We start from the raw sequence: 72089 nt of genomic DNA, 5'->3' as shown, positions 1-72089 counted from the left end.
CTTTTGTAACAATATACACTACCGTTCAAAAGTTTGGGAACAATAACTTTTTTTTTAAAAGAAATTAGTACTTTAATTCAACAAGGATGCGTTAAATTGATAAAAGGTGATGGTAACGATTTATATTGTTAGAAATGTTTTTATTTTGAATAAATGCTGTTTTTATGAATAAATGCTGTTAACGTTTTACTCATCAATGAATCCTGAAAAAAGTATTCCAAAAAAATATATTAAACAGCACAACTGTTTCCATCATTGATAATAACTGAGTATCAGATCATCATATTAGAATGATTTCTGAAGGATCATAAGACACCAAAGACTGGAGTACTTGCTGATGAAAATTCAGCTTTGCATCACAAAAATAAATCACATTTTAAAATATATTAAAAAAGAGAACCATTATTTTAAATTGTAATAATATTTCATAATATTACTGTTTTTTTTTTTTTTTTTTTTTTTACTGCAGGCTTGATGAGCATAAGAGACTTCTTTCAAAAACATTAAAAATAGTAATGTTTCCAAACTTTTGACTGGTACTGTATAATTCACACAAGTTGTGCAGTGTACAGCATGTCTCCACCATATCAACAACAACATTTACATTGCAGTCATTTCGCTTACTGAGACACTTCCACCTTCCTTTCAACCTCCCAAACGCATGCTCAACCACACATCGGGCTCGACTTGTTCGCATGTTGTAAAGTTCTTGGCCGTCTGTAAGCCTGCCAGTATCAGGATATGGTTTTAGCAACCATTTCTGCAATGGGTAAGCAGAATCACCAAGAATGAAGTAGCCAGCATCAGTTCCACATATGTTTTTTACTCTCAGAACATGCGCACGTTATTGGGAGCGGTGTCGTCTCCTCTTCCCTGAGGCGCTTCTGTCCGGGTCTTGATGCCGCAGATTCCTCTTCCCATACAGGTTGGGCTCCAGTCGCCCCAGTTCCATCATAAGTTCAGTATGGCGTAGTACTAGGACTGTTGCTGTTCACCCTGTACATGCCACCCTTGGGAGATATCATTATATCATTTATTGCATGGCATTAGTTTTCACTGTTATGCTGATGATACTCAGCTTTATATTTCTTCACGCCCGACGAAACTTACAAATTCAGAAAATTAACGAAATGCAAAGCTGATTTAAAAAATTGGATGACTAAAATTCTGTATTATAAATTTTAATGCCGGACAAGTAGTTGGTTGAGAGTTCGCTACACGCCTGCACACATATATATTCAAACACACACACACACCTATAGACTAAACATGTAATACGCATGTGCACACCATCAGCGTTCTCACAGGTTCGCGTTTTAAAAGTTTGCACAAGGAGAACTTAAGGGTTTTCTGTTAGAACGGTGTCATGTTTCATTTCTTCATGCAAATTATCATAAGACTTTAGAAGTCAATTTGTGTGAAAATACATGACACTTAAATTCTGCTTGAAATAAAGAAAGCCATACAGGTTTGGAACGACGAGAGAGTGAGTAAATGATGACAGAATGATCATTTTTAGCTGATCTTTTCCTGTTGATCTTTTCCCTTTGCAAGCCTTGATATTTACAACAGGAAATAAAATGACAAAATCAATGCAGCATTTGATAGTCATTTTACCGAGTAAAACACTTCCCAAGGACACTCAGTTAAACAAACAGATGTTTGTATTTTTGTGCGTTTATTTACAAGAGCCGGGACTCGAACACGGGTCTCCGTAGCACATGTCGGTGTACTTGCCCATGATGCTATCGTGTGATATATCTGACTAGAAACTATAGGCTGATTAATACCTTTGGCTTATTGCAAATACTACAAATGGCATACTTTGTCTTCAATAAAAATGTTTCATTATTAGATAAATAAAACTCAGCTATACACTGATATACAAATATTTAGTGGTTAAGTAAATACTACAGAAATAAACAATGTAATTTACTTGAAAAAGTTCAGGCAAGAATTTAAAAAACTTAAGTAAATTTTATATTAGTACTCAATTCAAGTGTGTCGAAATGAAAGCGTAAATATCAATGTTATAAAATTAAGTCAAATTACTCAACTTTTCTGATACTGGTGTTCCCATCATGCACTGGGCCTCAAATAATAATTTCCCTGTTTTCCAGCTGTATTTACACTGTTTTATCATTGCTTTTGATGTTGATTAGTAACTTGCCATTTTATGACATTTGGAGTTCATTTTCTACCAAAAATGACAAAAACGGGTCATTGTGTATTGCCTACCAAATATTGAGGTCTCTGCGTTCACAACACTCTTTCGACATGTAGATATGGTGTCTCACACTATATCTATTAATTACTTAGATGTTTCTAACTAAAGCATACACTTTAAATGTGTGGTTTAATTCAATGTTATATTGTTTGAATGAAATGAATTGCAACGGCTACTTCAACTAAATAGATATTACACAACTTTTAGTGATTACTGGCTAAGTTAAAATTACTTAATTTATTTGTTAATTTGAACTTAACTTGGTTAGGTAGACTTTACTTAATTCCATATGTGAAATTTACTTAAAAAATATTTGTGCAAAAACTTGCCAAAGAAAAATGTATACATTTTTTCTTATTCATATACTATAATGTATTTTGAAAGTATACTTTCAATGCATTGTTACAATGATCATTTCCAGCACACAGTTAAAATATACCTAAAATATATTTTTAATAAAGTGCAAATAGATACACTTTAAAAAAATAAACTGAATCTTCACTTCAAGTATATATATATATATATATATATATATATATATATATATATATATATATACAGGTGCTGGTCATAAAATTAGAATATCATCAAAAAGCTGATTTATTTCAATAATTCAACTTAACAGGTGAAACTAATATATTCTATTGACCCATTACATGCAAAGTGAGATATTTCAAGCCTTTATTTGTTGACGATTATGGCTTACAGCTTATGAAACCCACAAAATCAAAATCCCAGAAAATTAGAATATTACATGAAATCACACAGTAAATACACAGTAATACCATGGTCATTGAACCAGGTTTTGGTTATTTTGGCAGTGTGGGCAGGTGCAAATCCTGCTGGAGAATGAAGTCGGCATCTCCATAAAGCTTGTCTGCTGAAGGAAGCATGAAGTGCTCTGGAAATGTCCTGGTAGACAGCTGCGTTGAGTGGACAGCACAGTGGACCAACACCAGCCAATGACATGGCTCCCCAAACCAACACAGACTGTGGAAACTTCACACCGGACTTCAAGCATCTTGGATTGTGTGCCTCTCCATTCTTCCTCCAGACTCTGGGACTTTGGTTTTCAAATGAGAGGCAAAATTTGCTCTCATCAGAAAAGAGGACTTTGGTCCACTGTGCTTTATTAAATCCAGAGTCAACGCAGCCGTCTACCAGGACATTTCCAGAGCACTTCATGCTTCCTTCATTCTCCAGCAGGATTTGCACCTGCCCACACTGCCAGAAGAACCAAAACCTGGTTCAATGACCATGGTATTACTGTGTAATCACTGTGTGATTTCATGTAATATTCTAATTTTCTGGGATTTTGATTTTGTGGGTTTCATAAGCTGTAAGCCATAATCATCATCATTAATTAGTTAGATGTTTCTAAGTAAAGCATATACTTTAAATGTGTGGTTTAATTCAATGTATACTTATAAAGTATACTGATCAAGCAGACACAGAGAATGTGTACCATAACATTTTCAAGTTTAATAAGGAAAAAAGCTCATTATTATACACAAGATTCATAAAAATCATCCAGCTCCTTCTTTGGTTGGTCAGTAGAACATGCCTGCTTCTTTTTTGAGCCAATCAGAACATTAAATTAATATGTATTTAAATTCAGCCAATCATATTATATTCTGTGATAATGACCGGCTGACTTAATAGATTTACATTATAAAACTGTTGTATGACATTTATGTTAGTTTCTCATAATATGAGGATCAGTAATTACAATACATTTGATCTTCTTGCTGTTCTTGTTGTCGTCCTCTTACACCTGAAAGAAAAATCAGATTTAGTTGATCTTCAGTCACTATTAGTAAGATCTGAGTTTTTGATTGTGATCACATCACCTTAATCACAGCAGAACATGCGCACGTTATTGAGAGCGGTGTCGTCTCCTCTTCCCTGTGGCGGTTCTACCAGTGTCTTGATGCCGCAGATTCCTCTTCCCATACAGGTTGGGCTCCAGTCGCCCCAGTTGCCCCAGTTTGTGCCGTCACCCTCCAGCACAAAACCTCCAGTGCAGGTGAACCTGGAAAAAATTCAGATGTGACAATATTATGATAAAATATGTTATTGTGCAGTCGGATTGAATGTCAGTCACATGATCACCTGCAGCCAATCACAATCACGAACAGCAGCACGACTGCAAGTGTGATATTAACTAAACTATTGATGGGGGAAAACTGAGTCCTTAAATAGCTAAATAAAACCAGGATGGGTAAGAGATGGTGTAAGAGGTTTACACTGGTAAGAGATGTTATAATTTATATCACCACACACTCACTTGATGTTGTTTGCGGCCGTATCATCTCCGTCTCCTTGGGAAGATTCAACTCTCAGCTGGAAAGCTGTCAAGAATCCAGAATGACACCATTTGACATCTGTCCACCCACCCCAGCTGAAGAAAACACACAAAGAGGTTGTCTGATCAAATCAGTTATTATTTTCAAGAAAATCCTGAAATTACTTATCTAACTTAAACTCTTAATGCAATAATTGTTAATAATCTGAGTCCATTACCTTCCTACGTCAGACTCAATTGAGTTGTAGTCACGTGAGCCTGGCCGATCGACACAGTAAAGACGAATCCCATTGAGCGCTGTATCATCACCATCAATTGGTCTTTCCACCTTAAAACAACATCAACAACATCAAGGCAATCTTCCACTTGAAAGAGTTAACTCTAACCCAATAGTAACATTTATCTTCATGCTCTTTTGTATTACACAGACACTTAAATCTTAAGCAGGTGCAGTTCCCTGGAGAAACCTGGAATTAAATGACAAACAGCAACTCCACAGTTTTGAACCTTTGAAACACTCATCCACCCCATATTAGCAAAATAGAGTCAATGCACAACTTACCCTCAGACTAAACCCTGCGGCGTACCTTCCACTTGGACACATGCTCTTATATCCCCATGATCCCCAACTCATCCCGTTGGACACCGTCAGCTCAGATCTGTAAGGTCGGTCGACGCTCCGCTCATAACGACGTTCTGCGGGCCGACCGCTCACATGCCCAATAATGGCCAGCAGTGAAAACATCATGGAAAAGAAGTGATGCATTTCTACAGCACTGGCCTGATTGATAAATACTGATTGTTAGATTAATTTTCAGGTAGACTATCTGCAGCCTGTAGGAAACTCAGAAGCGAAGACCAGGAGACTTGGTTGTATCTTCAGCAGAATTCTTTACTGAGAACACGAGCTGTCGGTAGCTGAGGTCATCAAGTCTGACTAAAGGAACTTTACATGGCATCTTATAGGCATTCAGTGGGCAGTCCTTAAAGGTGCTGACAGTCCTTAAAAGTGTTGACCTTACACACAGCCTTAGAGATGACCACTTAATCGAATCATCTAGACAATAGAGGCTATTACCCCCGACTGAATAATGTGAATAATGATGTGAGAATGATCAAGCACACACAGAGACTGTGTATAGTACCATAACATTTTCAAGATAATTAAGGAAAAACCCTAGTGAAAAAAAAAGAATACTTTATTGTATTTGGAATATATTCCCTTTTTCAATAGTAAATTGCAAATATACTAACAAAAATTGTACTATCTTTAAATATATTAAAAGTATATTAGCATCTTGCTTTTACCTTTTTAAACAATTAAACCTTTAACACTTTAAATTGTATAATAATTAAAATAAATAATTGTACTGTATTATATTTTCTAAAGATGTATTTTAAAAATATATACTTGAAGTGAAAATTCAGTTTATTTTTTAAAAGTGTATTTATTTGCACTTTATTAAAAATATATTTTAGGTATATTTTAACTGTGTGCTGGAAATGATCATTGTAACAATGCACTGAAAGTATACTTTCAAAATACATTATAGTATACAATTGTATTTTGAACAAAGTATAGCTAAGTTTTATTTATCTAATAATGTACATTTGTTATTGAAGACAAAGTATGCACTTTGTAGTATTTGCAATAAGCCAAAGGTATTAATCAGCCTATAGTTTTTAGTCAAACATATCACACGATAGCATCATGGGCAAGTGCGCCAACATGTGCTAAGGGAGACCCGCGTTCGAGCCCCAGCTCTCGGACCTTTCCTGATCCGATTATTAAAATTTATAATACAGAATTTTTACCGCTTCGGCGTAGCCACGTGAACCGGAATTATCCTGACAACGTCTTATTTGTACTGAGGTAAAGTGAAAGGAAGGAGGCCTTCACAGGGGAGAGACTAGTTGACACTTTAGGACTGCGTTGTCGTCGTGTCCAGGCGGGGGCCTCGACGACCCGACCCAAACGGCAGTGTAGAGTACCAGGCCTTCTTGGGGTCCCTGGGAGGGGTGCTGGAAAGTGCTCCGAATGGGGACTCTGTTGTTGTACAGGGGGACTTCAACGCCCACGTGGGCAGCGACAGTGACACCTGGAGGGGCGTGATTGGGAGGAACGCCCCCCCTGATCTGAACCCGAGCGGTGTTCTGTTATTGGACTTCTGTGCTAGTTACAGCTTGTCCATAACGAACACCATGTTCAAACATAAGGGTGTTCATCAGTGCACGTGGCACCAGGACACCCTAGACCAGAGTGGTCGTTTCATCTGGCTTCCGGCCGTATGTCTTGGACACACGGGTGAAGAGAGGGGCGGAGCTGTCAACCGATCACCACCTGGTGGTGAGTTGGATCCGATGGCCGGGGAGGAGGCTGGACAGACTTCGCAGGCCCAAACGTACTGTGAGGGTCTGTTGGGAACATTTGGCAGAGTCCCCTGTCAGAGAGATCTTCAACTTCCACCTCCGGCGGAGCTTTGACCGAATCCCGAGGGAGTCTGGAGATATTGAGTCTGAGTGGACCATGTTTTCCACCTCTATTGTCGACGCGGCCACTCGGAGCTGTGGCCGTAAGGTCTCCGGTGCCTGTCGAGGTGGCAATCCCCGAACCCGGTAGTGGACACCGGAAGTAAGGGATGCCGTCAAGCTGAAGAAGGAGTCCTATCGAGCCTGGCTGGCTTATGGGACTCCTGAGGCAGCTGACGGGTACCGGCAGGCCAAGCGGGGCCCTTTGCTAAGGGCTGTCCGGTCCCTGTACGACCGGAGCAGGAGCTTGGTTCGCATTTCCGGCAGTAAGTCAGACTTGTTCCCGGTGCATGTTGGACTCCGGCAGGGCTGCCCTTTGTTGCCGGTTCTGTTCATAATTTTTATGGACAGAATTTCTAGGCGCAGCCAGGGGCCGGAGGGTGTCAGGTTTGGGGACCAAGCGATTTCGTCTCTGCTTTTTGCGGATGATGTTGTCGTGCTGGCCCCATCAGACCAGGACCTTCAGCCTTATCACTCGGACTCTGTCATCAACCTACGCCTTTGTTATTGTAAGAGGTTAGCGACCCCTAGCAGCGAAAAAAACTACATATTGTAGCTTTAATTCTGAAAAAAACAGAGATTCTAATCATTTGGACAAAAAACGTTCTTACGTAAAAACCTAGAATACTGTCTAACACTTGATGGCTGCTCTGTCAAGTCCTCGTCGTCAGTTAGGAACCTGGGTGTGCTCTTTGATACCAATCTTTCATTTGAAAGTCACGTGTCTAGTATCTGTAAAACCGCATTTTTTCATCTAAAAAATATATTATACTATTATATGCTTTTCCCCCCTTTCCTCTGATTTCCCAGGTCGTCCAGAGGATCAGAAAGGTTCATTGCACAGTTCTACTAGTTGCTTCATGCTGGCCAGGAAGTCCATGGTTCCCGGACCTAGTTCAGCTGATTCAGGGTCCTCCATGGAAACTTCCATCACGGGTGGATCTCCTATCCCAAATAGACGGGCAGATTTGGCATCCAAACCTGGTGGCACTGTGATTTTGGGTATGGCCTCTGCAGAGTCCGTCCCTCAACAGCTAGATTAAACGGTACATGAGACACTGAATAATGCCAGAGCTCCATCTACTCGGGCTAATTACTCCATAAAGTGGAGAATTTTTTTAGATGTTTTTCAGGTGTTTAGGCTTGAATGTTGATCCAATAACCTGCTCTGTGCCACTTGTCCTTAGATTCCTGCAGGCTCAACTGGATCAGGGCAAAGCAGCCAGTACAATCAGGGTTTATGCTTCATCTATTTCAGCATTTCATAGGGGAGTGGATGGCCAGCCATTAGGCCGACATCCCTTGGTAGGCCAGTTCCTGAAGGGAGCTCGTCGCTTGTGTCCAAAACGCACTTTGCAGGTACTCAATTGGGATTTGCCTATTGTACTAGACTCTCTCACTAAGCCCCCGTACGAGCCTATGGCAGATGCAGATTTAAAAGCTTTGTGTCTCAAGACAGCTTTTCTCTTGGCTATATGCTCCGCTAAAAGGGTAGGAGAATTGTGTGCGCTATCTATTAGTGAGGATTGTTTACGTTGTAGGCCGGATGGCACAGGAGTGATGCTCTGGCCCAACCCTGCCTTTTTACCAAAAGTACTTAATCCTCAGTTCAGAAATCAAGTTCTGGAGGTAGTTCAATTTCAACCCCCTTCTTCACAGGCAGATCAGCAGATTTTGCTCACCCTTTGTCCAGTAAGGGCATTTCGCACCTATGTAAACTTTACTCAGACCTTGAGGAAGTCTCATTCTCAGCTTTTTGTTTGCTATGGAAAGGCCAGACTAGGGTTGCCACTTTCTAAGCAACGTTTGTCACTTTGGTTGGTTGAGGTTATTTCCCAGGCTTATATGGAAAGAGGGTTTCCAGTTGGTAATACGGGCCCACTCAACCAGAGGTGTAGCTACTTCATGGGCCACACTAAAAGGAGTTCTGGTGGGGGAGATTTGTGCTGCAGCATCATGGTCTACACCATGTACATTTGCACATTTTTATGGAGTTGACGTAACTAGCACAACGCCTGTCAGCACGGCAGTTTTGATGTCTGTTGCCCAGCGAGGTTTGAATAGTTCAGAGTCTGTTCCTCGTGACCCTGTTGACATGAGTCATCCTATTAGACCGTATTGACGGTCAGAGTTAGGTCGAAACAGATCGTAAGTTATGAATATAACTATGAATATAACTATGGATCTGTGAGACCGAAGGATGATCGTCACTATTCTTGTCTAGGAATACTAGGGCGTTCAAGGTAAGAAAACGAGTCGGAAGTTTAACTCGCCTTTTATAGCGTGTGACGTTTCCGCTTCCGGGGTCATGGGCATGACTTTGTTTACATAAGGTCTCGAGAGAAGACGGAACGAAGGTTATCATCCTATTAGACCGTAGTGACGCTTTAAATCTAGAAATTATTATACATCAATTGAATGTAGATACAGTTATTTCATCCTGCTTTATTTTTGTATGTTAACATGTGAACTGCACATTTCAGACAACACAGAGTTGAAGAAACTTGAACAAGCCATGTTTATTCGACTTGACAAAATGAACCAAAATCTGTCAGCTATTGACAGTCTTTTAAGAAGTATTGGCCAGCCAACAATTGACATCTCTGAGTATCTGCTCAATCCTTGCCGTAAGAACTGGATGATTTGTGCTCTAAGATGACAGACAGTGAATACAGGGGAAAAAACTGTAAGTACATTTAACAGCAGATTATAATTGTGGGGTTTTTATCACCTGAAATGTGCTTTGACATATAGGGCCCTATCTTGCACCCAGCGCAATTGACTTTGTATACCGACGCATGTATCATTCCTATTTTGCACCCCCGCAAAGCGCGCTTTTCCCTCCACAGAAGCACGTCGCTAAACTAGGGAATGAACTTGCGCTCCCTGGGCGGTTCAGCGCAAAAAAGGAGGCGAGTTTCAGCGCAAACGTTCCTTCATGCTATTTTGCAGGTTTAGAAAACAATTGCGCCACTAACCAGGAAAAAACAGTTTAAAGTCAGTGGCGCGTTGTGCATGTTATTAATATGCTATTTTAAGGGCGCATGCTTGGCCATAATCAATGTAGCGTGTGCACAACGAGCATACACTTTGATTCTCTCATCTACACAGAAGCAGCAGTTTTCATTTTTACAAATCATACATTATTACGATAGATAGATAGATAGATAGATAGATAGATAGATAGATAGATAGATAGATAGACAATTTATTATAAAAGCATACATCTAGCTTACACATTTACCCAAATTATCATACGCCTTTTTAACCGAAGTTAATTTGGGTTGGTTTCTCCATCCCCAACGTCCCTGACGAGAACGTTGCTCTCCTTGGCTGTGAACCGCTCCTGGCGCGCGCCTGGCAAATCCGCCGTTATAATAGGAATCCGCTTTAGAACAAACACGCCTGCTCTTAAAGGGAATGTGAGATGACGCTCTGATTGGTTTATTTCACGTTACGCCCAAACCACACCTATGAATAATGAAGCTACTTCAAACCAACCCATTTTAGATTTGCGACTGGCGCAAGAGTCATTTATCCCGCCGGGAAAATAGCAACAGCGCCAAGACCCGCCCACAAAGTTACTTGCGCTTTGCGCTTTGACACTTGCGTTTCAGATCGTTAAAATAGGGCCCATAGTGTAATTTACCTCGAAATCATGCAAAACTTTTGCAAAGTGCACATAAATATGCACACGAACACAACATATCAGTTTGCATTGCAAACTTGACAGCCTTTTCATTTCATCATCAATCTAAAGTAAACCAAACAAAAAAAAAAAGAAACATGGCTCAATTTAAACCGTTGTACAATACATTTTTGCACATATGAAGGACTCACGTTTTACATGAATGTTGGGGCACGAGTTAATTTGAAGCCCCATGACATAAATAATAGTTTAAAAACTAAATGTTGCAGCACAAAATTAATAGTTTAGAAACTAAAAGTTGCAGCACAAAGTTAAAAACAATTGGATTCATCCTGAAGGAGAGAGGTTTCCGGTTTCAGTTTTGCTTTAAATAAATATATTTACATTTGCCTTTTATAATAAATGTTGTTTATAAAAGAATGCCACAGTTTGCTTATTTTGTCTTGTTCTGTTCTGAATACCAATAAGAGGAATTAAAATACACAATTACAAACATTTATTTTTATGTTCTGGTATTTTGCATTATTTCTGACTATTATATATTTTAAATAATAAAAATATGATATAATTAAATTATACAATATTATATAATTTAATAATAAAAGGCAACTTATACACCATGGAGACCTTCTGTTGTTTTCTCTTCACCGTGCAGTTTTCACCTGGTGCGTCAATACGTCTTGTTTTCCAGGAAAATGTGGTAGTTTTCAGTGATCAGATCGGCCAGGACACAATACCATTTACGCTTAGTATTAACATTAATGTATAACGTATGTGTGAGTTAGGAAGCAAATGAAAAGGATAAGTTGGGCAGCTACAAGTTTTTTGTGGTACAACACAAAACTGTTTAATGCACATGTAGTTCCAAGTCAGTTGAATCACTGTTTTATATTAATGTGCTCTTTTAATTTAAAGGTGCTAGGGGTGTAACAATATATCATGTCACAATATCTCGCAATACAAAAATGCAACAATATAATAAAATAGCTTTGCTACTGATTCGCTACATTATGTTTCTCAGCAACCAGGGGGTTACATCACTTTTTTGAAGTCATTAAACGCATAGCATCATTGTTAATAGAGAGAGACACTAAACAGACACTGGTACAAATAACTCTTTCTCTTTTGAGAATTTAAATAAATGCTATTCATTCATTCAATCATTCACTCTGTGTCTGATTAAAAGCGGACAGAACATGCTAAACCTAACGAGCCGTAACTTGACAAAAATAACCAGTTTTAGTCTTCCAGTCGAATATTGTGCTGCAAACTTCAATAGTCAATGCTTGCAAATGACCCTGATATAAGTGGGATAATTCACAGCTGGCTGTTCATTACACAATTTGAAGTTGTGTAATGAATTCCATGTTTTCCCAACATTTTTACTGAAGTCCACTAAACCATGATGTAAACTTCTTTTTAGAAGCTTGCCAAAAGACAAAGGTGCCCGTCAAGGTACTAGAAGAGTATATTTCAGACACCTTGAAGTAACATTTCCTGCATGATTTCTTTTCATATTCAGGTGTAATCCTTTACAGTGTGTAATTGAACCTTTCCATTGTATAGCATTTGTAAACTATATTTGAATCTTGTGTGATTAAATATTTATAGTACACAAAGCATAGCCTAAAAAACTTAAGGGTTAACATTTACGGAGTAGCCACACTGTTATTGTTATTAAATGTTTATGAAATAATAAATCACCATTAGTAACATCAGTCAATCTGTTCACTTTACAGATGGAGCTTGAAGTGACTGGACCACAGACTGGACCACAGCATGAAGAGACTGGACCACAGACTGGACCACAGCATGAAGAGACTGGACCACAGCATGAAGAGACTGGACCACAGACTGGACCACAGCATGAAGAGACTGGACCACAGCATGAAGAGACTGGACCACAGCATGAAGAGACTGGACCACAGCATGAAGAGACTGGACCACAGACTGGGCCACAGCATGAAGAGACTGGACCACAGCTTGAGGTGACTGGACCACAGACTGGACCACAGCATGGAGAGACTGGACCACAGACTGGACCACAGCATGAAGAGACTGGACCACAGCATGAAGAGACTGGACCACAGACTGGACCACAGCATGAAGAGACTGGACCACAGACTGGACCACAGCATGAAGAGACTGGACCACAGCATGAAGAGACTGGACCACAGACTGGACCACAGCATGAAGAGACTGGACCACAGCATGAAGAGACTGGACCACAGACTGGACCACAGCATGAAGAGACTGGACCACAGCATGAAGAGACTGGACCACAGACTGGACCACAGCATGAAGAGACTGGACCACAGCATGAAGAGACTGGACCACAGCATGAAGAGACTGGACCACAGCATGAAGAGACTGGACCACAGCATGAAGAGACTGGACCACAGCATGAAGAGACTGGACCACAGCATGAAGAGACTGGACCACAGCATGAAGAGACTGGACCACAGACTGGACCACAGCATGAAGAGACTGGACCACAGCATGAAGAGACTGGACCACAGCATGAAGAGACTGGACCACAGCATGAAGAGACTGGACCACAGACTGGACCACAGCATGAAGAGACTGGACCACAGCATGAAGAGACTGGACCACAGCATGAAGAGACTGGACCACAGACTGGACCATAGACTGGACCACAGCATGAAGAGACTGGACCACAGCATGAAGAGACTGGACCACAGCATGAAGAGACTGGACCACAGACTGGACCACAGCATGAAGAGACTGGACCACAGCATGAAGAGACTGGACCACAGACTGGACCACAGCATGAAGAGACTGGACCACAGACTGGACCACAGCATGAAGAGACTGGACCACAGACTGGACCACAGCATGAAGAGACTGGACCACAGACTGGACCACAGACTGGACCACAGTATGAAGAGACTGGACCACAGACTGGACCACAGCATGAAGAGACTGGACCACAGCATGAAGAGACTGGACCACAGACTGGACCACAGCATGAAGAGACTGGACCACAGACTGGACCACAGCATGAAGAGACTGGACCACAGACTGGGCCACAGACTGGACCACAGTATGAAGAGACTGGACCACAGACTGGACCACAGCATGAAGAGACTGGACCACAGCATGAAGAGACTGGACCACAGCATGAAGAGACTGGACCACAGCATGAAGAGACTGGACCACAGTATGAAGAGACTGGACCACAGTATGAAGAGACTGGACCACAGCATGAAGAGACTGGACCACAGTATGAAGAGACTGGACCACAGACTGGACCACAGCATGAAGAGACTGGACCACAGACTGGACCACAGCATGAAGAGACTGGACCACAGACTGGACCACAGACTGGACCACAGTATGAAGAGACTGGACCACAGACTGGACCACAGCATGAAGAGACTGGACCACAGACTGGACCACAGCATGAAGAGACTGGACCACAGCATGAAGAGACTGGACCACAGCATGAAGAGACTGGACCACAGCATGAAGAGACTGGACCACAGTGCTAGTTTGGCACCAAAACAATATTTAACAGTTTTCTGTTCATTAAAATGTTGTTTTGAAAATATATACATATATTTTTTAAGCTATAATGTAGCATTTATGTAGATTTAAGAAAATCACATTGTAATCATTTTCACCTTTTTGATGTGTTGTAAAAGTGTACAGTTAGATAATAAAAAGTGGGCACTTGTAATTCACATGGTTGTGATAAAGAATAAAGTTGAAAAGAATAATGTTTCTGCATCATTCTAATATTCTAACCTTAAAATAACATTATAACACTACAAAAAGTGGACATTTTAATGTTCTTGGAATGTTCCAAATAAATGTTCTTTGAAAGTTGTATTGTTAATAAAATTTTGGGGGAAAGAACGTTCCATGAACATTATGCTAACCTTAATTTAACGTTCCAGCAACGTTATTCTAGCCTTAAGATAACGTTATGTTAACTTTAAGATAACATTCCAGCAACGTTATGCAAACTGGAGCATGGGAATGCACATATGTAGATCCAAGAAATCTAAATATTCTTGGGACGATGCCCCCGAACCCCTCTAACTACCTAAAATTTGGGACCTCTGTGTTTATAAAACCCAGCCTGCATATAACATATGAAAGAAATAAAGCAAACTGTTTTGTAATAATTAAATATGGTTTTACTTTTTTTTTTTTTTTTTACTTTTTTAATCATCCTCTGGTGAGATATTGGTTTTATCTGCAGTTGATTTCCTCTAAGGCTGTGTTGCTGTAAGTCAGTTGTAGTTGTTGTGTTTCTGCTCATCTCTTCTCTTTTTCTGTTCTTGCTGTTCCTCTTATCTTCAGTGAATCTGCTTGTTAACCGCTGGTGTCATCACTAATGCTCAGTCATCACAGTAGAGTGAATAATACTTTATTTCACTTTTACTCAGATTGGGACTATATGAAAACTGAGCAGTGTTTAACACTGAGGATTTTACTGTGTACCAGTAAACATAAATGTGATATGTAACACAGAAGCAAGTTTTGTTGTGGTCTTGTGGGGATCATACTAGCATCCAAAAGACAACATCCACCAGCACGCCAGCATCTGACAGTTTCTAGTGGTTGGATTCGGTGATTACTTTTGCTTTGGAGTGAGATTTTGTTTGATTTATTTGCAAAGCAATTGCCATTGGATATGATTGCCAGTGTCCGTGTCCAGAGATCGGGTCATTGGGGCCCTCGCCTTCGGCTGTCGCCCGATCCACTACTGTATGCTCCGGCCCCTTACGGCCCCTCCTGCAGGTGCTGAGCCCACGATAGGGCGGCCCCACGTCACTTCTTCGGGCAGAGCCCAGCCGGGCCTGGCTCCAGAGCGACATCTCGGTCCTTTTTATTTGCTTCATAATGGGCTTATGAACCGCTCTTAGTTTGACCCGTCACCCAGGACCTGTTTGCCTTGGGAGACCCTACCAGGGGCATATATCCCCGGACAACATAGCTCCTAGGATCATTCGGGTACTCAAACCCCTCCACTACGATAAGGTTGCAGTTCAAGGAGAAGATTTGCCAAGAAACACACTGTTGGTTACACTCTTGAGTTCTCCTCATCTCTTGCAAGATGATGGGGTCACAAAATATTTTATAGATATTTTACCAAGAAAAAACGTTTTCAAGGACACTGACAATTAAACGTATATTTTAATTGGATTAATGTTTGTATTTTTGTGTGTTCACGTGACGTACAGGTCATTGGTGTGCGCTCGGTGCTCCTAGCTGCTCATTGGGTAGAACCAGGACATCACAAAATTGATTAACCCGTCTGAAGAAGCTCTGATCAGCTCAAAAACTAATCCTGAGAGCAGTTTTACTGACCCCGGGCTCAGTTTTAGTTTAGAAACTAAACTGAAATCATTTAAAGTGGCCATTGTTATTATTTTCTTATTTCTTAGGCTCCACTTTTGACTGTTCTTGTGTAAGACTGCCCTTGTGTAATGTCTTTTCGTTATCTGCACATCATGGACACATCTAGACAAAACAAGAACTAGCGTTGAACACACTTATACACTCGCACAAATACGTGAACTCAAGACACGCACATACATTTCAAAATCTGACCTCTCTTCCTTGTAATTGTATTTCTTAATGTGCCAAATATGGCAGGGGTTGATCTTTGAGTACTATCATTGGAAGGATTGGAAATCGTGGAAGATTTTGCTTAATCTTGTGTATAAATATTATTTTTCCTTAATAAACTTGAGAATGTTGTGGTACGCTTCAAAGGTTCTGAACTGTGGAGTTGCTGTTTGTCATTTAATTCCAGGTTTCTCCAGGGAACTGCACCTGCTTAAGATCTAAGTGTCTGTGTAATACTAAAGAGCATGAAGATAAATGTTACTATGGGTTGGGTTAGAGTTAACTCTTTCAAATGGAAGATTGCCTTGATGTTGTTGTAGTTGTTTTAAGGTGGAAAGACCAGTTGGTGCTGGTGATGATACAGCGCTCAATGGGATTCGTCTTTACTGTGTCGATCGGTGCAAAAGAGCATCAAGCATAAATGACTACTACTATACTCAATCCGACGTAGGAAAGTAATGGGCTCAGATTATTGCCAATTCTTGCTTTAAGTGTTTAAGCTAGATAAGTAAATTGAGGATTTTCTTGAAAATAATAACTGATTTGATCAGACAACCTCTGTGTGTGTTTTCTTCAGCTGGGGTGGGTGGACAGATGTCAAATGGTGTCATTCTGGATTCTTGACAGCTTTCCAGCTGAGAGTTGAATCTCAAGGAGACGGAGATGATACGGCCGCAAACAACATCAAGTGAGTGTGTGGTGATATAAATTATAACATCTCTTACCCATCCTGGTTTTATTTTTCCATTTAAGAACTCAGTTTAGTAACTAACAATAGTTTAGTTAATATCACACTCGCAGTCGTGCTGCTGTTCAAGATTGCAGTGATTAGGCCGTCGGCTGCAGGTGATCATGTGACAGACATTCAATCCAACAGCACAATTACATATTTTATTTATCAAAATACTGTCACATCTGAATTTTTTCCAGGTTCAAATGCAGTGAGGGTTATAATCTGGAGGGTGACAGCACAAACTGGGGCAACTGGGGCGACTGGAGCCCAACCTGTATGGGAAGAGGAATCTGCGGCATCAAGACACTGGTAGAACCGCCACAGGGAAGAGGAGACGACACCGCTCTCAATAACGTGCGCATGTTCTGCTGTGATTAAGGTGATGTGATCACAATCAAAAACTCAGATCTTACTAATAGTGACTGAAGATTTACTAAATTGGATTTTTCTTTCAGGTGTAACAGGATGACAACAAGAACAGCAAGAAGATCAAATGTATTGTTATTATTGATCATCATACTATGATAAACTAACATAAATGTAAATCTGTAAAGTCAGCCAGTCATTATCACAAAATAAAGCCTAACTGAATGATCATGACATTTACATCCCGCCTATTATTGGAGTTGTAATTATTTTATTCTTTCTCGTATGTTAGTGATTCTACTGAAGACTCCTGAACTTCTGCTGTCAGTCAAAATGGTTGTCAAATATCAGCATTAAAGACTTTGTAAACAGAACCTTGTAGTTTCACATTGTTTTGCACAACACTTTACATCAGATCGTTCACTACATTAGTGCATGTGGCAGATTTTTACATCTAAAGTGACTTATATTGCATTCAAAGTAATTGTCTTATCCGTTCATGCTTTCCCTGGTAATGACTAACATACTCTACTACAGGAACACTACATTAAATTAAAGTGTAATATTGTCAATCCTGTTACCCTAAACTTTTTTCCTGTTGCCCTAAACTTTTTGCCTTTCTAAAGATATAATTATATCCCAATATATATCCAAATATGTATATATATGTATATATATATATATATGTATATATATATATATATATATATATATATATATATATATATATATATATATATATATATATATATGTGTGTGTATGTATATATATGTGTGTGTGTGTGTGTGTGTGTGTGTGTGTGTGTGTGTGTGTGTGTGTGTGTGTGTGTGTGTGTGTGTGTGTGTGTGTGTGTGTGTGTGTGTGTGTGTGTGTGTGTGTGTGTTTATAGCTAAAATGGCACAATGCATATTCAGAAAATGATTTGATGCAAAAAAAATTCAAACCTTATTTTAATATTTGAGAAGATTGTAAACTCACTCCTGCATTTAAAGACATTCTGAACTCTATTGGAGTTAGACAACACGTTTCAGGACCAACTCATTGTCGTAATCATACTCTAGATCTAATATTATCACACAAAATCAATGTTGATGCCGTTGAAATTCTGCAGCAGAGCGAAAACATCTCAGATCATTATCTAGTCTCGTGTAAACTTCATTTAGCCAAGGCTGCAAAGCCGACTCCGTGTTACAAATATGTTAAACCTATCACTTCTGCCACTAAAGATTGCTTTATTATAACATTCCTGATCAGTTTCGTCTCCTCAGCATCCCGGATAGCTTAGAAGAACTTGATATTGCGACAGAAACTTTTGACTCACTTTTCCAGCACTTTAGACACAGTTGCTCCGTTGCGCTTAAAGAAGATTAAAGAAAATAGTCCAACACCATGGTACAACGAGCACACTCGGGCCCTTAAAAGAGCAGCCAGAAAAATGGAGCGCAACTGGAAAAAATTCTAAAACTTCCAGAGAGCATGATTGCTTACAGAGAGGCATTAAAAGCTGCTAGATCTGCTTATTTTTCAACCCTATTAGAAGAAAATAAACAAAACCCTAGGAATTTATTTGAAACAGTGGCTAAACATACCTTATTTTAATATTTGAGAAGATTGTAAACTCACTCCTGCATTTAAAGACATTCTGAACTCTATTGGAGTTAGACAACACGTGTCAGGATCTACTCATTGTCATAATCATACTCTAGATCTAATATTATCACACGAAATCAATGTTCAGGGCCGGCCCGAGGCATAAGCGAACTAAGCGGCTGCTTGGGGCCCCCTCGCCACCAGGGGGCCCCCAAGCGAGTTTTTTTTTTTTTTTTTTTTACATATTAGGCCTAATTAAATTAAACAAGTGACATAAATTAATGAATGGATTAATAATTCAAGACAAGAAAATTCTGATTTCATGATCAATATACCTGCCTACAACTGCTGCTGTGTCTGCCAGTGTTTGAGTCATATGCGCATAACCTCGCGTGCATAGAAAATTCGTGCGCAAAGTCACGGTAGCCTAATGTTAAGCCATTTCACACAAATTTGATTTGATCAATGATTTATCCTTTAAATTTAATGATATTCAGAACAGAACAAGAATAAAAAAATAACTATAAACAAGCCAAAACGAAATAATTTAAAGCGAAAGTGAAAGCTGATCTCTCTCATTAGAATCAAAATGTTTCAACATTCGCGATGGATTTGGATGGTAAACTATTATTTATTATAGGCTTCTTTGTACTTCACCCACGTTCCAATATCGAGGGAAAAAATCATCCTCTTCACAAGCGCAAAAATGTTCTTGAAATCCAATATCGAGGGAAAAAATCATTCTCTTCACATGCGCAAAAATGTGCTTGGAAACATCACAGTGGAGCGGTGCTTATACGCAGCACTGAATGGTACGAATTGTAGGCTACTACTGACTATTTAAAAAGAGCAGTGTAATTTTTATATGTTAGTTTGACTATTTTATTAGTATTTTTTATTACGGCTATAACGAACAGGCTGCGATGTCAAGATTGCAGTGCTGGAATAGCCTATGTTGTGTGTGTGTGTGTGTGTGTGTGTGTGTGTGTGTGTGTGTGTGAGGCGCGGACGCGATCGAACAGTGGAAACATAAACACATACTCCGTCATGTTCATATAAGACATCATTCAAACTGCAAAGGGTTGCAAAACGTTGGAGGATATTTTGCAAATAATTTTTTTTTTGACAGTTTGTTTTCAGAAGTTTCAAAGAGTTAGTAAAAGAGTAAAGAAAAAGTTAAAACATTTTTATTTAAGTATCTATTTTTTATTAAGTAGGCTATTTATTTTGTATTAATACATAACCTCATTGTATTAATTTATAATGTAACATTATAGAGTGACATTGTGTCAATAATCGTCAAGCACAGGTGACTCCGCGTGGTGGGAGGGGGCCCCCAAATCAAATTCTGCTTAGGGCCCCCAAAAGGCTCGGGCCGGCACTGTCAATGTTGATGCCGTTGAAATTCTGCAGAAGAGCGAAAACATCTCAGATCATTATCTAGTCTCATGTAAACTTCCTTTAGCCAAGGCTGCAAGACTTCGTGTTACAAATATGTTAGACCTATGTGGTACAACGAGCACACTCGGGCCCTTAAGAGAGCAGACAGAAAAATGGAACTGGAAAAAATTCTAAAACTTCCAGAGAGCTCGATTGCATACAGAGAGGCTTTAAAAGCTGCTAGATCTGCTTATTTTTCAACCCTATTAGAAGAAAATAAACAAAACCCTAGGAATTTATTTGAAACTAAATTAACGAAAAATAAAGCTTTAATGCCAGACGCTTCCAAGCAACACAGCAGTAATGACTTTATGACATTCTTTAATTACAAGATTGATAATATCAGGGAGAAAATTATAACTGTGCAACCGTCTACTACAGTATCACATCAGGCAGTGCATTGTAGTCTCCCGGAGGAAAAAATCGATTCATTCATTGCTATAGGAGAGGAAGAATTTACTAAACTCATTAAATCATCTAAATCTACAACATGTATGTTAGACCCTATACCGACTAAGCTACTGAAAGAGATGCTTCCAGAGGTCATAGATCCTCTTCTTAATATCATTATTTCATCTTTGTCATTAGGATACGTACCAAAAGCTTTTAAGCTGGCTATGATAAAAACGCAATTTGATCCTACAGAATTAGTCAATTACAGGCCGATCTCGAATCTTTTCTGTCAAAGATACTAGAAAAGGCTGTATCCTCACAACTATGTTCCTTTTTAGAAAGAAATGATATCTACACTCTGGGACACTTAGCAATGCACAGAGCAAGGTGAGCTCATAATCCGAATGAATGGAGAATGAGCAACTGTCGTCCTGTGTCGCTGATTTCTGTGTAATATTTCCAATATTTCCAATATACAGTGCTATGCATAAGTTTAGACACCCATGCTAAAGTTGACTAAAAAGAGGAATAAAAAATCATCTTTTGGAAATTGAACTTAATGTCTTAATTAAAAAAAATAGGAAAAATCCAACCTTTAAGGACACCAATTTTCTTTGTGAATGAATAATGTATCGTAAATAAATAAATGTTCTTCCTTAAAATACAGGGTGCGTAAGTCTGGACACCCCTATGTTATAGAGGAAGGCAGATTTTTATTTTTAAAGGCCAGTTACTTCATGGATCCAGGATACTATGCATCCTGATAAAGTTCCCTTGGCCTTTGGAATTAAAATAGCCCCACATCATCACATAGCCTTCACCATACCTAGAGATTGGCATGGAGTACTTTCCATAAGATCATCTCTCAATGCAAATCAAACCAGCTATTAGGCTAACTGAAATAAAACCATGCCAGTCCATATTGTTAAAAGCGCTATATAAATGAAGGTATCAGTACATTGAAACAGTCCATCCAACTCATCTATTGAGCCTTCCTTCCTCTACTGCTTGTACATACGTCACATTCTCACTATTAACCACATCTTTAACTTCATAACTTGAATGCCTGATAACAGCAGAACTACATAGAGCTTGCTCACTACCTAGCAGCAGCATCGCTTTCACTCTCCTCATTGTGCCTGATGCCTCCCTCAGAAGGTCTTCGCTTCTCTGTCACTTACTTTTGTCATGTCATTGTAATTTCCACTGTATCAGTACTGTTGTTGTCTCTGAATGATCTGCTCTCTGTTTAATCGACAGGTCAAACGCTGTTCATTCTCCACTTTTTCAAAAGAGAAACATTTGTGGCCTAAATTTCCACATTCAAAGCACTTAAGGTTGTCGGTACTTGCATGCAGCATATAGGAATTTTCTCGAGATCTCTTACGTACGCTCAGGTAAAGTGAAAAACATCAAAACTTGCCGTCTGAAAGAACGTGTTTCAATGCCGTGTTTTTACATCCTATCGGGATCATTCTAACTGGAATTGCAATTTTTCCATATCGTGTCAACTCTCTAGTTATGCCATCATTTGAGATGAAAGGTGGCAAATTTGAAATTGTTACTTTAGTAACTGGAGTCGCTAAAGTCATGGGCACAAACATTTCTTTGATCCAAATGTGACAGTTGAGATTCAAATTCACAAATATTCCATCAATACAAGTCTATTGGATTTTTTTGCCAGCTGTTTAGTCTGCTGTGCGAACATCAAAGGTCCAATCGCTTAGAAAAGACAAAGTGAACCTCTCCTCAATAAGCCGGTCAATTTGACACCTCATTCATGAGTCTATGACGTGCTGTCCAGAAGAAGAAAAAGAATATGCAAGAGATCAATAGTGATTCTTTGCCTTAAGCTGGGGCCACACTAAAAGATTTTTAAAAATCGTATAAGATTTTCAATATGTGAGAGACCACAAACATGACGATAAGAAATCATAGTCTATCTCAGAGCGTAAATTCCAGCATGGCACTTCATTTACAGTAAATGCGAGATAAGATGTGAGTAGCTAAACTAAATATTTTAAATTTGAAAGCTGTCATAGGATAGAAATGTTAAACGACGGTCAAAAATAATCAGGCAAACAAATAAACTTGTCTAATTTCTAATGTCTAATTTCTAATGATTCATGTAATGTAATAATTAGCAAGTCAATGTGAGGTAACAAGAAACATCAACGAAGCTGTTTTCATCATCTTAGGCATAAGATTAATAATGAATGTGTACATATTTTGAATGAATAATACAACAACAACAACAACAACAACAAAAAACATTTATCTAGTGTTTGAAGCCTTCAGCAAATTAAGAAAATGATTACTAAAACATATAGGCTAAATATAAGTTGACCCTATGTTTACTTTCTTCACTGACATAGATGAAAATGAAAAGACTATAAGTCAAAGCTCAGCTCAGGAGCACAAGATACGGAAACTGAGAAAAAAAAAAGAAAAAGTGATGGAGATGAGGAGAGAGCAGGTACTGACAAATAATCTACTGCCCACTGACATGGTTTAAAAGCTATCTTGTCCATTTTTTGGCCTCATAAAATGCACATATGTACAGTACAGAAACCACAATTAGATCATAATAATCTAGCAAATTATAGACCCATTTCAAATCTTCCATTTATGTCTAAAATATTAGAAAATGTTTTGAAACTGTGCTCGTTAAAATTACAAATGATTTACTTTTAGCTTCTGACCAAGGCTGTATCTCAATATTAGTTTTACTTGATCTTAGTGCTGCGTTTGATACTATGGATCACACAATACTCTTAGATCAACTACACAATTATACTGGTGTTCAAGGACAAGCATTAAGCTGGTTTAGATCGTATTTATCTGAACGCTACCATTTTGTTTATTTAAATGGAGAAAAATCGATCATAACTCCAGTAAACTATGGAGTGCCGCAGGGATCTGTGTTAGGCCCTCTATTATTCTCAATATATATGCTGCCACTTGGAAATATTATAAGGAAACATGGAATTAGTTTCCATTGTTATGCTGATGACACTCAAATCTATATTTCATCACGGCCAGATGAAAACGCTAAATTATCCAAATTGACAGAGTGTGTTAAAGATATAAAAGATAGGATGATGCATAATTTTCTTTTATTAAATCCAGACAAGACAGAGGTAATACTTATCGGTTCAAAAAAACGCCCACAAAACCTCTTACAATACAACTTTAACATAGTAGGATGCCCTGTTACTTCATCCTCTACAGTAAAAGACCTGGGTGTTATATTAGACTGCAACCTGTCTTTTGAAAATCATATTTCATATGTTACAAAAACAGCCTTTTTATCATCACTGCATTGGTTACCTATAAAGTTCCGTATTAATTACAAGGTATTGCTACTGACTTATAAAGCCCTAAACGGCTTAGCTCCAGTTTATTTAACGGATCTTCTATCGCCCTATAATCCATCGCGCTCTTTAAGGTCACTAAATTCGAGGCTTTTGGTCATACCTAGGATATCCAGATCCACCAAAGGAGGGAGAGCATTTTCACATTTAGCACCAAAACTCTGGAATATTCTTCCTGATACTGTTCGTTGCTCAGACTCGCTCTCCCAGTTTAAAACTAGATTAAAGACGCATCTCTTCAGCCAGGCATTCATATAATACTTTTAATCTTACAGTTAAATCCGACCTCTAGTTCATAAACGCCAGAGGAGAACTGGCCCCCGACTGAGCCCGGGTTCTCCCAAGGTTTTTTTTCTTCTCCATTAGGTCACCTGATGGAGTTTTTCGGTTCCTTGCCACTGTTGCCTTTGGCTTGCTCAGTTGGGGATATTTTGGGAATATTTAATTTAATTTTATCAATCAATAAATTTCACTAGAAACAAACCTTGTTGTATATTTTAATTTAATACTGTGAAGCTGCTTTGATACAATCTGTATGTGAAATTTTCTTGATGGAGGATGCCCCCCCAACCACCTTAAATTTGGGACCTCTGTGATTATAAAACCCTGCCTAGCTCTGCATCTACCATATGAAAGACATAAAGCCAACTGTTTTGTATAATTAAATATATGGTAACACTGTTTTTTATGGTATGGAAATATGGTAATAATCATCCTCTGGTGAGATATTAATTTTATTTGCAGTTGATTTCCTCTAAGGCTGTGTGGATGTAAGTCAGTTGTAGTTGTTGTGTTTCTGCTCATCTCTTTGTTTTTTCTGTTCTTGCTGTTCCTCTTTCTTCCGTGAATCTGAATGAATGAATGAATGAATGAATGAATGAATGAATGAATGAATGAATGAATGATTGAATGAGGCATTTACATAGTGCTTTCATATGTACTACTGTATACTCAAAGCGTGCAGCATCTACAGAACAACAGCGCCAGTGCGCTCAACACACACACACCGGATTATTAGGAGGATAATTGACCTGCAAACCAGCAACCCATGCTGGTGACCTGCAAACCAGCAACCAGTATCCCTTGCTGGGGACCTACAAACCAGCATCTCATGCTGGTGACCGGCAAACCAGCATCTCATGCTGGTGACCGGCAAACCAGCATCTCATGCTGGTGACCGGCAAACCAGCATCTCATGCTGGTGACCTGCAAACCAGCATCTCATGCTGGTGACCGGCAAACCAGCATCTCATGCTGGTGACCTGCAAACCAGCAACCAGCATCCTATGCTGGGGGCCAGAAAACCAGCAACCAGCATCCCATGCTGGTAACCTGCAAACCAGCAACCAGCATCCTATGCTGGTGACCTGCAAACCTGCAAATAAAACCTGTAAACCAGCAACCAGCATCCCATGCTGGGGACCCGCAAACCTGCATCCCAGGCTGGGATCCAGCAACAACTTGTAGGGGTTTGATTTGGTGATTACTTTTGCTTTGGAGTTTGGAGTGAAATTTTGATTGTTTTAATTGCAGAGTAATTGCCACTGGATATGATTGGGAAACCCTGTTGTCTGTAGTGGTTACAACTCTTTGTTTTGTTTCTTTGCCATTTCTGATTGTCTGTTGTGCTACTTTTGAATGTTGTCTAATAAACTTATAACTTATATTTGCAAAGAAATACTGTGGTGGTTGCTCTCTTGAGTTCTCTTCATCTCTTGCAAGATGATGGGGTTACAAAATATGTATAGGCATTTTACCTAGAAAACGGTTTTCAAGGACACTGGCGGTTAAACGTATGTTTTATCGGATCAATGTTTGTATTATTGTGTGTTCACGTACAGGTCATTGATGTGTGGTGCTCCTGGCTGCTCATTGGATAGAACCAGGACATCACAATATTGATTAACCGCATAAATGTACACTTAAAAAAAGTATATGATCAATAAATTATAACAACTTGTTTTTACATTAACTCACTTTTACAAATTATACATGATTCAACTCATTTCAAGTCAGTTTGATACAATTTACAGTTTTTCTCAGTCGCTTTGGTGCATTTCTCACTTCACTATTTACATTTGCACAACAGTTAGTTCAACCTCCACAACATTTAGTCATTTGTGCACATCATAGTAGCAGTTTCTCATTCCTTCCAACAAATTGCAAATGCTTTTGGACATGCATCAGTTGCTTTCATACAACTCTCTGCTGTTATATAACATTATCATTTGCTTGTCATGTCACTCAAAATTAACTATACTTGTGAATGCTGAATAGTCATTTCATATAAAACTAATAGTCCTCATTTCATTGCTTGAGTCATTACATACAAAAATGTTGAACTAGTTGTCAAAATCTGTCATTTAAAAAAAATAATAATAATAATCCTGAAAAAGTCTCCTAAATTGAACAATTTGCAATTGAGCAAGAGATGATATTCGCTGGGATGTAGATGAAATTATGTGACCAGACAGAGAGGAACGTCTGGGTGTGCATGAATGATTACAGTCCTATGTATGTTGTATGTTCAGTTCCAATACAGTATATAGGCCTACTGCAATATTGTGTACAGTTGTGCACAGCTCTACCCAAAGGGGGTTTATGTTTGTTGTAAATAATGGTGTATTTTTTCTTTTGCACAATGCTGTGAACAAATTAGAATTGCAAAGAGCATATGCAGTAAAAATGTGAAACATACATATATTCAGTGTCTTGTACTCAGTTACCTCATAAATACAGTAATGTGTAACTTTACTGTATTTTTCAAATGGCTGCTGCACAAATAGTATATAGTGCTGTCTTGAGCATTTTCAGGCAGTGTCACCAAGATCTGACTTTTATCATTGGAAAACATTTACAGAGTAAACTGTCATAATGAAAACATGACTAAGCCATTTGACTATCTTGTTCATAAACGATGGTGTCAGGACTTTTTATTTTGATGACACTGACACATTCATTGACATAAATACTTGCTTTTGAGGAATGAGCTATTCATTTTGAGCAAGTGACAAGCTTTTGCAGGTTATCAAATAGGTTTTGCAGTTTGTTCTAATTGTTTTGAGAACTGCATTAACTGTTGTGCAAATGTAAATAGTGTTATGAGAAATGGACCAAAGCGACTGAGAAAAACTGTAAGTTAAAATGACTGTTGATTGATTGTACTTAAAATTTAAGGCAGAATCTTTTTTAACTTGTAGTCTGAAGAAGTTCTGATCAGCTCAAAAAGAATCCTTAGAGCAGTTTTACTGACCCCGGCTCAGTTTTAGTTTAGAAACCAGACAGAATTCATTTAAAGTGGCCACTGTTATTATTTTATTATTTCTTAGGCTCCACTTTTGACTATTCTTGTGTAAGACTGCCCTTGTGTAACATCTTTTCATTGTTATCTGCACATCATGGACACATCTAGACAAAACAAGAACTAGGGTTGAACACACTTATACACTCGCACCCAAACATGAACACAAGACACGCACATACATTTCAACATCTGACCTCTCTTCCTTGTTATTGTATTTCTTAATATGCCAAATATGGTGGGGTTGATCTTTGAGTACTATGATTGGATGGAATGGACATCATGGATGATTTTGCTTAATCCTGTGTATAAATATGAGCCTTTTTCCTTAATAAACTTGAGAATGTTATGGTACTACACAGTCTCTGTGTCTGCTTGATCATTCTCACATCACAAGGGTTGAGGCGTCTGTTCCCACCTGATCACTGATAGCTGAGGCTGCAGATAGTCTACCTGAAAATTAATCTAACAATCAGTATTTTCTATCAATAAGGCCAGTGCTGTAGAAATGCATCACTTCTTTTCCATATTTTCACTGCTAGCCATTATTGGGCATGTGAGCAGTCAGTCCACAGGACAACCTTCTGAGTGGAGCATCACCCAAGATAACGGATCTGAGCTGACGGTGTCGAACGGAATGACGTGGGGATCGTGGGGGTTTAAGAGCATGTGTCCAAGCGGAACGTACGCCGCAGGGTTTAGATTGAAGGTAAGTTTGGCCTTGACATCGGTTATATGGGTTTGGCTTACTGCTTCAAAGGTTCAAACCCCAGAGAGAAAATTGCTGTTTGTCATTTAATTCCAGGGAACTGCACCTGCTTAAGATTTTTACAGTGTCTGTGTAATACTAAAGAGCATGAAGATAAATGTTACTATGAGCTGAGTTAGAGTTAACTCTCTTTTTTTAAATGGAAGATTGTCTCAATGTTGTTGTTGTTGTTGTTTTAAGGTGGAAAGACCAGTTGGTGTTGGTGATGATACAGCGCTCAATGGGATTTGTCTTCACTGTGTCGATCGGTCCAAAGGTCCATCAGACTCACATGAGCGCCAGTCCTTTATTGAGTCCAACGTAGGACAGTAATGGGCTCAGATTATTACGAATTCTTACATTAAGTGTTTCAGCTAGATATGTGAATTGAGGATTTTCTTGAAAATAATAATCGATTTGATCAGGCAACCTCTATTTGTGTCTTCTTTAGCTGGGGTGAGTGGACAGATATCAAATGGTGTCCTTCTGGATTCTTGAAAGCTTTCCAGCTGAGAGTCGAATCTTCCCAAGGATTTGCATTTGATGATACGGCCGCAAACAACATCAGGTGAGTGTGTGCTGCTATAAGTCATCCTGGTTTTGTTTTGCTATTAAAGGACTCCGGTTTCCCTCATCAATCAGTTCAATTAATATCACACTCGCAGTCGTGCTGCTGTTCATATTAGGCCATCAGCTGCCGGTGATCATGTGACTGACATTCAATCCAACAGCACACATTAATAACATATTTTATCATAATATTGTCACATTCGATTTTTCTCCAGGTTCACCTGCAGTGATGATTTTTTGCTGGAGGGTGACGGCACAGACTGGGGTGATTGGGGAAACTGGAGTCAAAAATGTGAAGGAACAGGAATCTGTGGCATACAGACCCGGGTAGAAGGGTCACAGGGATGCGGAGACGAAACCGCTCTCAATGACGTGCGCATGTTCTGCTGTGATTAAGGTGATGTGATCACAATCAAAAACTCAGACTGACACACTGCAGATCAACTTATTCTTTCAGGTTTAAGAGGGTGACCACAAGAACAGCAAGATCAAATGGATGGTAATTATTGATCATCATACTATGATAAACTAACATGAACCTGTCAGGATTCAGATAGGGGAGACCCAGACGCAGAATGAGCAGGGGAGTGATAGTTAATAAGAATAATAAGAACTATAAGAAACTAAATATAACTGGAGCTATAGCAAAGGAAAAATAAAATAATTTCTATAAATGAATAACTGGAACTAGTAAACAAAGAAATAAAACAAGACTGCAACCTTGAGGACAAGCTAAAGATAAAATAAATAAAAGATCAGTTAACAAAAGGAAAAACAAGAGATAAACCAAAAATAAAGCTTGGGAGAACTAGAGCAAAATAAAGACTAGGACTTGAATAAAAATCAGGAACAAAAAAAAAAAAAAAGAAAGAAAATAAATACAAACCTAGAACTGACAGAACCACTAACTCTAGCACTGATTGACAAGCTGAGAGATAACACACACACACACACACACACTTGTCTGGTTCACTATCTTTGTGGGGACTCTCCATAGACGTAATGGTTTTTATACCGTACAAACTGTACATTCTATCCCCTTACACTAACCCTACCCCTAAACCTACCCATCACAGGAAACATTCTGCATTTTTACTTTCTCAAAACAACTCATCCTGTGTGATTTATAAGCCTTTTGAAAAGTGGGGACCGCTGGCTGGTCCCCACAATATAGGTGATCTCAGGTTTTACTATTCTTATGGGGACATTTGGTCCCCACAATGTAATATAAACAAGGGCACACACACAGACACACACACACACACACACACGCCAACACAAACAAAGACAGAGCTATGTGGTCAGACACAAGACAAACAAAGAAACATTAAACAAGACAAGATCGACAAGGGACCCTGACAGAACCATGTCATACAACAGTTTTGTAAAGAATAATGCAAAGTCATCTGGTCATTATGACAAAATAAAGCTTAAAGGTAGGGTAGGTAGGATTTTTATAAAAACTTTTTTTCAAATTTGTTTAAACTGTCTTTATATACCAATACATAATTAAAATGTAAGTGCTCTGAAAAAGAGAGTATAAAAATCGAGTGACTGTAGACCTTTTAATCTGCAATAAACACAGCTCATTATTTCCATTCGGGACGAAACAATTGATTGGTTTGGGCAACTGTCACTCTCTCTCGCAACCATGGCTACCACCCCTGTTGCTAGATCTGCCCATATGCGAACCGACGATGCGGTACTTGTCACCGGAGTGTAACGTTAGTCCCCATCAGAGTCAACAATGTTTTCATCATGGAAACTCTTACATGCAAAACACTGTATATGTTATGAATCTTACACGAAATTCACCTTCATCACAGTGTAACTGATGGTAATGGAAAAATGTGTATCAATGCAACCTAGCTTTGCCTTATAAATATAGCTTGTTACCCATGGCCTAAATATAGCTCGTAACCGAATCAAACAAAATATATTTTAAACTTTACCAGTATCGATATGCTAGCTTGATAGTGAGTACTAAAAGCCATCTTATTTGTTTATATTTATAGTGATAAAGTTAGGTATTTTATTACATGTGATTCTGACATGTCACTGTATGCACTGTGCTCCTTCCTCTCCACTCGTCTCAGGTAATAAATGCGTCTTCCAGCTGAGCCTGAGCGTTTGGCGTCGCGCGTTAATGTGTTTTGGGGGCGTGGCTTTGGAAGGAGCTCAGAAGGGAGGGGGTGGAGTGAATGGAAATGAGCTGTGTTTACAACAGTCGTGAGAGGACTACAGACACTCGATTTTTATACTCTCTTTTTCAGAGTACTTACAGTTTAATTATGTATTGGTATATGAAGACAGTTTAAACACATTTGGAATGTTTTTTTGTTTGTTTTTTGAAAAATCCTACCTACCCTACCTTTAACCGGATGATCGGGACATTTTCATCCCGCCTATTATTGAAGTTTATTTTATTTTAAATTATTTTATTCTTTCTTGTAGGTTAGTGACTCTTCTGAAGACTCCTGAACTTCTGCTGAAACGGTTGTCAAATATCAGCAATAAAGACTTTCTAAACAGAACCTTGTAGTTTCACATTCTTTTGCACAACACTTTACATCAGATCGTTCATTACATTAGTGCATGTGGAAGATGTTTACATCTAAAGTGACTTATATTACATTCAAAGTAGTTGTCTTATCCGTTCATGCTTTCCCACAGAATGACTAACATTGTCTACAGGAACATAAGTGTAATATTGTTTATCCTGTTACCCTAAACTTTTTTAGGAGGGTAGTCGAAAGCCGGGCGATAAAGGTCGGTAACCGGAATCAGTCCAGGAAACATCAACAAATCCAGAGGCACTAAATGAATGACACAACAAACGAATGACACTAAATAGCAGACAAATCAAAAGGAAAAACTAAACAGGTGTGAGAGCGGTTAAGAAAAAAAATTATCTGTGCATTTCCAAAAAAGGAAGAGAAAAAAAAAACAATCGTTTTTTTCAATCGCTAACAAGCGCTTACCCATACTTAAGATACTTTTTCTAAACTCTTAACACAGACTCACACCTACAAAACACAATTGGCCAAATGGTTAATTGTCTTCTCAAAAACACATTTTGTTAAATATATACTAACTCTTCATTTCAAAACAGAACACATGTTTCTCTGCGCACACACTAACTTTACCAAAACACTGGAAATCTGACTCAAAATGAAATAATTCTGTCAAAGAATAACACTTGTTTTCACTTCACGAGGTACATGCAGTCAATCAAAGTACACCAGGTTTCAAAATCCTGGCTATTGTTGACATTACTAAAACTGCATAGACTTTTATGTTTCAGTTTTACAGGTATTTGCATGCAAAACGTGCAATCCACCATTTTACACTAAATTCTTGGTTGGGAACTGTCCACATGTACAGTACTGTTCACATTCATAATCATTCCAGTAAAAAGCAAATCAGTTTTTATACCTTTACTGTTTACTACAGGAGGTACAGTAGAAACACGGTTTGATAGAACAGAAAAAGTTTTACAGTATTGCTTACAGTGAACAAAATATCCATGAAACACACAAGAGCATTCTGAACAAAAAAACAACAGCAAAAAACCCCATAAAATTACTGTATCTAATCTCTGCGATCTTCAGGGTTAGGCCACATGTTTTCATCAAGATCACATCTGATATCATCCAAGGCGATGCACCTGGGATAAAACTGCTTGGTATGTCGGATCCACCCTTGGAGCCAGCATCCATGGCTTCAAGGAAGGACATCTGCTCATGTGGCTGATGGTCATACAGTAAACATTCCACCTCCACATTACATTTCGTCCAGATCGACGCCTTTTGGCCAGATTGAATCCTGCCTCATCTATGTATATGAATTCATGAGGGGCCTGTTGGCCTCCAATTCCATAACTCTCAAAACAAAGTTTATGTAAATCATGTCATTACTGTATACCATACTGTACTGTAACCTATTGCTGTGTAGGTTACCTACTTGCAAAGTGCAAAGCTTATAGAACTGGACATTGAATTGAATATACACTATACCTGGACATATTGTTGTAGCTCCTTGACTCTCTCACTGATATATTGTTTTTGAACTGATATCATTGCAGAAGCAGAGGTTTTTATAAACTTTCATATTGTGAAATATTACAGTAGTACAATTTGAAATAACTGATTTCTGTTTAAAAATATGTATGTCATGTAATACAGTTTTTTTCAGTCGCTAACAAGCGTTTGTCCAGCCAGTGTTCACATTTTCAAAACTCTAAACACAATTAGCACAGCATCTGCCTTTTGTGGCCATACCATTCACACATTTCTTGTCGTTTTCACACAATATGCAGTCAGTGAACACATTTCCATAATGCTTAAATTTTCTTAACAGACAATCTATACCTCCCAACAAAATTATGGATTGTTTTTGTAGTATTTACAAATGTTAACACACAACATCCCACAATAGCAAAAACAATATTCCAAACCTTAGATACAGTATGGACTGCATTTATTTACTGTATTTACCATTTACATGAAACTTTTACCATTTTTGTAAATTTCATGATTTTAGCAAAATGTGATTTTGATTGCTAGCAAAATGTGTTGCTTTTGAACAATGTCATGAAGAAACAAGCTTTTCGAGTCCATATGCATCTTCCTGGAGTAATGATGCTGAAAATTCAGCTTTTCATTACAGGAATAAATGACATTTTACACAATTTATTACATGGCATACAAATTTTTAATCAGAAATCAGTTATTTCAAATTATACTAATATTTTACAATATGAAAGTTTATAAAAACCTCTGCTTCTGCAATGATATCAGTTCAAAAACAATATATCAGTGAGAAAGTCAAGGAGCTACAACGACAATATGTCCAGGTATAGTGTAGTATATTCAATTCAATGTCCAGTTCTATAAGCTTTGCACTTTGCAAGTAGGTAACCTACACAGTACAGTATAGTATACAGTAATGACATGATTTACATAATCTTTGTTTTGAAAGTTATGGAATTGGAGGCCAACAGGCCCCTCATGAATTCATATACATAGATGAGGCAGGATTCAATCTGGCCAAAAGGCGTCGATCTGGACGAAATGTAATGTGGAGGTGGAATGTTTACTGTATGACCATCAGCCACATGAGCAGATGTCCTTCCTTGAAGCCATGGATGCTGGCTCCAAGGGTGGATCCGACATACCAAGCAGTTTTATCCCAGGTGCATCACCTTGGATGATATCAGATGTGATCTTGATGAAAACATGTGGCCTAACCCTGAAGATCGCATAGATAAGATACAGTAATTTTATGTTTTTTTTGTCCCCTTTTTTTTTGCTGTTGTTTTTTTGTTCACAATGCTCTTGTGAGTTTAATGGATATTTTGTTCACTGTAAGCAATACTGTAAAACTTTTTCTGTTCTATCAAACCGTGTTTCTACTGTACCTCCTGTAGTAAACAGTAAAGGAATAAAAACTGATTTGCTTTTTTACTGGAATGATTATGAATGTGACTGTACTGTACATGTGGACATACAGTTCCCAACCAAACAAATACCTGTAAAACTGAAACATAAAAGTCTATGCAGTTTTAGAAATGTCAACAATAGCCAGGATTTTGAAACCTGGTGTACTTTGATTGACTGCATGTACCTCGTGAAGTGAAAACAAGTGTTATTCTTTGACAGAATTATTTCATTTTGAGTCAGATTTCCAGTGTTTTGGTAAAGTTAGTGTGTGCGCAGAGAAACATGTGTTCTGTTTTGAAATGAAGAGTTAGTGTATATTTAACAAAATGTGTTTTTGAGAAGACAATTAACCATTTGGCCAATTGTGTTTTGTAGGTGTGAGTCTGTGTTAAGAGTTTAGAAAAAGTATCTGAAGTATGGGTAAGCGCTTGTTAGCGATTGAAAAAAACTGTAAATTGTGTAAAATTTATTCATGTGATGAAAAGCTGAATTTTCAGCATCATTACTCCAGGAAGAAAAGCTTGTTTCTTCATGACATTGTTCAAAAGCAACACATTTTGCTAGCAATCAAAATCACATTTTGCTAAAATCATGAAATTTACAAAAATGGTAAAAGTTTCATGTAAATGGTAAATAAATAAATGCAGTCCATACTGTATCTAAGGTTTGGAATATTGTTTTTGCTATTGTGGGATGTTGTGTGTTAACATTTGTAAATACTACAAAAACAATCCATCATTTTGTTGGGAGGTATAGCTTGTCTGTTAAGAAAATGTAAGCATTGTGGAAATGTGTTCACTGACTGCATATTGTGTGAAAACGACAAGAAATGTGTGAATGGTATGGCCACAAAAGGCTGATGCTGTGCTAATTGTGTTTAGAGTTTTGAAAATGTGACAACTGATTGGACAAACGCTTGTTAGCGACTGAAAAAAACTGTAACATGCAACAAGTAGCTATGTGCTGAAGTCGCTGTCTGTTCAAAGAGTGTAGAAATGTCAATTACTCATCATTAAAGTAATTTTGGATAGGCCTACTATGATATTAGAATTACATAAAAAAGTCCTGTAATTGCAACTGATAAGGTGAACATATTGTATTCTGTATGCACTGCGAATATATAATATTTGACTAAATATTGAATAGAAGGCCTATTGAATGTCTGTATATTCAGCACTTGACACAAATCTCGCATTTTTAAATCTTACCTTAAACCTCATTTTTTAGGGTAGCTTTTAATTGAATATTTGCATAAATCTTTTATTGTACATTATTTTATATGGTGTATTTTTGTTGCTTTAATTTTAATTTTATATTGTGGATTATTTTATATGGTGTATTTTTGTTGCTTTAATTTTAATTTTATATTGTGGATTATTTTATATGGTGTATATTTGTTGTTTTATTTGTTTCTGTAAAGCGCTTTGAGATGTACAGTTGAATTGCACTATAGAAAATAAAGGTTATTATTATTACTTGCATACTGTAAAAATGCTGCAGTTCAACTGCAAAAGCCAAAAAGGTCGAATAAAACTCTAAATGAAAAGCAATACTGTAAGTTGTGCAACTGCAAAATCAAGGACAATGAGAGATTATTCTGCTTCAACATCATGTCTTCTTGCTGGCTCTGGCCTGAGGACTTTGTCCACATCACAGACAATGTTGTCTCCAGCCAGACGAAGAGAAAAACCGTCTGTTGGACACATTCAGCCTTGACAACACGGTCCATTGCTCTTTCTTGTCCTCTTACACATCCTCTTCCTCCTCTCCCTCTCAGATTATTTCCATATATTGTTCATATCATCAGTGCACTTGCCTACACTCTGAACTGGCTCATATTATACAGTTGGTTTGATCACATCATTAGAAATCAGTGTGAACAACTTTGAATCGTTGTGTGTGAAGTTTTGCTTCTTGTGTTTAGTGTTTTGCGACACAAATGTGTGTTTTAATAAGTGAGAATGTGTTTAGACTTTAGAGTTTTGAAAAAGGAGTGCAGGAGATTTGCAAACCGTGTCTAATTGCCTGAACTTGTTTAAAGTTTTGCAGAAATAGTGATTTATTCGACAAATTGGTTTAGGCTATTGATAATTTGGTTAAGAGAATGGAGTTTAGTGTTTTAGCAATTCAGAAATACTGTAAAAGGCTTATTCAAGTAGGCTAGGCTACAGTAGGCTACAGCGGGATGCAGTTAATATTTTAGTGTTGTATTAGGTGTACAGTATCTCTATTGTAAAAGTTACCTACATGATAATAAACTAAAATATAAAGACTTTGTGACTCAGATAAGCCATTAAGGCAGGCATTGGTATAGACAACTATGCATACGGATGGGCACATTATTTAAACGGCTGTCTGATGGGCACCTTTTGTATTCTGTAATGCAAATACGATCCTAGTCAGTAGAATGATAATTAGGCTATAAGACATTTATTGTATAGACTACTATGCTTATTGATGGGCACATTATTTAAACGGCTGTCTGATGGGCACCTTTTGTATTCTGTAATACTGTAAACAGTGTAAGCAGTTTCACATTTAAAAGTACCATTAACAGAAGTGACCATATCTAAAAACATTTTAACAGACATATACTTACAACTGCAATAAATAAATAAAAACATACCTGTAGAGCTGAGTATTTTTGATTTTATTTAAAAATAGTGAGAAGATTGTTTAATTGTATGTTATTTAAAAAAATATTGCAGTATTCACTCTGTATGCCTAAATGGCCTATTGCTTATTGATCAAATAATGTCTGATGTAACCATGTACCGTTTAGGATAAAGAATTGTATTCAAGTCACAAAACAGGGTTACGCCAAATCTTCATTTCAAATATTTTATTTGTAACAAACACAATATAACAACAACTTACAATTATTGCTGCTGCATGAACAACTGTTGCAGAGCACTTCTTGCATCTGAACGCTCATCACCAACATTGCAAGATGAACGTTCAGCATCTTTATCACGATCACACCACTCTGGTATAAATCTGTCCATACAATTCACACAAGTTGTGCAGTGTACAGCATGTCTCCACCATATCAACAACATTTACATTGCAGTCATTTCGCTAACTGAGACACTTCCACCTTCCTTTCAACCTCCCAAACGCATGTTCAACCACACATCGGGCTCGACTTGTTCGCATGTTGTAAAGTTCTTGGCCCTCTGTAAGCCTGCCAGTATCAGGATATGGTTTTAGCAACCATTTCTGCAATGGGTAAGCAGAATCACCAAGAATGAAGTAGCCAGCATCAGTTCCACATATGTTTTTTACTCTCAGAACATGCGCACGTTATTGGGAGCGGTGTCGTCTCCTCTTCCCTGAGGCGCTTCTGTCCGGGTCTTGATGCCGCAGATTCCTCTTCCCATACAGGTTGGGCTCCAGTCGCCCCAGTTCCATCATAAGTTCAGTATGGCGTACCACAAGGCTCAGTACTAGGACTGTTGCTGTTCACCCTGTACATGCCACCCTTGGGAGATATCATTATATCATTATTGCATGGCATTAGTTTTCACGCCATCAGCGTTCTCACAGGTTCACGTTTTAAAAGTTTGCACAAGGAGAACTTAAGGGTTTTCTGTTAGAACGGTGTCATGTCAGCGGCCCCTAAGCTAATAACTAATGATCGTTGCGACGGAAGTGAATAAATCAACTAACTTTAGCTGGACCATAACTTTATTCTAGAACTGCTGTAAAGCCAAAACAATCTCTGTTACTGTAATCTCCTATTGCCACTGTAAAGCTGCTTCGAAACAATCTATACTGTTAAAAGCGCTGTATAAATAGTCAAGTCATCTTCATTTATATAGCGCTTTTAACAATGTAGATTGTCTCAAAGCAGCTTTACAGAGATAAGCGTATAATTTAAGGTAACAGAGATTGTTTCGGCTTTACAGCAGAGTTAAGTTATTTCCATCTAAAGTTAGTTTTAATTGATTTGCTTCCGTCGCAATGATCATTTGTTATTAAATTAGGGGCCACTAAGACGACACCATTCCCTCTACACAGACTTTAAACGCGAACCTGTGAGAAACGCTGATGGCGGTCACATGCGCATTTAGAATGGGTTCTATAGTTATGTGCGTTAGAATATACGCAGGTTTGGAATTCCCTACAAGCCAAGCCTAAACAAAATACTTGTCTTTCCTTATAAATTTTGATAAGGAATTTTATTTTATTTGTTGCTTTGGGGTAGGACCGCGAGACGAATTTCCCGACAACGCCTTATCTGTAGAGTGGTAGTGGGATCCTCCATAGGGAGAGACTAGCTGGCACTTCAGCACTGCGTTGTCATCGGTCCAGACGAAGGTCCTTCGTCAGATCTGGATACGGCCTGGATCCGGCAGGCTGCAGGAAAAACCTTGGGATAAACACAGACACTAAAATTAGCGTAGATGCCATTCTTCACATGATGTAAAGAGTACATCAGGATTTTTGGGAAGTGTTCCCGGTTCCGGCTGACCTAATCTATGCAGCATAACATTAAATTATAGAAGTCTATAATGTATTATGTGAAAGCTAGGTCAAAGAGATGTGTCTTTAATCTGGCTTTGAACTGACAGAGTGTGTCTGCTTCCCGGACAATGGTAGGAAGACTGTTCCAGAGTTTTGGTGCTAAATAGGAAAAGGATCTACCGCCAGCAGTCGATTTTGATATTCTAGGTATAATTAACTGGCCAGAATTTTGAGATCGCAATAGACGTGACGGACTATAATGCGTTAAGAGCTCGCTCAAGTACTGCGGAGCTAAACCATTCAGTGCTTTGTAAGTAATCAGCAATATTTTAAAATTGATGCGATGTTTAATAGGGAGCCAATGCAGTTTTGACAGAACTGGGCTAATATGGTCATACTTCCTGGTTCTGGTAAGAACTCGAGCTGCTGCGTTTTGGACCAGCTGTAGTTTGTTTATTAAGCGTGCAGGGCATCCACCCAGTAGAGCATTACAATAATCTAGCCTTGAGGTCATGAACGCATGAACTAACTGTTCCGCATTTGTCAAAGAGAGCATATGACGTAATTTAGATATATTTTTAAGATGGAAAAATGCAGTTTTACAGATACTAGATGCGCAAAATACTATTGTATACTATAATGTATTTTGAAAGTATACTTTCAATGCATTGTTACAATGATCATTTCCAGCACACAGTTAAAATATACCTAAAATATATTTTTAATAAAGTGCAAATAGATACACTTTTAAAACATAAATTGAATTTTCACTTCAAGTATATATATAAATATAAATATATTTTGAGAAAATATACTACAATAAAATTATTTTGAAGTGTGTTAAAAGTTTTTTGTTAAAATAGGTAAAAGCATGATGCTAATATACTCTTATTTAAATATAGTGAAATCTTTGTTAGTATATTTGCAATTTACTATTGAAAAAGGGAATATATTTCAAATACAATAAAGTATACTTTTTTCACTAGGGGTTTTCCTTAATTAACTTGAAAATGTTATGGTACTATACACATTCTCTGTGTCTGCTTGATCATTCTCTCATCACAAGGGTTGAGGTTTCTGTTTCCACCTGATCACTGATAGCTGAGGCTTAAAATATTACAAATTTAAGAATATGTTTAAGATCTGCTGATCCTACATCCTTACATTACATCACATGAAAAACTAAGGTGAACTACACTGTGTTGGGCATTCAAGGTGAACATGATGGCATCAACTTACTGATTAGATTCAATATAGGTTCCATTGAAGGGGTTTGGTCAGTCTTTGATCTTCCTACAGAGAGTCAAACTGTGTGTAAAAAGGGGAGGGGGATGGGGGGGTACAAGTCATCTCTAAAGCTGAAGGTAAGGTCAACACCTTTAAGGACTGCCCACTGAATGCCTATAAGATGCCATGTAAAGTTCCTTTAGTCAGACTTGATGACCTCAGCTACCGACAGCTCGTGTTCTCAGTAAAGAATTCTGCTGAAGATACAACCAAGTCTCCTGGTCTTCGCTTCTGAGTTTCCTACAGGCTGCAGATAGTCTACCTGAAAATTAATCTAACAATCAGTATTTATCAATCAGGCCAGTGCTGTAGAAATGCATCACTTCTTTTCCATGATGTTTTCACTGCTGGCCATTATTGGGCATGTGAGCGGTCGGCCCGCAGAGCGCCGTTATGAGCGGAGCGTCGACCGACCTTACAGATCTGAGCTGACGGTGTCCAACGGGATGAGTTGGGGATCATGGGGATATAAGAGCATGTGTCCAAGTGGAAGGTACGCCGCAGGGTTTAGTCTGAGGGTAAGTTGACTCTGTTTTGCTAATATGGGGGTGAATGAGTGTTTCAAAGGTTCAAAACTGTGGAGTTGCTGTTTGTCATTTAATTCCAGGATTCTCCAGGGAACTGCACCTGCTTAAGATTTTTACAGTGTTTTTAATACTAAAGAGCATGAAGATAAATGTTACTAAGTGTTGGGTTAGAGTTTACTCTTTCAAGTGGAAGATTGTCTCAATGATGTTGTTTTAAGGTGGAAGGATCAGTTGGTGGTGGTGATGATACAGCGCTCAATGGGATTCGTCTTTACTGTGTCGATCGGCCAGGCTCACGTGACTACAACTCAATTGAGTCCGACGTAGGAGGGTAATGGACTCAGATTATTAACAATTCTTTAATCAAGTGTTAGCTATTTAAGTAAATTGAGGATTTTCTTGAAAATAATAACTGATTTGATCAGACAACCTCTTTGTGTGTTTTCTTCAGCTGGGGTGGGTGGACAGATGTCAAATGGTGTCATTCTGGATTCTTGACAGCTTTCCAGCTGAGAGTTGAATCTTCCCAAGGAGACGGAGATGATACGGCTGCAAACAACATCAAGTGAGTGTGTGGTGCTATAAGTTATAACATCTCTTACCCAGTGTAAACCTCTTACACCATCTCTTACCCATCCTGGGTTTATTTAGCTATTTAAGGACTCAGTTTCCCCCATCAATAGTTTAGTTAATATCACACTTGCAGTCGCGCTGCTGTTCATGATTGTGATTGGCTGCAGGTGATCATGTGACTGACATTCAATCCGACTGCGCAATAACAAACTGTATGTTATCATAATATTGTCACATCTGAATTTTTTCCAGGTTCACCTGCTCTGGAGGTTTTGTACTGGAGGGTGACGGCACAAACTGGGGCAACTGGGGCGACTGGAGCCCAACCTGTATGGGAAGAGGAATCTGCGGCATCAAGACACTGGTAGAACCGCCACAGGGAAGAGGAGACGACACCGCTCTCAATAACGTGCGCATGTTCTGCTGTGATTAAGGTGATGTGATCACAATCAAAAACTCAGATCTTACTAATAGTGACTGAAGATTTAGAACTAAATCTGATTTTTCTTTCAGGTGTTCGAGGACGACAACAAGAACAGCAAGAAGATCAAATGTATTGTAATTACTGATCATCATTTTTTGAGAAACTAACATAAACCATAAACATAAAAAAAATGTCATACAACAGTTTAATAATGTAAATCTGTAAAGTCAGCCGGGAATTATCACAAAATATAATATGATTGGCTGAATTTAAATACATATAAATGTAATGTTCTGATTGGCTCAAAAAAAAAAGCAGGCATGTTCTACTGACCAACCAAAGAAGGGGCTGGATGATTTTGCTTAATCTTGTGTATAATAATGAGCTTTTTTCCTTATTAAACTTGATGTTATGGTACACATTCTCTGTGTCTGCTTGATCATTCTCACAGGAAACCCTTACGCTCAAAATAATTAATTGGTTTGAGTAGGACAAACTTAAATTAAACTAATTAGTTTAGTCAAATTAACTTTTATGAGTATTTAGCACTTTAGTTTTCTTTCAAGTTCACAGAACTGATATATTTGAAGTAAACTGAACTGTTTCAATGTTTTTTTCTTTTTTTTTAATTAAAATTATTTATTTTAATTTAGACTAACTTAATTTGAACTGAAACGTCTGGGATGTCTATTTCCCAGCATGCTTTGCCGATGGCACTCGAAAGAGAGAGTAATTGCTAAATTGCTTAAAAGCTAAACGCTCTGTTTTTGTGCAAGATTAATGTTAAGTAGGAGGTTTCCCTAGTGGGAAAAAAGTACACTTTATTGTATTTGAAATATACTCCCCTTTTTAATAGTACTTTGCAAATGTACTAACAAAAATTGTACTATCTTTAAATATATTAAAAGTATATAGCATCATGCTTTTACCTTTACAATACAACTTTTAACACACTGTATAATAATTGTACTTTAGTATATTTTCTAAAAATATATTTAAAAATAATCATACTTTTAACATATTTCTAAAAAGTGCACTATAAGTACATGGGTAATAAATATATGCTTAATTACACTTTTAAGAAATATTCTAAACACAAAAATACTTTTAGTGACGTTTTGGTGTATTTGAAGAATAAGTGTATTTTAGTTAAATGTATTTGGTGTATTTTAATTAAGAGCTACTTTTGTAGCTCTTAATTAAAATACATTTTATGAGTACTTTGTGTAAGAACATAGCAAACTGATTAAGCTTGTAGTGTGTTTAAAATATATGTACTTTATAAACACTTATGCTTACAAAAATGTTTACAATGTACCAACTTATAATGAATTAGAAACATTTGTCAACTAGTATTTAGCATTGCAATAAGTATAACTAAAATTAATGTTGTTCACTTTTACTTATTTGTAGGCTGCTTGTAAAAGGCTTCTTAAAAGGCTGTTGTCCATTACATGATACGTTTGTACTACTGAAATTCCCACAAGGATTTCAACATCATATTATTTGCATCATAGATACGTTTTCCAAAGATGTTTAAAAAAGTTTGTACTTGTTTAAATTCAAACAATTGCATAACACACGTGACTAGTCCTGATTGGTTCCAGAGCCGTTGAATGGTTGTTATTGGCTCTTATGATAATGAGTCTCGTCTCACAGAAATAGTGTCAGTCTTTCTTCTGGTTTTCATCCTCAGAGCAACGGCCAGATCGAACGTGCCAACCAAGACTTAGAGAGAGAGTTGTGATGTTTGGTTTCTCAGAATCCTTCCTCCTGGAGCCAGAAACTCTCATGGGTTGAGTACGCACATAACTCATTACCAGTGTCATCCATGGGCCTATCTCCTTTTGAGTGTAGCATAGGGTACCAGCTACCTATTTTTCCCAGTCTGGAATCCGAAGTCGCGGTCCCCTCCGCTCACGCGTTCATCCAGAGGTGCCGCCGCACTCGCCGCAAGACTCTCCTCCATGTGGGAGCGCGTACAAAGGCTCAGGTCAAAGCCTCCTGCCTACATCGTGGGTCAAAAAGTGTGGCTTTCCTCCAAGAACATTCCTCTCCGCTCCGTATGTAACAAGTTAACTCCCAAATTCATTGGCCCGTTCACTGTTGCAAAGATTCTTAGTCCGGTGGCAGTCCGCCTCAAACTCCCTCCCGCGTACAGGAGAATTCATCCCGTTTTTCATGTCTCCAAATTAAAGCCCGTGTTTCATTCACACATTAATCCACCAGCCCCGGTTCCCCCTCCGCCGCGACTCGTAGATGTGGAACCCACCTATTCGGTCAATCGTATTCTGGACTCGAGAAGGAGGGGACGCGAATTTCAGTACTTGGTGGACTGGGAGGGTTAAGGTCCGGAGGAGAGAAGTTGGGTTCCTGCTCGGGACATACTGGATCACTCCCTTATCGATGATTACAATCGCCAGGTAGGCTCTCCTGGGAGTGCTAGGAGGCACTCTTAGGGGAGGGGGTACTGTCACAGTTCATCGATCCGTGTGTTCATTTTGTGTATCTGTTGGTTGTTGTGGGTGTGGGGTCTGAGTGTGTAGTGCTTGTTTGTTGCTTAGTAACCAGCTGATCACTTAATCAGCCCGCAGCTCCAGCTAGTTACTTCTGTTGTTAGCTGCCTATATCTAGCGGGAGTGATTATTGCTTGGTGTCGGTTCGTCACTCTTGTTTGTGCTCTCTTACCCAGTTCCGGTGCCTGAGTTTCCTTACGGAGTTATTTCCTCAATCTCGTCTGTGTTTCTAGATTTCTGGAGATCGTTTGGAGTTCTCTTCATCTAGTTTGGAATTCGCGCTGGGTTTATTCATATCACTCATCCTCTCCTGTGAATTTGTATCCTGGTCGCCCGCCTGCTATACGTGGTGTTTTGAGTATTATCCCTGTTTCAACCTGTCTTCAGTAAACTGCTTGCTTGCATTTGGATCTACGACTCTCATTCTGACAGCCTCGGCAAACGCGAGATCCGAGCCAAATAAAGAATCTTTATCGACTTTCTTCCCTCCAGAAGAAAGCCAACAGGAGCAGAGCTAAAACTCTCAATAGTGCATATGTTACACGTTGGGAATTTATGAATGAACACTGTGAGCCCCATTTTGCTAGATTTGACCATGCATGCTCTACTCCCAAACGAAACAACACATAAATCGCATGTAAACTCGTAATGTCTAAGAGAGAGCGGGGAGGAACACACGATCCAAAATGCTGTTTGCTCGCCATTCTATTCCTGTCTAGATATATAATATGCTTGTGGACCAACAACGATAAATAGACAGAGACAGATTTCACAGAGAGCGCTTGCTGAAGACACAAAAGTTGACAATGTTTGGTCTGGGTGCGCTTTATAGCTTCGTGCCATTACGTCAACCACCTATACGCCATTGGACTGATTTTACAAGTGCTTCATGATGCAATTATGGCACGTGCCCCGTGCCAAAATTAAATATCCGAACGACCGACCGATCGAACGTCAATCCGAACGTCTTGTAAGCTACTTCTGAACGGATGACCTGACATGACGTCGGCGTCCTGAAATTAGCAGTTTTTTAACCATGCAAGTATCCAAGCTGATGTGTAAAGACTATACATAGACATTAAAGGCAATACATAGAGATACTGTACACCTAATACAACACTAAAATATTAACTGCATCCCGCTGTAGCCTACTGTAGCCTAGCCTACTTGAATAAGCCTTTTACAGTATTTCTGAATTGCTAAAACACTAAACTCCATTCTCTTAACCAAATTATCAGTAGCCTAAACCAATCTGTCGAATAAATCACTATTTCTGCAAAACTTTAAACAAGTTCAGGCAATTAGACACGGTTTGCAAATCTCCTGCACTCCTTTTTCAAAACTCTAAAGTCTAAACACATTCTCACTTATTAAAACACACATTTGTGTCGCAAAACACTAAACACAAGAAGCAAAACTTCACACACAACGATTCAAAGTTGTTCACACTGATTTCTAATGATGTGATCAAACCAACTGTATAATATGAGCCAGTTCAGAGTGTAGGCAAGTGCACTGATGATATGAACAATATATGGAAATAATCTGAGAGGGAGAGGAGGAAGAGGATGTGTAAGAGGACAAGAAAGAGCAATGGACCGTGTTGTCAAGGCTGAATGTGTCCAACAGACGTTTTTTCTCTTCGTCTGGCTGGAGACAACATTGTCTGTGATGTGGACAAAGTCCTCAGGCCAGAGCCAGCAAGAAGACATGATGTTGAAGCAGAATAATCTCTCATTGTCCTTGATTTTGCAGTTGCACAACTTACAGTATTGCTTTTCATTTAGAGTTTTATTCGACATTTTTGGCTTTTGCAGTTGAACTGCAGTATTTTTACAGTATGCAAGTAATAATAATAATAACCTTTATTTTCTATAGTGCCTTCAACTGTAAATCTCAAAGCGCTTTACAGAAACAAATAAAACAACAAATATACACCATATAAAATAATCCACAATATAAAATTAAAATTAAAGCAACAAAAATACACCATATAAAATAATCCACAATATAAAATTAAAATTAAAGCAACAAAAATACACCATATAAAATAATGCACAATAAAAGATTTATGCAAATATTCAATTAAAAGCTACCCTAAAAAAATTAGGTTTAAGGTAAGATTTAAAAATGCGAGATTTGTGTCAAGTGCTGAATATACAGACATTCAATAGGCCTACTATTCAATATTCAGTAAAATATTATATATTCGCAGTGCATACAGAATACAATATGTTCACCTTATCAGTTGCAATTACTGGACTTTTTTTATGTAATTCTAATATCATAGTAGGCCTATCCAAAATTACTTTAATGATGAGTAATTGACATTTCTGCACTCTTTGAACAGACAGCGACTTCAGCACATAGCTACTTGTTGCACGTTAATGTTTTTTTTTCTCTCCCTTTTTTGGAAATGCACAAATAATTTTTTTTCTTAACCGCTCTCACACCTGTTTAGTTTTTCCTTTTGATTTGTCTGCTATTTAGTGTCATTCGTTTGTTGTGTCATTCATTTAGTGCCTCTGGATTTGTTGATGTTTCCTGGACTGATTCCGGTTACCGACCTTTATCGCCCGGCTTTCGACTACCCTCCTAAAAAAGTTTAGGGTAACAGGATAAACAATATTACACTTATGTTCCTGTAGACAATGTTAGTCATTCTCTGGGAAAGCATGAACGGATAAGACAATTACTTTAAATGCAATATAAGTCACTTTAGATGTAAACATCTTCCACATGCACTAATGTAATGAACGATCTGATGTAAAGTGTTGTGCAAAAGAATGTGAAACTACAAGGTTCTGTTTAGAAAGTCTTTATTGCTGATATTTGACAACCGTTTCAGCAGAAGTTCAGGAGTCTTGAGAAGAATCACTAACCTACAAGAAAGAATAAAATAATTTAAAATAAAATAAACTTCAATAATAGGCGGGATGAAAATGTCCCGATCATCCGGTTAAAGGTAGGGTAGGTAGGATTTTTCTAAAAAAAAAAACATTCCAAATTTGTTTAAACTGTCTTCATATACCAATACATAATTAAACTGTAAGTACTCTGAAAAAGAGAGTATAAAAATCGAGTGTCTGTAGTCCTCTCACGACTGTTGTAAACACAGCTCATTTCCATTCACTCCACCCCCTCCCTTCTGAGCTCCTTCCAAATCCACGCCCCCAAAACACATTAACGCGCGACGCCAAACGCTCAGGCTCAGCTGGAAGACGCATTTATTTACCTGAGACGAGTGGAGAGGAAGGAGCACAGTGCATACAGTGACATGTCAGAATCACATGTAATAAAATACCTAACTTTATCACTATAAATATAAACAAATAAGATGGCTTTTAGTACTCACTATCAAGCTAGCATATCGATACTGGTAAAGTTTAAAATATACTTTGTTTGATTCGGTAACAAGCTATATTTATAGGTAACGAGCTATATTTATAAGGCAAAGCTAAAAACAGGTTGCATTGATACAAGTTTTTCCATTACCATCAGTTAAACTGTGATGAAGGTGAATTTCCTGTAAGATTCATAACATATACGGTGTTTTCCATGTAAGAGTTTCCATGATGAAAACATTGTTGACTCTAAAGAGGACTAACGTTACACTCCGGTGACAAGTACCGCATCGTCGGTTCGAGGACAGGTCCGGGGTCGAGGGCGAAGCAGAGGAGGTCGTTCAAGAGTTTGGGCAACCAGGGTCTGAGGAAGTAGTTTTTGCCTTGTTTGCCTTCGCTGACTGCATATGCAGGTGCTTTGAATTTTGAATGCTCTTTCTCTGCTATAATTTTACTCTTCGTAGGTTCCGCGCCTCTTGCACTCCTCAAATCAAACGGGTGCACGCGCATATGGGCAGATCTAGCAACAGGGGTGGTAGCCATGGTTGCGAGAGAGAGTGACAGTTGCCCAAACCAATCAATTGTTTCGTCCCGAATGGAAATAATGAGCTGTGTTTATTGCAGATTAAAAGGTCTACAGTCACTCGATTTGTATACTCTCTTTTTCAGAGCACTTACATTTTAATTATGTATTGGTATATAAAGACAGTTTAAACAAATTTGAATTTTTTTTTTTATAAAAATCCTACCTACCCTACCTTTAAAGGGATACTTCACCTCTGGGAAGATGAATGTGTATTTAAAATAGGTCATTTAAGTAGAAGAAATGTGAAGAAATTTTTGAATTTGGAGCTTTCTAGACTGAGAAAAGCCAGAAAATGTATTTTTGGCTTATGTGGATAAAAGACAACAACTCCCAGAATGCACTTGCTTCGCTGCCTTAGGAGGCCACGCCTACCGGTAAGAGTGCGCAGTTGTAAACAACAAAGCTAGCCTACGTGATGAGTTTGCGAGGGATTTAGAGATCGTCCAAAATGTCCGGGATTCGGCTTTTGCGTTCTACAGTCGCCATTCATCATGTTTACTGTGACGAGCAGGACGAGGCTGACGGCCGCGGGAGAACAGCGCGAGGCCGGTAGCGTCATTACTGAGACGCGCCGGTCTCTCACGGTCACGGAGGTGCGGGAATTTTTCTTAGCAATGGTAAAACGCACATCAACCGATCACTTGTTTAGCGTTCATGTAAACACTACATTCAAATTCACCAATCGGAATGAATTCAGTTAGATTGAAAGGTGTGCATGTAAACAATGAATGGCGACCGCAGAACGCAAAAGCTGAATCCCGGACATTTTGAACGATCTCGCCCGCCGGACAAGTCCGGGAAAAGGAGGATGGTAATCCCTACTTACTCAGCTTTCTCCTACTATTCAGCTTTCTCCACAGAACAAGAGCCTGCTAGCTTAGCTTCCAAAGAAAGACGGCTGACACTGTGTACATTCTGAGTGAGATCCCACCCTCTATGGGTTGAAAACATGCGGAACAACGCCATCTACTGGCTGTAGTCTTTAGCCTCTGGCCAGAAAATCCTCCGATGACGCAAAATGACGATTTTTGCGTCATCGGAGGATTTTTTCCAGACAAAAAATACATAAATCTCTTGTCTCAGGGGGATATGAGGGGGGAAAGCATGGTAATTCGAAAATACTACTGGTTTTCTACTAATACAAAGCTTAATGCTAAATCCTGAAGTAACCCTTTAAGCTTTATTTTGTCATAATGACCAGATGACTTTGCATTATTCTTTACAAAACTGTTGTATGACATGGTTCTGTCAGGGTCCCTTGTCGATCTTGTCTTGTTTAATGTTTCTTTGTTTGTCTTGTGTCTGACCACATAGCTCTGTCTTTGTTTGTGTTGGCGTGTGTGTGTGTGTGTGGGTGGGTGTGTGTGTGTTTGTGTTATCTCTCAGCTTGTCAGTCAGTGCTAGAGTTAGTGGTTCTGTCAGCTAGTCTTTATTTTGCTCTAGTTCTCCCAAGCTTTATTTTTGGTTTATCTCTTGTTTTTCCTTTTGTTAACTGATCTTTTATTAATTTTATCTTTAGCTTGTCCTCAAGGTTGCAGTCTTGTTTTATTTCTTTGTTTACTAGTTCCAGTTATTCATTTATAGAAATTATTTTATTTTTCCTTTGCTATAGCTCCAGTTATATTTAGTTTCTTATTGTTTTCTGGTGTTCTAGTTTTCGCCAGTTTTTATTTTTGCTCTTGTTTTTGTTGTTTTGTGTGTGTGTTCTTGTCACATGCCTGTCCTGTCTTGTGCTGCACATGGGGGTTTTGTTATTTTGGGCCATGTGCTCGTGTCTATTGTCTAGCCCCTCCCATCTTGTTATCTGATCATTGGTTAATTTGTTCCACCTGTTCCCTCTTGATTTGTTCCCTTTATAAGTCCCCTCTTGTTTGCAGTCTGTGTTCGGTTCATTGTCTTATGTTTCCTGTTCCCTTTGATTCCCTAGTAAGTTCATGTTCTGTTTTCGGTTGTTATATTTGTTAGTTGTGTTTTCCCCCTCGTGGGTTTTGTTTTGTGTTTAGCCTTTCTTTTATTAATAAATTCATATTCTCTGCACATGAGTCCTCGCACCTTTTGTGATTCCCCACCCGTGACAGAATGAACCGAACCATGAGGACTCAGCGGAGAAAGGGGGCGCAACCAGTCTCCTGTCCGCACTGGGAGCGGATTCTCCAATTTCAGGAACTAATCTCCCTTCGTCAGCAGGGGACGGGGGTGAGAGAATTCAGTCACGTGTTTTGTAGCGCAGCTGAGGGGCTGAATCTTGACGTGGAGGCTCGTAAAGACTTATTTAATCATGCGCTCGACGAACCGATGGACTGGCTGATCCGATCGGCGTTTGACGGGGTCAGTTTTGAGGCGATGGTGGAGGGTCTTATTCGCCATCAGGAGAGAATGGCCAGGAAGGTGGTCCCAGTTCCGGTGATCCCGAGTCCGATGGTCCCGAGTCCAGTGGTCCCAGTTCCGGTGGTCCCGAAACGAAGGAGAAGGAAGACTCCCTCCGTCCCAGTCCCGGTGGTCCCAGTCCCGGTGGTCCCGAGTCCGGTGGTCCCGAGTCCGGTGGTCCCGAGTCCGGTGGTCCCGAGTCCGGTGGTCCCAGTTCCGGTGGTCCCAGTTCCGGTGATCCCGAGTCCGGTTCACGTCACGCCTGCCGAGCCTGTGTCTTCGGACAAGATGGCCGCCGCCGAGCCTTTTCACGTCACGCCTGCCGAGCCTGTGTCTTCGGACAAGATGGCCGCCGCCGAGCCTGTTCACGTCACGCCTGCCGAGCCTGTGTCTTCGGACAAGATGGCCGCCGCCGAGCCTGTTCACGTCACGCCTGCCGAGCCTGTGTCTTTGGACAAGATGGCCGCCGCCGAGCCTGTTCACGTCACGCCTGCCGAGCCTGTGTCTTCGGACAAGATGGCCGCCGCCAAGCCTGTTCACGTCACGCCTGCCGAGCCTGTGTCTTTGGACAAGATGGCCGCCGCCGAGCCTGTTCACATCACGCCTGCCGAGCCTGTGTCCCCTGACAAGATGGCCGCCGTCGAGCCGGTGTCTGTTCCTGAGCCTGAGCCGGTGGTGCCAGTTCCAGTGCCTGAGCCGGTGGTGCCAGTTCCAGTGCCAGTTCCAGTGGTGCTAGTTCCAGTGCCTGAGCCGGTGGTGCCAGTTCCAGTACCAGTTCCGGTGGTACCAGTTCCAGTGCCTGAGCTGGTGGTGCCAGTTCCAGTGGTGCCAGTTCCAGTGCCTGAGCCGGTGGTGCCAGTTCCAGTGCCTGAGCCGGTGGTGCCAGTTCCAGTGCCTGAGCCGGTGGTGCCAGTTCCAGTGCCTGAGCCGGTGGTGCCAGTTCCAGTGCCTGAGCCGGTGGTGCCAGTTCCAGTGCCTGAGCCGGTGGTGTCAGTTCCTGAGCCGGTGGTGTCAGTTCCAGTTCCTGAGCCAGTGGTTCCAGTTCCTGAGCCGGTGTCAGTTCCAGTTCCTGAGCCGGTGTCTGTTCCAGTTCCTGAGCCGGTGGTGTCAGTTCCTGAGCCGGTGGTGTCAGTTCCTGAGCCGGTGGTGTCTGTTCCAGTTCCTGAGCCAGTGGTTCCAGTTCCTGAGCCGGTGTCTGTTCCAGTTCCTGAGCCGGTGGTGTCTGTTCCAGTTCCTGAGCCGGTGGTGTCTGTTCCAGTTCCTGAGCCAGTGGTTCCAGTTCCTGAGCCGGTGTCTGTTCCAGTTCCTGAGCCGGTGGTGTCAGTTCCTGAGCCGGTGGTGTCAGTTCCTGAGCCGGTGGTGTCAGTTCCTGAGCCGGTGGTGTCAGTTCCTGAGCCGGTGGTGTCAGTTCCTGAGCCGGTGGTGTCAGTTCCTGAGCCGGTGGTGTCAGTTCCTGAGCCGGTGGTGTCAGTTCCTGAGCCGGTGGTGTCAGTTCCTGAGCCGGTGGTGTCAGTTCCTGAGCCGGTGGTGTCAGTTCCTGAGCCGGTGGTGTCAGTTCCTGAGCCGGTGGTGTCAGTTCCTGAGCCGGTGGTGTCAGTTCCTGAGCCGGTGGTTCCAGTTCCTGAGCCGGTGGTGTCAGTTCCTGAGCCGGTGGTGTCTGTTCCAGTTCCTGAGCCGGTGGTGTCAGTTCCTGAGCAAGTGGTTCCAGTTCCTGAGCCGGTGTCTGTTCCAGTTCCTGAGCCGGTGGTGTCAGTTCCTGAGCCGGTGGTGTCTGTTCCAGTTCCTGAGCCGGTGGTGTCTGTTCCAGTTCCTGAGCCGGTGGTGTCTGTTCCAGTTCCTGAGCCAGTGGTTCCAGTTCCTGAGCCGGTGTCTGTTCCAGTTCCTGAGCCGGTGGTGTCAGTTCCTGAGCCGGTGGTGTCAGTTCCTGAGCCGGTGGTGTCAGTTCCTGAGCCGGTGGTGTCAGTTCCTGAGCCGGTGGTGTCAGTTCCTGAGCCGGTGGTGTCAGTTCCTGAGCCGGTGGTGTCAGTTCCTGAGCCGGTGGTGTCAGTTCCTGAGCCGGTGGTGTCAGTTCCTGAGCCGGTGGTGTCAGTTCCTGAGCCGGTGGTGTCAGTTCCTGAGCCGGTGGTGTCTGTTCCAGTTCCTGAGCCGGTGGTGTCTGTTCCAGTTCCTGAGCCGGTGGTGTCTGTTCCAGTTCCTGAGCCGGTGGTGTCTGTTCCAGTTCCTGAGCCGGTGGTGTCTGTTCCAGTTCCTGAGCCGGTGGTGTCTGTTCCAGTTCCTGAGCCGGTGGTGTCTGTTCCAGTTCCTGAGCGTTCCTGAGCCGGTGGTGTCTGTTCCAGTTCCTGAGCCGGTGGTGTCGTCTCCGCCCTGGCCGCCCGAGGGGTCGTCTCCGCCCTGGCCGCCCGAGGGGAAGTCTCCGCCCTGGCCGCCCGAGGGGAAGTCTCCGCCCTGGCCGCCCGAGGGGAAGTCTCCGCCCTGGCCGCCCGAGGGGAAGTCTCCGCCCTGGCCGCCCGAGGGGAAGTCTCCGCCCTGGCCGCCCGAGGGGAAGTCTCCGCCCTGGCCGCCCGAGGGGAAGTCTCCGCCCTGGCCGCCCGAGGGGAAGTCTCCGCCGTGGCCGCCCGAGGGAAAGTCTCCGCCCTGGCCGCCAGATGGACTGCTCGATCTGCCCTGGACGCCGGAGGGAAAGTCTCCACCCTGGCCGCCCGATGAACTGCCCGCTCCGTCCTGGCCGCCTGAGGGAGAGTCTCCGCCCTGGCCGCCCGATAAACTGTCATCTCCGTTCTGGCCGCCAGATAGACTGTCTGCTCCGCCCTGGCCGCCCGTTGGACTGTCAGCTCCGCCCTGGCCGCCCGTTGGACTGTCAGCTCCGCCCTGGCCGCCCGGTGGACTGTCTCCACCCTGGTCTGTCCCTCCCGTCCCTCCCTGGTCTGTCCCTCCCGTCCCTCCCTGGTCTGTCCCTCCCGTCCCGCCCTGGTCTGTCCCTCCCGTCCTGCCCTGGTCTGTCCCTCCCTTCCCGCCCTGGTCTGTCCCTCCCGTCCCGCCCTGGTCTGATGGAGCGTCTGGTAGCCGCTCCGTAGGGAGGGGGTAATGTCACATGCCTGTCCTGTCTTGTGCTGCACATGGGTGTTTTGTTATTTTGGGCCATGTGCTCGTGTCTATTGTCTAGCCCCTCCCATCTTGTTATCTGATCATTGGTTAATTTGTTCCACCTGTTCCCTCTTGATTTGTTCCCTTTATAAGTCCCCTCTTGTTTGCAGTCTGTGTTCGGTTCATTGTCTTATGTTTCCTGTTCCCTTTGATTCCCTAGTAAGTTCATGTTCTGTTTTCGGTTGTTATATTTGTTAGTTGTGTTTTCCCCCTCGTGGGTTTTGTTTTGTGTTTAGCCTTTCTTTTATTAATAAATTCATATTCTCTGCACTTGAGTCCTCGCACCTTTTGTGATTCCCCACCCGTGACAGTTCTCTCGTGTTAGTTCCTGTCTGCTCCCCGAGGTTCCCTGCCTGCTGGTTCCTTCTGTCTGGCAGTTAGACTGGTCTGAGGTCTGTGTGCAACAAGTGTCAGATCTCTGCTTCATGGTTCCTTGCCCTGTCTTTAACCATCTGCCCGGCCTGGTCACGTCCTCAGCAGTTCTTCAGCCTGGTGTCCTCTGGAGTTGGTTCCAGCAGTCCCCACAGCTGTCCTGTCGCTATTTCCAGTTGACCCTTCTGTTTGGACTGTTCCTGCCTCACTCTGTCTTGTACTGTCTTCTGTTAATAACTATCACTCCCCTGCTCATTCTGCGTCTGGGTCTCCCCTATCTGAATCCTGACAGGTTCATGTTAGTTTATCATAGTATGATGATCAATAATTACCATCCATTTGATCTTGCTGTTCTTGTTGTCATCCTCCTACACCTGAAAGAATAAACAGATTTAGTTGATCTGCAGTGTGTCAGTCTGAGTTTTTGATTGTGATCACATCACCTTAATCACAGCAGAACATGCGCACGTCATTGAGAGTGGTGTCGTCTCCGCTTCCCTGTGACCCTTCTACCCGGGTCTTGATGCCGCAGATTCCTGTACCATTACATTTTGGACTCCAGTTGCCCCATTCGCCCCAGGCTGTGCCGTCACCCTCCAGCAAAAAACCATCACTGCAGGTGAACCTGGAGAAAAATCGAATGTGACAATATTGTGTGCTGTTGGATTGAATGTCAGTCACATGATCACCTGCAGCTGACGGCCTAATATGAACAGCAGCACGACTGTGAGTGTGATATTAATTGAACTGCTTGATGAGGGAAACCGGAGTCCTTTAAATGATGTTTTATTAACAAAGTTCGGGAGGAGCACGTTCAAATAATCAAGCAATCAATTAATCAACTCATCAAACAATTACCATGTCTATCAGCATGAGAGGAAGCATATATATATTCACTCTGTCAACTCATCTAACTTCCTTGACAGTTTTCAGCATCCCTCCACCACCCCGACTCCTCACTCTTGGCTTGTTCTTTCACAGCCAGGAATACGGGGGGAGTACTCTGGGTTCGGGCCGAATACCGAGCCCGGAGCCCTCTCCTCGAACAGCACGCCAAATACGCATTTATTCTATCTGACTTATTTGTAAGTGTGAACTCGTGAATAGCAAAACAAAACCAGGATGACTTATAGCAGCACACACTCACCTGATGTTGTTTGCGGCCGTATCATCAAATGCAAATCCTTGGTAAGATTCGACTCTCAGCTGGAAAGATTTCAAGAATCCAGAAGGACACCATTTGATATCTGTCCACTTACCCCAGCTAAAGAAGACACAAAAAGGTTTCCTGATCAAATCAATTATTATTTTCAAGAACATCGTCAATTCACATATCTAGCTGAAACACTTAATGTAAGAATTCGTAATAATCTGAGCCCATTACTGTCCTACGTTGGACTCAATAGAGGACTGGTGCTCATGTGAGCCTGATGGTTCGTTGGACTGATCGACACAGTAAAGACGAATCCCATTGAGCGCTGTATCATCACCAGCACCAATTGGTCTTTCCACCTTAAAACAACAACAACAACAACATTGAGACAATCTTCCATTTAAAAAAAGAGAGTTAACTCTAACTCAGCTCATAGTAACATTTATCTTCATGCTCTTTAGTATTACACAGACACTGTAAAAATCTTAAGCAGGTGCAGTTCCCTGTAGAAACCTGGGGCCGGTTGCATAAACCTCTAAGACTAGTCTTACAAGTTAGACATCAATTTATTTTCTTTAAGACAGTTCATAGCTTTTTTTAAATCAGTTACATAAAAACGTAGATAAGCCTACTTTGATACCGAAAACTAAGACTAATTGCTCCTGACTAACTGAGTATAGGTCATACAAGAACTTAAGACACTGTCTTAACATTATGGCTATGTTTATGCAACCGGCCGCTGGAATTAAATGACAAACAGCAATTTTCTCTCTGGGGTTTGAACCTTTGAAGCAGTAAGCCAAACCCATATAACTGATGTCAAGGCCAAACTTACCTTCAATCTAAACCCTGCGGCGTACGATCCGCTTGGACACATGCTCTTAAACCCCCACGATCCCCACGTCATTCCGTTCGACACCGTCAGCTCAGAAGGTTGTCCTGTGGACTGACTGCTCACATGCCCAATAATGGCTAGCAGTGAAAATATGGAAAAGAAGTGATGCATTGCGACAGCACTGGCCTGATTGATAAAAAAAATACTGATTGTTAGATTAATTTTCAGGTAGACTATCTGCAGCCTCAGCTATCAGTGATCAGGTGGAAACAGACGCCTCAACCCTTGTGATGTGAGAATGATCAAGCAGACACAGAGACTGTGTAGTACCATAACATTCTCAAGTTTATTAAGGGAGAAGGCTCATATTTATACACAAGATTAAGCAAAATCATCCACGATGTCCATTCCATCCAATCATAGTACTCAAAGATCAACCCATACCATATTTGGCACATTAAGAAATACTATAACAAGGAAGAGAGGTCAGATGTTTAAATGTATGTGCAAGTCTTGAGTTCACGTATTGGTACGAGTGTATAAGTGTGTTCAACCCTAGTTCTTGTTTTGTCTAGATGTGTCCATGATGTGCAGATAACAACGAAAAGACGTTACACAAGGGCAGTCTTACACAAGAACAGTCAAAAGTGGAGCCTAAGAAATAAGAAAATAATAACAATGGCCACTTTAAATTAATTCTGTTTCTAAACCAAACTGAGCCCAGGCTCAGTAAAACTGCTCTAAGGATTCTTTTCTGAGCTGATCAGAACTTCTTCAGACTACAAGTTAAAAAAGATTCTGCCTTAAATTTTAAGTACAATCAATCAACAGTCATTTTAACTTAAATTATATCAAACTGACTTGAAATGAGTTGAATCATGTATAATTTGTAAAAAAAAAAAAAAAAAAAAAACTTATTTTCATGAGTTAATGTAAAAACAAGTTGTTATAATTTATTGATCATATACTTTTTTTAAGTGTACATTTATATGGTTAATCAATATTGTGATGTCCTGGTTCTATCCAATGAGCAGCCAGGAGCACCACACATCAATGACCTGTACGTGAACACACAATAATACAAACATTGATCCGATAAAACATACGTTTAACCGCCAGTGTCCTTGAAAACCGTTTTCTAGGTAAAATGCCTATAGATATTTTGTAACCCCATCATCTTGCAAGAGATGAAGAGAACTCAAGAGAGCAACCACCACAGTATTTCTTTGCAAATATAAGTTATAAGTTTATTAGACAACATTCAAAAGTAGCACAACAGACAATCAGAAATGGCAAAGAAACAAAACAAAGAGTTGTAACCACTACAGACAACAGGGTTTCCCAATCATATCCAGTGGCAATTTTTCTGCAATTAAAACAATCAAAATTTCACTCCAAACTCCAAAGCAAAAGTAATCACCAAATCAAACCCCTACAAGTTGTTGCTGGATCCCAGCATGGGATGCTGGTTTGCGGGTCCCCAGCATGGGATGCTGGAATGCTGGTTTGAAGGTCCCCAGCATGGGTTGCTGGTTTGCATGTCACCAGCATGGGTTGCTGGTTTGCATGTCACCAGCATGGGATGCTGGTTGCTGGTTTGCGGGTCCCCAGTATGGGATTCTGGTTGCTGGTTTGCAGGTCCCCAGCATGGGATACTGGTTGCTGGTTTGCGGGTCCCCAGCATGGGTTGCTGGTTTGCAGGTCAGCAGCATGGGATGCTGGTTGCTGGTTTGCAGGTCCCCAGCATGGGATGCTGGTCGCTGGTTTGCAGGTCAGCAGCATGGAATGCTGGTTGCTGGTTTGCAGGTCCCCAGCATAGGATACTGGTTGCTGGCACTCGCGTAGCTACGGGTGTGCCTGGGTGGGCCTGGGCCCACCCACCTGTCAGTCAGGCCCATCTAGTCACTCAGTGGCCTCACAAGGTAGCCATAGGAAATTATGTTGCGATTATAACAATTTTGACCTATAAAAATAAATCTTAATGTTTCTTGATTCTTGTTTGGTTGTCATGGTGATGATGAAATGCCCGCGTAGCGCATTTCGGAGTCAGACTCAGATGATTGCGAACAGCCCATCCCCCCTGCACAACGACGAGCACATTTCACAGAGGGACACTGAAGTTTAGCTAAGGAACGTTATGTTAAATAAACTAAAATGAAACAGAGCAACAAGTTTGTGTCAAAAAGACCACGGCCACCACAGGAGGAAGATAATGCAGATGTTCAGGAGAATTGACTGAATCGTTGGACTATAACGAAATCAATGCAGTGTTCAACTCTTAAGGGGGTCGCACACTGGACGCGCAGCGCCGCGTCTAGGACAACTCTCACTCTTGAAAATCCGATAATGTCAGCAATTTTCATTCAAGCAGCTGATTTCTGTACATGAATATAAAACTAAACGTATATTGCAGCCCAGGGTGAAGTCAGATTCATTAACTACGATTTGAGACAAATACATGTAAATTTAATATAAAACTATGTAAATAGCGCTCTGTGGCGCGGCAGGATTTTGAACAAGGTCCTGAGCCGTTGCTGGGCGCCGCGGACAGACGCCGCCGGTGTGTGTAGTGCAGAGTGCGAATTACCCCACCATAATTGGGGGGTACTGCTCCTTCACTTCTTCTATGACCATCATGGTCCACTACTACCATATCAATCTCTACCGTGATCGCCAAGTGTAACATGTGTTGTGCAACACACATATACATGTTTATAGGTGTAAACATGGTCTAAAATAAGATAATTAACTGTGTATTTTTTGTAGATCATCATATATAGCCTAATATGTTTCCCACATTTTTTTTTTTGTTGGAGGAGCTTGGTATCTCTAGCATATCTTGGCATCCCCCCCCGGGAGAAAATTTTGTACATTTTAAAGATAAATTAATTAATCTGGTGCACTTTGAGTCACCCGAATCCACTATTAAAAATAAATAATCCGCCCGCAAACCGTCTATATTCTTTGATTTAGATATCTGCATCTGATCATCACATTACAATTATTCAAATTCTTAGTGTTAAGCATGATAATATGGTAACATATCACACTGAAGTAGGCTGATTTAAAATGAACATTTATTTAAAATAAAAGTTCTTCTTTTGGCAAAATTACATTTCCTTATCCTTAATAGCCTAAACAGAGGCTTTACTCCCTTCAAACTTAAATTGTCAATGTTTCTTTACGTCACTGTTTGAAAACACTCAGAATAATTTTCTGTACCTTTATAAAGGGCATTTTCCCCTAATTTTATTAAATGAATGCTCCATCTTTCATTTCAAATTCTTATATTTGATAAATATATTCAATTAAAATAATTAGACACTAGGCTGTTACCAATAAAATTAAATAATTTACATTGAAAATTATAACTGTATTAGATTATTTTAAATATTTCTGTATATAGAAATAAGGAATGTTGAAAAGAATGATACTTTATGAAACTAGCGTTTTGTCATTCAACTGACACTTGCGTGAGAAGTTGAAGTCGTTCTCTATCTCCGTTGCTTCTAGCGCCACGGTGGTTAAAAATGGTACGGTCCACAATAGGGGTGTCTGAAATCGCTGTACATTAAAACTATCCTACAGTGAGTTGACTTGTATTGTAACTGTAATTACATTTTTTCACAATATCAGAAAATATATCTGACCCCCCCAAAACTGATATTTCTGTCCCTTTGGGGGGTACTTGGTCTTCATTGGGGGGTATAGTACCCCCCAGTACCCCCTGTAATTCGAACTATGGTGTAGTGTACACACTACACTCAGAGAATAATGTGTTCGAATTTAAAACTGTGTGCGACCCCCAGCCCCGTCGTCTCCTGTTATAAGCTAGTCATCAAAAGTAAGCCAATCTACGTTTATGTAGTTGCCTAGTCAATGTTGTTTATATAACGTGGTTTATGTGGCCGCTGAGCCAGACTATGACCAAGCATTGTTTTTGGTTTTTACACACTGTCCACTACTGTCCTGCTGCTGATTTGATGATGTTGTTTCGCATCTGTCAGATGCGCGTGTGTGTGTGGTGTGGCCTGGCCGCGCGCAGTGGAAATGCTGTTCTTATCGTTATGTTCTTTATAAACACTGCTTATGATGACTTACATGCTTGTGCTCTGATTAAACTGTGGTGTATTCAAGCAGGTGTAGTTGTGTTGGCCTATTTTGATAACAGATGCATTTTAGGCTGTGCCCACCTGATTTTCTCTGGGCCCACCCACATTGTGATTCCTGGCTACGCTACTGCTTTGAATGCAATATAAGTCACTTTAGATGTAAAAATCTTCCTCATGCACTAATGTAATGAATGATCTGATGTAAAGTGTTGTGCAAAACAATGTGAAACTACAAGGTTCTGTTTAGAAAGTCTTTAATGCTGATATTTGACAACCATTTCAGCAGAAGTTCAGGAGTCTTCAGAAGAATCACTAACATACGAGAAAGAATAAAATAATTACAACTCCAATAATAGGCGGGATGTAAATGTCATGATCATGATTTAGTTCTAAATCTTCAGTCACTATTAGTAAGATCTGAGTTTTTGATTGTGATCACATCACCTTAATCACAGCAGAACATGCGCACGTTATTGAGAGCGGTGTCGTCTCCTCTTCCCTGTGACGGTTCTACCAGTGTCTTGATGCCGCAGATTCCTCTTCCCATACAGGTTGGGCTCCAGTCGCCCCAGTTGCCCCAGTTTGTGCTGTCACCCTCCAGATTATAAACCTCACTGCATTTGAACCTGGAAAAAATTCAGATGTGACAGTATTTTGATAAATAAAATATGTAATTGTGCTGTTGGATTGAATGTCAGTCACATGATCACCTGCAGCCGACGGCCTAATCACTGCAATCTTGAACAGCAGCACGACTGCGAGTGTGATATTAACTAAACTATTGTTAGTTACTAAACTGAGTCCTTAAATGGAAAAATAAAACCAGGATGGGTAAAAGATGTCATAACTTATAGCACCACACACTCACCTGATGTTGTTTGCGGCCGTATCATCTCCGTCTCCTTGAGATTCAACTCTCAGCTGGAAAGCTGTCAAGAATCCAGAATGACACCATTTGACATCTGTCCACCCACCCCAGCTGAAGAAAACACACAAAGAGGTTGTCTGATTAAATAAATTATTATTTTCAAGAAAATCCTCAATTTACTTATCTAGCTTAAACACTTAAAGCAAGAATTGGCAATAATCTGAGCCAATTACTTTCCTACGTCGGATTGAGTATAGTAGTAGTCATTTATGCTTGATGCTCCTTTGCACCGATCGACACAGTAAAGACGAATCCCATTGAGCGCTGTATCATCACCAGCACCAACTGGTCTTTCCACCTTAAAAACAACTACAACAACATCAAGGCAATCTTCCATTTGAAAGAGTTAACTCTAACCCAACCCATAGTAACATTTATTTTCATGCTCTTAAGTGTTACACAGACACTTAGATCTTAACAGGTGCAGTTCCCTGGATAAACCTGGAATTAAATGACAAACAGCAACTCCACAGTTTTGAACCTTTGAAGCGTACCACAACATTCTCAAGTTTATTAAGGAAAAATAATATTTATACACAAGATTAAGCAAAATCTTCCACAATGTGTATTCCATCCAATCATAGTACTCAAAGATCAACCCCCACCATATTTGGCACATTAAGAAATACAATTACAAGGAAGAGAGGTCAGATGTTTAAATGTATGTGCGTGTCTTGAGTTCACGTATTGGTGCGAGTGTATAAGTGTGTTCAACCCTAGTTCTTGTTTTGTCTAGATGTGTCCATGATGTGCAGATAACAATGAAAAGACATTACACAAGGGCAGTCTTACACAAGAACAGTCAAAAGTGGAGCCTAAGAAATAAGAAAATAATAACAGTGGCCACTTTAAATGAATTCTGTCTGGTTTCTAAACTAAAACTGAGCCCGGGGTCAGTGAAACTGCTCTCAGGATTAGGTTTTGAGCTGATCAGAGCTTCTTCAGACGGGTTAATCAATTTTGTGATGTCCTGGTTCTACCCAATGAGCAGCTAGGAGCACCGAGCGCACACCAATGACCTGTACGTCACGTGAACACACAAAAATACAAACATTAATCCAATTAAAATATGCGTTTAATTGTCAGTGTCCTTGAAAACGTTTTTTCTTGGTAAAACATCTGTGTACCCAACAGTGTGTTTCTTTGCAAATATAACAAAGTGTATTAGACAACATTTAAAAGTAGTCATCCCCATCTTGAACTGCAAACTTATCGTGGTGGAGGGGTTTGAGTACCCGAATGATCCTAGGAGCTATGTTGTCCGGGGATATATGCCCCTGGTAGGGTCTCCCAAGGCAAACAGGAGGTGACGGGTCAGACTAAGAGCGGTTCATAAGTCCATTATAAGGCAAATAGACACAAGGACCGAGACGTCGCTCTGGAGCCAGGCCCGGCCGGGCTCAGCCCGAAGAAGTGACGTGGGGCCGCCCTATCGTGGGCTCAGCACCTGCAGGAGGGGCCGTAAGGGGCCGAAGCATACAGTAGTGGATCGGGCGACAGCCGAAGGCGGGGGCCCCAATGACCCGATCTCTGGACACAGAAACTGGCAATCATATCCAATGGCAAATGCTTTGCAAATAAATCAAGCAAGATTTCACTCCAAAGCAAAAGTAATCACCGAATCCAACCACTAGAAACTGCCAGATGCTGGTGTGCTGGTGGACTGGCATATGTTGTCTTTTGGATGCTAGTATGATCCCAACAAGACCACAACAAAACTTGCTTCTGTGTTACATATCACATTTATGTTTACTGGTACACAGTAAAATCCTCAGTGTTAAACACTGCTCAGTTTTCATATAGTCCCAATCTGAGTAAAAGTGAAATAAAGTATTATTCACTCTACTGTGATGACTGAGCATTAGTGATGACACCAGCGGTTAACAAGCAGATTCACTGAAGATAAGAGGAACAGCAAGAACAGAAAAAGAGAAGAGATGAGCAGAAACACAACAACTACAACTGACTTACAGCAACACAGCCTTAGAGGAAATCAACTGCAGATAAAACCAATATCTCACCAGAGGATGAAAAAAGTATTAAAAAACTCCCATATTTAATTATTACAAAACAGTTTGCTTTATTTCTTTCATATGTTATATGCAGGCTGGGTTTTATAAACACAGAGGTCCCAAATTTTAGGTAGTTAGAGGGGTTCGGGGGCATCGTCCCAAGAATATTTAGATTTCTTGGATCTACATATGTGCATTCCCATGCTCCAGTTTGCATAACGTTGCTGGAACGTTAAATTAAGGTTAGCATAACGTTATCTTAAGGCTAGCATAACGTTGCTGGAACGTTAAATTAAGGTTAGCATAATGTTCATGGAACGTTCTTTCCCCAAAAATTTTATTAACAATACAACTTTCAAAGAACATTTATTTGGAACATTCCAAGAACATTAAAATGTCCACTTTTTGTAGTGTTATAATGTTATTTTAAGGTTAGAATATTAGAATGATGCAGAAACATTATTCTTTTCAACTTTATTATTTATCACAACCATGTGAATTACAAGTGCCCACTTTATATTATCTAACTGTACACTTTTACAACACATCAAAAAGGTGAAAATGATTACAATGTGATTTTCTTAAATCTACATAAATGCTACATTATAGCTTAAAAAATATATGTATATATTTTCAAAACAACATTTTAATGAACAGGAAACAGTGTTAAATATTGTTTTGGTGCCAAACTAGCACTGTGGTCCAGTCTCTTCATGCTGTGGTCCAGTCTGTGGTCCAGTCTCTTCATGCTGTGGTCCAGTCTGTGGTCCAGTCTGTGGTCCAGTCTGTGGTCCAGTCTCTTCATGCTGTGGTCCAGTCTGTGGTCCAGTCTCTTCATGCTGTGGTCCAGTCTCTTCATGCTGTGGTCCAGTCTGTGGTCCAGTCTGTGGTCCAGTCTGTGGTCCAGTCTGTGGTCCAGTCTCTTCATGCTGTGGTCCAGTCTGTGGTCCAGTCTGTGGTCCAGTCTCTTCATGCTGTGGTCCAGTCTGTGTTCCAGTCTGTGGTCCAGTCTCTTCATGCTGTGGTCCAGTCTCTTCATGCTGTGGTCCAGTCTCTTCATGCTGTGGTCCAGTCTGTGGTCCAGTCTGTGGTCCAGTCTCTTCATGCTGTGGTCCAGTCTGTGGTCCAGTCTCTTCATGCTGTGGCCCAGTCTGTGGTCCAGTCTCTTCATGCTGTGGCCCAGTCTGTGGTCCAGTCTCTTCATGCTGTGGTCCAGTCTGTGGTCCAGTCTCTTCATGCTGTGGTCCAGTCTCTTCATGCTGTGGTCCAGTCTGTGGTCCAGTCTCTTCATGCTGTGGTCCAGTCTCTTCATGCTGTGGTCCAGTCTGTGGTCCAGTCTCTTCATGCTGTGGTCCAGTCTGTGGTCCAGTCACTTCAAGCTCCATCTGTAAAGTGAACAGATTGACTGATGTTACTAATGGTGATTTATTATTTCATAAACATTTAATAACAATAACAGTGTGGCTACTCCGTAAATGTTAACCCTTAAGTTTTTTAGGCTATGCTTTGTGTACTATAAATATTTAATCACACAAGATTCAAATATAGTTTACAAATGTTATACAATGGAAAGGTTCAATTACACACTGTAAAGGATTACACCTGAATATGAAAAGAAATCATGCAGGAAATGTTACTTCAAGGTGTCTGAAATATACTCTTCTAGTACCTTGACGGGCACCTTTGTCTTTTGGCAAGCTTCTAAAAAGAAGTTTACATCATGGTTTAGTGGAACTTCAGTAAAAATGTTGGGAAAACATGGAATTCATTACACAACTTCAAATTGTGTAATGAACAGCCAGCTGTGAATTATCCCACTTATATCAGGGTCATTTGCAAGCATTGACTATTGAAGTTTGCAGCACAATATTCGACTGGAAGACTAAAACTGGTTATTTTTGTCAAGTTACGGCTCGTTAGGTTTAGCATGTTCTGTCCGTTCTTGTACCAGTGTCTGTTTAGTGTCTCTCTCTATTAACAATGATGCTATGCGTTTAATGACTTCAAAAAAGTGATGTAACCCCCTGGTTGCTGAGAAACATAATGTAGCGAATCAGTAGCAAAGCTATTTTATTATATTGTTGCATTTTTGTATTGCGAGATATTGTGACATGATATATTGTTACACCCCTAGCACCTTTAAATTAAAAGAGCACATTAATATAAAACAGTGATTCAACTGACTTGGAACTACATGTGCATTAAACGGTTTTGTGTTGTACCACAAAAAACTTGTAGCTGCCCAACTTATCCTTTTCATTTGCTTCCTAACTCACACATACGTTATACATTAACGTTAATACTAAGCGTAAATGGTATTGTGTCCTGGCCGATCTGATCACTGAAAACTACCACATTTTCCTGGAAAACAAGACGTATTGACGCACCAGGTGAAAATTGCACGGTGAAGAGAAAACAACAGAAGGTCTCCATGGTGTATAAGTTGCCTTTTATTATTAAATTATATAATATTGTATAATTTAATTATATCATATTTTTATTATTTAAAATATATAATAGTCAGAAATAATGCAAAATACCAGAACATAAAAATAAATGTTTGTAAATGTGTATTTTAATTCCTCTTATTGGTATTCAGAACAGAACAAGACAAAATAAGCAAACTGTGGCATTCTTTTATAAACAACATTTATTATTAAAGGCAAATGTAAATATATTTATTTAAAGCAAAACTGAAACCGGAAACCTCTCTACTTCAGCATGAATCCAATTGTTTTTAACTTTGTGCTGCAACTTTTAGTTTCTATTAATTTTGTGCTGCAACATTTAGTTTTTAAACTATAATTTATGTAAATGGGGCTTCAAATTAACTCGTGCCCCAACATCCATGTAAAACAGAGTCCTTCATATGTGCAAAAATGTATTGTACAACGGTTTAAATTGAGCCATGTTTCTTTCTTTTTTTTGGTTGACTTTAGATTGATGATAAAATTAATAGGCTGTCAAGTTTGCAATGCAAACGGATATGTTGTGTTCGTGTGCATATTTATGTGCACTTTGTAAAAGTTTTGCATTATTTCGAGGTAAATTACATTATATATGTCAAAGCACATTTCAGGTGATAAAAACCCCACAATTATAATCTGCTGTTAACTTACAGTTTTTTTCCTGTATTCACTGTCTGTCATCTTAGAGCACAAATCATCCAGTTCTTGTGTGCTACGGCAAGGATTGAGCAGATACTCAGAGATGTCAATTGTTGGCTGGCCAATACTTCTTAAAAGACTTTGAGTGGCTGACAGCTTTTGGTCCATTTTGTCAAGTCGAATAAACATGGCTCGTTCAAGTTTCTTCAACTCTGTGTATCTGAAATGTGCAGTTCACATGTTAACATGCAAAAAGAAAGCAGGGTGAAATCTACATTCAATTGATGTATAATCATTTCTATATTTAAAGCTGCAGTCCATAATTTTTGGCGCTCTAGTGGATTCACAATTCTGCTTTGATCACAGGAATAAATTAAATTTGAAATATTAAAATTGAAAAGACTTTTTAAGTTTTTACATTGTAAGTTGTAATATTATTTCACAATATCACTGTATTTTTATCAAATAAATGCAACCTTTGTGAGCAGAAGAGACTTCTTCCAAAAACAATCTTACTGGCACCAAACTTTTCAATGAAAGAAAAAAACAAAACTTGTACTCACAAACTGGTTTCCCCGGCTGATGCAGGAACATCTACAGCCACATTAGCTGAAAATGAGAAATACAACAAGTTGAATCAATATATTATACATTTACAAGATCATAATACATCACAGTACACACAGATCAAATCTGTTTATTTTAATGTTTTATTTCAACATATTTCAAATAAGTCATATGTTTGCATTTGTACTCAACAGAAAAAATAAACATGAACACACCATTGCATTTTTACTAACTTGTGAGATATTAAGCTAAAAATTCTCACATAATAAATGTTTGTTGACATTTCAAAGGTGTCTTTTATTGAAAATTAATTTAAATTTTTTAGAAATAGGGGGTTTCAGAAACCTTTAATAGTTCAGAGTGATTATCATTAAAAAGAATAAACCAACTATTTTCAGATAATTAATAGAAATATTAATAGAATATATTAATAGAATATCATCATTAGGTGTTTCTGGATCTTGGGCATTTAGAAGACCTGAAAAACAAGATTCCAAAAAACATGTTTCCTAGCAATTAATCAGGGATGCGGTTTTTTTTTTAGGTTTTTTTTTATATATATAAATGGTGGTGCATAGTTGCACTCATTTTGTTGAGTGGTGCTACATTAGGGTTGAGTATCATTTATTTTATTAGATTTTTTTACACCGTTGCCAAATCGATACTTTTAAAACGGTAGGCCTACTGGTTGTCGGGAACGTTCTCAAACGCAGAGGATTCGTGCAACAGTTTATTAGGCACAACAGAAAATCCAATAAACATCCATCGTGTGTACTGACACACACACACAAACAGAAAGCAGGGCTGCGTTCAGCCCTGACAAAACGTTGCACAACGTTTTTTAAACAGAAACGGTGCTGTGTTGAACACACTGTTCTGATGACGCAAGAGTTGCAACTATGGCAGCTGAGAAGGCCATTCTTTGTGTTCTTTGTGAAGAATTTTCAGAGCCTGATGAAGTCGGTATAAATATGTGTTTAATACTACAAAATATGCCCGATGTTACAGTTACTGCACTTGCCGCCCAGAACAAAAGAGAATATCCCAATCCAGTTAAGAGATTTGTGGAAACTGAAACGGAAGCACACATCTTACCTATTTCAGACTAAAACACATCTATTTAGCCTCACATACTGACTTTATTTGTAGTTCATACTGTTTTAATACCCTGTATTTTCTTTCTCATTTTTAGGAAAAGCACTTAATTACCATTGTTTATTTCTATACCAAATGTCATACACTTGCAATGAAGCTAAAAATATAAACAACTACATCATTATGTTGATATCCTGTATTTTTACAATAAAACTTACGACAAACATGTCTTCTAATATCCTCAGTTGTTGCATCAAACACATTTGTACATTATTTTCCTTGAACCCATTGTGCGAGTTCACTTTAATATCGCGTGCTTTATATACATGTTGCTGCTGATTGGACTGCAGTTCTGACCATAGGGTTATGTCTCACAAAATGCCTGATAAACATGATGTAAGTCCTGATGTCCTCTACAGTGGACATGTATGAAATCAACGCCCTGTTCTGGAACAGAAAGGAATTTTTTTATTTGAAACCCCTTAACATTTTCCTGAGATGTTGGTTTATGAAATACAATTTGAGAAGTAGTCCAATTTAAATTATAATTACAATATATTGTCATATTTCCATAAGAATGCTACATTTGATCACTAAATTAATGTCAGACATTTTTAAAGACCAAGGAGAAGTTGTTTTCATAGGGAAACCTCCAAACATTTGGTATCTCTGAAAAGTCCTGAATGTGCTCTTTACAGGACACCCAGGTTGGGTCATATGACATGTATGATGTCAGAGAAATTCACTAAAATATAATGTCCACTACAGTGGACAAAAGTCTATTCTTGGGTCCCAGGAGGATATTTTAGTTAATTAAATTGTAGTAAAGCATAATCTTAAGTGTATTTAGTGTACTTAAGTGTAGTAAATTGGAACAACTTCAAGTATACTTAGTATACTTTAAGTATATGCCTGTGTAAGGACTAATTACATGCTTGATTAGTGATTTTAAAGTTTACTTTATTTGTGTTACAAGTGTCTTCGAAACATGCAAGCTATATATTTTGTTTAATTTTATTTAAAAAATATATATTTTTGGTGTTTTCACCTTTTATTAGGATAGGACAGTAGCTCGACAGGAAGTGAGGTAGGATCAGATCATGGGGTATATATATATATATATTTAAAAATATTTTGAAAAAATATACTAGCCTACAATAAAATTATTTTGAAGAGTGTTAAAAGTTTTTTGTTAAAATAGGTAAAAGCAAAGATAAAATCTTTGTTAGTATAGTTGCAATTTACTATTGAAAAACGGATATACAATAAAGTATACTTTTTTTCACTAGGGGTTTTTCCTTTATAAACTTGAGAATGTTATGGTACTATACACATTCTCTGTGTCTGCTTGATCATTCTCTCATCACAAGGGTTGAGGTTTCTGTTTCCACCTGACCACTGATAGCTGAGGCTTAAAATATTACAGATTTAAGAATATGTTTAAGATCTGCTGATCCTACATCCTTACATTACATCACATGAAAAACTAAGGTGAACTACACTGTGTTGGGCATTCAAGGTGAACATGATGGCATCAACTTACTGATTAGATTCAATATAGTTTCCATTGAAGGGGTTTGGTCAGTCTTTGATCTTCTGTGAATGATTACATAATCTTAGTTCTTGTGACCATCATGTAATGTTTATCCAATATGGGGGGGGGGGGGGGCATTATCTTCAGTCGGGGGTAATAGCCTCTATTGTCTTTAGATGATTCGATTAAGTGCTCATCTCTAAGTCTGTGTGTAAGGTCAACACCTTTAAGGACTGCCCACTGAATGCCTATAAGATGCCATGTAAAGTTCCTTTAGTCAGACTTGATGACCTCAGCTACCGACAGCTCGTGTTCTCAGTAAAGAATTCTGCTGAAGATACAACCAAGTCTCCTGGTCTTCGCTTCTGAGTTTCCTACAGGCTGCAGATAGTCTACCTGAAAATTAATCTAACAATCAGTATTTATCAATCAGGCCAGTGCTGTAGAAATGCATCACTTCTTTTCCATGATGTTTTCACTGCTGGCCATTATTGGGCATGTGAGCGGTCGGCCTGCAGAACGTCGTTATGAGCGGAGCGTCGACCGACCTTACAGATCTGAGCTGACGGTGTCCAACGGGATGAATTGGGGATCATGGGGATATAAGAGCATGTGTCCAAGTGGAAGGTACGCCGCAGGGTTTAGTCTGAGGGTAAGTTGACTCTGTTTTGCTAATATGGGGTGAATGAGTGTTTCAAAGGATCAAAACTGTTGAGTTGCTGTTTGTCATTTAATTCCAGGTTTCTCCAGGGAACTGCACCTGCTTAAGATTTAAGTGTCTGTGTAATACTAAAGAGCATGAAGATAAATGTTACTATGGGTTGGGTTAGAGTTAACTCTTTCAAGAGGAAGATTGTCTCAATGTTGTTGTTTTAAGGTGGAAAGACCAATTAATGGTGATGATACAGCGCTCAATGGGATTCGTCTTTACTGTGTCGATCGGCCAGGCTCACGTGACTACAACTCAATTGAGTCCGACGTAGGAAGGTAATGGACTCAGATTATTGACAATTCTTGCATTAAGTGGTTAAGATAGATAAGTAATTGCAGGATTTTCTTGAAAATAATAATGGATTTGATCAGGCAACCTCTGTGTGTGTTTTCTTCAGCTGGGGTGAGTGGACAGATGTCAAATGGTGTCATTCTGGATACTTGACAGCTTTCCAGCTGAGAGTTGAATCTTCCCAAGGAGACGGAGATGATACGGCTGCAAACAACATCAAGTGAGTGTGTGGTGCTATAAGTTATAACATCTCTTACCCAGTGTATACCTCTTACACCATCTCTTACCCATCCTGGTTTTATTTAGCTATTTAAGGACTCAGTTTTCCCCCATCAATAGTTTAGTTAATATCACACTTGCAGTCGTGCTGCTGTTCGTGATTGTGATTGGCTGCAGGTGATCATGTGATGACATTCAATCCGACTGCACAATTACATATTTTATCATAATATTGTCACATCTGAATTTTTTCCAGGTTCACCTGCACTGGAGGTTTTGTGCTGGAGGGTGACGGCACAAACTGGGGCAACTGGGGCGACTGGAGCCCAACCTGTATGGGAAGAGGAATCTGCGGCATCAAGACACTGGTAGAACCGCCACAGGGAAGAGGAGACGACACCGCTCTCAATAACGTGCGCATGTTCTGCTGTGATTAAGGTGATGTGATCACAATCAAAAACTCAGATCTTACTAATAGTGACTGAAGATTTAGAACTAAATCTGATTTTTCTTTCAGGTGTTCGAGGACGACAACAAGAACAGCAAGAAGATCAAATGTATTGTAATTACTGATCCTCATATTATGATAAACTAACATAAACCATAAACCAATATGACCAATCAAAGAAGGTGCTGGATGATTTAGCTTAATCTTGTGTATAATAATGAGCCATTTTCCTTAATAAACTTGAAAATGTTATGGTACTATACACATTCTCTGTGTCTGCTTGATCATTCTCACAGGAAACCCTAACGCTCAAAATAATGAATTGGTTTGAGTAGGACAAACTTAAATTAAATTAATTAGTTTAGTCAAATTAACTTTTATGAGTATTTAACACTTTCTTTTTCTTTCAAGTTCACAGAACTGCTATATTTTAAGTAAACTGAACTGTTTCATTGTTTTGTGTTTTAATTATGAAATTATTTCTTTTAATTTAGACGAATTTAATTTTAACTAAAACGGATGGGATGTCTATTTCCCAGCATGCTTTGCCAATGGCACTCGAGTCGAAAGGGAGAGTAAATGCAACAATTAAGTGTAATATAAGTAGTTTTTTTGAGCAAGATTAATGTTAAGTGGGAGATTTAGTAGTGATTAATGTTTTGTTATGCTAATTTAGAAGAATTTCTGTTAATGTTGGTTTTAGGATAGTTACCATCATGGTGACAAGTGGTGCATGAGCTTGATTTGAGAGCAAATTAAACCTTTATCAAAGAGTATAGAAGCCCAAGAGGCGAAACTCTGTTGTGTTATGGGTAACAGTCTGTAGATGGCGCTGCGGAGGCGCGTCCGCCATTATGGACTGAAAGCTGCTGAAATCGTTAGCGCCAGTCAATGGCAAAATCCATTTTAGTAGGTGTTTATAGTTCATGTGTGCACTTGCTAGATTGCACATCTTTTTTGTACCTTTCCGCCTGTAATAGGACATTCATAGATTGTTTTTTTTCTTGCCATTAAAACGTTCACTGTGTGCACTTTCACTGAAGATGTTGAAAAAACAAGTTGTTAATATTTTTGTGATATTCTAGGCCTATGTAAAAGAAAAGTCTTTAGAAATGTTCATTTATAATGTTATTTATTTATTTTTCCAAATCATATATGGTGATGTTCACTAATTTCAAAATCAACATTTGAATAAATATCT

The 72089-nt window shown here is 39.7% G+C and overlaps 5 protein-coding genes across 6 annotated transcripts; 3 read left to right on the top strand and 2 right to left on the bottom strand.

Moving 5' to 3' along the window:
- Window positions 1–4078: 4078 nt before the first annotated feature.
- LOC308705461 (vitelline membrane outer layer protein 1-like) lies at window positions 4079–5277 on the bottom strand (the record flags this gene model as incomplete). The annotated part of the gene is made up of 4 exons (XM_081390484.1): window positions 4079–4259; window positions 4515–4628; window positions 4751–4860; window positions 5095–5277. 4 exons carry the CDS (start codon window positions 5275–5277, stop codon window positions 4079–4081), a joined length of 588 nt encoding a protein of 195 aa, XP_081246610.1.
- A 22571-nt stretch (window positions 5278–27848) lies between these two features.
- Window positions 27849–31357, top strand: LOC308705790 (vitelline membrane outer layer protein 1-like). Of its 2 annotated transcripts, none has more exons than XR_014031960.1 (5): window positions 27849–28218; window positions 28459–28586; window positions 28709–28825; window positions 29043–29326; window positions 31282–31353. XR_014031960.1 is itself a non-coding variant. In XM_081390988.1 (5 exons), exons 1-4 carry the CDS (start codon window positions 28018–28020, stop codon window positions 29221–29223), a joined length of 627 nt encoding a protein of 208 aa, XP_081247114.1. In that variant the 5' UTR covers window positions 27849–28017; the 3' UTR covers window position 29224; window positions 31282–31357. The 2 variants fall into 2 exon arrangements, 1 of the variants encoding a protein (XP_081247114.1); XM_081390988.1 differs by having other exon boundaries at window positions 29043–29224; window positions 31282–31357.
- A 9000-nt stretch (window positions 31358–40357) lies between these two features.
- LOC308705460 (vitelline membrane outer layer protein 1-like) lies at window positions 40358–41555 on the top strand (the record flags this gene model as incomplete). Its single annotated transcript, XM_081390483.1, has 4 exons — window positions 40358–40540; window positions 40768–40880; window positions 41001–41114; window positions 41375–41555. 4 exons carry the CDS (start codon window positions 40358–40360, stop codon window positions 41553–41555), a joined length of 591 nt encoding a protein of 196 aa, XP_081246609.1.
- A 5313-nt stretch (window positions 41556–46868) lies between these two features.
- Window positions 46869–56205, bottom strand: LOC308705797 (vitelline membrane outer layer protein 1-like). Its single transcript, XM_081390999.1, has 6 exons — window positions 55864–56205; window positions 55260–55387; window positions 55023–55139; window positions 54319–54500; window positions 54208–54249; window positions 46869–46944 (listed from the first exon to the last, which is right to left on the bottom strand). The coding sequence occupies exons 1-4, from the start codon at window positions 56032–56034 to the stop codon at window positions 54320–54322; spliced, it is 597 nt and encodes a 198-aa protein (XP_081247125.1). The 5' UTR covers window positions 56035–56205; the 3' UTR covers window positions 46869–46944; window positions 54208–54249; window position 54319.
- A 13482-nt stretch (window positions 56206–69687) lies between these two features.
- On the top strand, window positions 69688–70877 carry LOC308705459 (vitelline membrane outer layer protein 1-like; the record flags this gene model as incomplete). The annotated part of the gene is made up of 4 exons (XM_081390482.1): window positions 69688–69870; window positions 70096–70205; window positions 70328–70441; window positions 70697–70877. 4 exons carry the CDS (start codon window positions 69688–69690, stop codon window positions 70875–70877), a joined length of 588 nt encoding a protein of 195 aa, XP_081246608.1.
- Between the last annotated feature and the right edge of the window lie 1212 nt (window positions 70878–72089).

Source organism: Scardinius erythrophthalmus (assembly GCF_964197995.2).
Source record: "Scardinius erythrophthalmus genome assembly, chromosome: 17".
Taxonomy (NCBI): Eukaryota; Metazoa; Chordata; class Actinopteri; order Cypriniformes; family Leuciscidae; genus Scardinius; species Scardinius erythrophthalmus.
Note: the sequence above shows the minus strand (reverse complement) of the source record. Positions and strands in the feature narration are given on the sequence as shown.

Bases quoted from the DNA above. Each gene is read 5' to 3' on its own strand.
- LOC308705790 (XM_081390988.1), top strand. From the start codon at position 28,018: ATGCATCACTTCTTTTCCATATTTTCACTGCTAGCCATTATTGGGCAT. The intron at 28,219-28,458 runs GTAAGTTTGGCC...TGTTGTTTTAAG, and splicing joins CCGCAGGGTTTAGATTGAAG to GTGGAAAGACCAGTTGGTGT. The intron at 28,587-28,708 runs GTAATGGGCTCA...TGTCTTCTTTAG, and splicing joins ATTGAGTCCAACGTAGGACA to CTGGGGTGAGTGGACAGATA.
- LOC308705797 (XM_081390999.1), bottom strand. From the start codon at position 56,034: ATGCATCACTTCTTTTCCATATTTTCACTGCTAGCCATTATTGGGCAT. The intron at 55,140-55,259 runs GTAATGGGCTCA...TGTCTTCTTTAG, and splicing joins ATTGAGTCCAACGTAGGACA to CTGGGGTAAGTGGACAGATA. The intron at 54,501-55,022 runs GTGAGTGTGTGC...ATTTTTCTCCAG, and splicing joins ACGGCCGCAAACAACATCAG to GTTCACCTGCAGTGATGGTT.